This window comes from Sarcophilus harrisii, chromosome 2, assembly GCF_902635505.1.
Source record: "Sarcophilus harrisii chromosome 2, mSarHar1.11, whole genome shotgun sequence".
In the NCBI taxonomy this organism is placed as follows: Eukaryota; Metazoa; Chordata; class Mammalia; order Dasyuromorphia; family Dasyuridae; genus Sarcophilus; species Sarcophilus harrisii.
The window spans coordinates 238,389,345-238,461,433 of record NC_045427.1 but is presented as its reverse complement, the minus strand read 5'-3'; positions in this window follow the sequence as shown (position 1 = coordinate 238,461,433).

Sequence of the window (72,089 nt, the reverse complement as noted above, 5' to 3'; positions counted from 1 at the left end):
TCCTACAGAGTTTCTTTTATGACACAGATATGGTAGAGATACTTAAACCAGGTAGGACGAAAACAGAGAAAGAAAATTATAGATCAATCTCTCTAATGAACATCGATGCAAAAATGTTAAACAAAATATTAGAAAAGAGATTACAGAAAATGATCCCCCCGATAATACACCATGACCAAGTAGGATTTATACTAGGAATGCAGGGTTGGTTCAATATTAGGAAAACTATTAGCATAATTGACTATATCAATATCAACAAAAACCATATGATTATCTCAATAGATGCAGAAAAAGCATTTGATAAAATCCAACATTCATTCCTATTAAAAATACTTGAGAGTATAGGATTAAATGAACTTTTCCTTAAAATCATCAATAGCATCTATTTAAAAGCATCAGCAAGCATCATATATAATGCAGATAAACTACAACCCTTCACAATAAGATCAGAGGTGAAACAAGGTTGTGCATTATCACTATTACTATCCAATATTGTATTAAAAATGCTAGCTTTGACAATAAGAGAAGAAAAAGAAATTAAAGGAATTAGAGTAGGTAATAAGGAAACCAAATTATCACTCTTTGCAGATGATATGATGGTATACTTAGACAACCCTTGAGAATCAACTAAAAAAACTTAGAAAGAATCCATAACTTTAGCAAAGTTGCAGGATACAAAATAAATCCACATAAAACATTGGCATTTTTATATATCACTAACAAAATCCAATAGCAAGAGATACAAAGAGAAATGCCACTTAAAATAACTGTTGATAATATCAAATTTGGGGGAATCTAAAATTTGGGGAAAGTCAGGAAGTATGTGAGCAAAACACAAACACTTTTCATGCAAATACAGTCAAATCTAAACAAATAGAAAAATATCAAGTGCTTTTGGATCAGTTGAGTGAATATAATAAAGATGACAATACTACCTAAACTAATCTATTTATTTAGTACTATACCAATCAAATTCCCAAGAAATTATTTTACTAACCTAGAAAAAATAATAACAAAATTCATCTGGAAGAACAAAAGGTCAAGAATTTCAAGGGAATTAATGGGGAAAAAAAACAAATGAAAGTGGCTTAGCTATACCAGATCTAAAACTATATTATAAAGCAGTGGTCATCAAAACCTTTGGTACAGGCTAATAAATAGACTAGTTGATCAGTGGAAAAATTAGGTTCACAGGACAATATAGCAATCTACTATTTGACAAACCCAAAGACCCCAGCTTTTGGGATAAGAATTCACTATTCAACAAAAACTGCTGGGAAAATTGGAAACTAATGTAACAAAAACTAGGCATTGACCCATATCTAACACTGTCTATGAAGATAAGGTTGAAATAGGTTCATAATCTATACATTAAAAAAATGATATTATAAACAAATTAGAAGAACATAGGATAGTTTACCTCTTAGACCTATGGAAGGGGAAAGAATTTGTAACCAAAGAACAACTAGAGATTATTATTGATCTTATTATTCAATATCGATAATTTTGATTATATTAAGTTAGAAACTTTTGTACAAAGAAAACTAATGCAGACAAGATTAGAAGGGAAGCAATAAGGTGGGAAAACATTTTTACATTCTTAAGCCATTCTCCAATTGATAAGGGTCAAAGGATATGAATGTCTATTCATTGTCTAATTTTCAGATGAAGAAATTGAAGCTATTTCTAGGCATATGAAAAGGTACTCCAAATCACTATTGATCAAAGAAATGCAAATTAAGACAACTCTGAGATACCACTCACACCTCTCAGATTGATTAAAATGATAGGAAAAGATAATGACGAAAGTTGGATGGGAAAACTGGGACACTAATACATTGTTGGTGAAACTGTAAATGGATCCAGCCATTCTGGAGATCAATTTGGAACTATGCTCAAAAAGTTATCAAACTGTGCATACCCTTTGATCCAGCAGTATTTCTACTGGACTTATATCCCAAAGAGATCTTAAAAGAGGGACCCACATGTACAAAAATCTTTGTGGCAGCCTTTTTTGTAGTGGCAAGAAACTGGAAACTGAATGAATGCCCATCAATTGGAGAATGGTTGAATAAATTTTGGTATATGAATGTTATGCATTATTCTGTAAGAAATGACCATCAGGATGACTTCAGAGTGTAATGCCAGAGAAGCTGAGCAAGACAGAGATTAGAGAACAATTTAATATGGAAATGGAGAGATTTACTGGGACCAAATGATCCATGTTTGGTCCCAGGGTTGAATGAGACTATCATCTCAAAGAATCCAGCCTTGAGTATCAGACAGTAAGATTTTTTATAGGATAACAAGAACAATGACATAATAGGGGAGATAAGTGGATGGGGGGATAACATAATGGGGGGAGGCACCTCGGAAGACACAATGGAGGAAGGTACTGGAGAGGTTATTCTATTGATATTCTAATCATGTCTAAAGTGGATAGACCTTTATCCTGTCAAACATTAAGAAACAATGATTATAGTCTAAAGATATAAAACCTTTACCTCATCAAACATTAAGAGAGAAAGGATATAACCTGAGGCAGAGTAACTAAATAGGACAATTAGAGAAACTGGGTCAGGAAATTAAAAGTGAACTGTGATACAACAATAGAAGACTGGAGAGACTTACATGAACTGATGCTAAGTGAAATGAGCAGAATCAGGAGATTATTAAATATAGCAACAATAAGACTATATGATCAATTCTCATAGATGTGACTCTTCAACAATGAGATGATTCAAACCAATTCTAATTGTTTAGTGATGAAGAGAGCCATCTACACCTAGAGAGAGGACTGTGGGAACTGAGTGTGGACCACAACATAGCATTTTCATTCATTCTGTTATTATTTGCTTGAATTTTGTTTTCTTTTTCAGGTTTTTTTTTTTCCTTCTTGATCTGATTTTTCTTGTGCAGCAAGATAGCGGTATACATATGTATACATATATTGGACTTAACATATGTTTTAACATATTTAACATGAAAAAAAAATGTTAGTCCCTTAGCTTAGTAGAATAATGGAACAAATTAATAATGCTAGAAGATTGGAGATAAAGGGAAGGCTAAAATAAGATTACAGACATGAAAAATTGGTTCCCCAAAAGCTTTTTCAGGTTTGTTTGCATTGCTATTTAATTATATAATTGAGACCATAATAATAACTGACATTTTTTAGTACTTTACATTTGCAGAGTGCTTAATGTATATTATCAAGGGTCCTAGATACAGAATTAGAATCAGCCTCTCTTATGCCATAGTTCTCTTTAACTGTTCTGACTTGGTTTCCCTGAACTAGTTTCCTTTGTCTCAGTTTCCTTAACTGTTCTGTCAAAACCCACTGTGGTCCATTAAGATTGGGAACTGTTTACTCTAAGGTTATAAATTGCTAGCAAGATAACAAGAGAGCAGAACTCCTGTCCTCAAGAATTTACAATATCCCTCTAAAATATTCCAAGATACCTCACTGACATCTTTATCTCTGGGTATTCAGACATCCTGTCTCTGGGCTTTTAGGAGTTATGGTCTCCCCCCAACCTGACAAAAGCCTTCCTGCCTTCTAGTTCTTTGTTTCTAGGAGTATTTAAGGAATGGAGCAGCTCCTATTCATTGCTGGATTCTTTGAGATGACAGCCCTAGGACCAACATGGTTTCCTTGGTCCCAGTATATCTCTATCTGACTGGATAATTTGAGACGAGAGTCCTGTCCAGTCAATTATACTCTCCAATTAATAAACCATTGAAAACTCTCTAATCTCTCTCTTGCCTCAGTTTCTCCGGCATTACACATCAAAGATCACATAGTTTTCTTATTTTACAGATTGAGAAACCAATTTAAGAGTATTAAGAGTTTAAAGCACAGTTTAAGATATTTATTTATTGACTCTCTGAAGAGAGGTTTGGACTCATGCTTACTTGAATACTGTACCCCTAGCCACTATATAAAAATGTCCTGTTCATTTAAGCCTCCAGTAACCTGAGTTGGTATTTATCATTATCACCACATTACATATGAGAAAACTGAGACTTAAATGGTAGGATTTGCTTGTGGAAACAATAGCTGCTCAGTATCCAAGGTGGGATTGGATATATCAGTCATTTTTTACAATAGTTTTTTGAGGTAAGTAGTGCAAGCCATCCGTTTTTTGGATGAGGAAATAGTCTTGAAACAATTTAGTAACTTGATTATGATTAAGTGTTGTGCCACAGTTCCCCTTTATTGTCCTGACCCACTTTTATTAATTGTTATAAGTCAGTTACTCTGCCTCAGGCTATAATCCTTCCCTCTTAATCATTAAAATATTTGATAGGATAAAGATCTTATGTCATAGACATCATTAGAATATCAGGTGCCTCTCCCCATCTCTGGTACCTCCCTCAATTATGTCATCCCAGGTGCCTCCCTCCATTAGGACATTGTTCTTGTTACCCTATAAAAGAATCTTTGTATTGATGTTCCATGCTGGATTCTTGGAGAAGATTCATTCAATTGGAAACCTTGGCCTGGGGCATAGTCAACACCCTTTTGTGTGGCTTGAGCTCCTGGTTAAGTAATCTCATTTAATTTTGAATTGAATTGGAGCCCTAAGCCTCAGAAGGCTGATAAAAGACAGCTCTAAACCCTGAATCTTCAAAAAAAAAAAAAAAAAAAAAGTCCTAACAGGATTTTCTCTAAGAAAGCATAATGTTTCCTTAACCCACCTTTAGCTAATTCTGAATCAGGAAGGCCCACTGATGAAGATACTTTCTTCTCGGTGTAACCTACCTTTGGTATATTCTTGACAGAACCGCGCCCACTAAGAAGGCTGTCTTCCTAGCAAGCGGTCTTTTTAGTGTAAATAAATCCCATTCTTCACCACAAATCTAGTGTCTGTATTCATTGAGATTGCAAATTCTTTTACAAAGCCTATCACAGGCCAAGGGGATCCCCATTGCTGTTAGGGGATCTCTTACCCTCAATTCTCACACCTCATCACTCTGACTACATCATCCCAGAACACTGTTTGTGCTATATATACACAGATAAGAGACACCTCACAAATTTCAAATTGCAGCTCATCACTAACAGTAAGGTCAAAATCTTTCTTCTATATTACTAGAACTTTACTGCATTTGGATCACGTTTGCCACAGAAACCTAAAATTAGTTTAAAAAGAAAACAGAAAGGGCTTTTTCTCTTCCTTTCTCTTGTTCTTAAACAAATAGTAGCAGTCTTCTAAGTGAACCTCTACTATGCCAAATTACTTCATTTTCAATAAATTCAGCCCTGCTGCTATAGTAACTGTCTTAACCATGATTAATGTGGGAAACATTAGGAAAGCGTGTTATTATTATTCTAAATTAGGTTTTGCTTGAATTAATTTTTATGCATGGTTACTAAGATGTAAAAGAGTTTCTGAATTGCTAATTGTAACATTCCAATTCTGAAGATAAGATGAGATTCCTATCACAAGGATGCCCTGCTGAAAGATTTTGAGCATGAATTCTTGCCTAAGGGCCAACATATTATTTAGGCAAAAACCTGCTAAGTAAGGCTTTCCATCTGGGTGGGTGCCCATGGTGTCCTGAGTGAAAATTTCTGTTAACATCTATCACTTGAGTTACTTGGTAGGAATCTCTTGCTGAAATGCACAATGTATATTAATAACAAATTACAGAGAGTGGGTGACTGGTTAGGAGCACGCCTTTGGGAAGAAATTTTTTTTTTTCTTTTCTTTCCTTTTTCTTCTTCAAACATTCTGCAGTACCTATGATGATAAGAGCCCACCCAGGGTGAGGAAAGGGCAAATGTGTGTGTGGGAGAGCCTGTGTGTTACATGTTGAGGGATACTGTTCTATCATCCTCTGTTAGTTCCCACTATATATATAGCAAATATATATATATATATATATTTTTTTTTTTTCCCCCTTTTCCCCCTGCAAAGTTTTGGCCTAAATTACTTACACATTGCCTTCTCTGTCTTGGTGTATGTTCCTTGAGGGCAAGACTGCATTTTTATTTCTTGGATTGTTGTCTCTCCTTTCTTTTTATCTCCAGTATTTAAGACAGCATCTGCCACAAAGTAAATCCTTAATGAATGCTTGTTCATTGAACATTGATTATTAACTAAACCTATTCTATGAATTCATAGAAATAAATGGCTTTCACTACACATCTATGAAATCCACATCCACACATGGATGCTTAAACTTCTGTTAGTCCTAACAACAAAACAAAAATGAATCTACTTAACTTCTGATTCATTGAAATGAAAAGTTTAGTTGAACATTTAAATATATACTTTCCAAGGGTCATGATAAGGAAACTTTATTAAAAAAAAATAATGCCCAGGTTAAAATATATATATATAATGAAAATGAATCAGGTAAAAAAAAAACACATATATACATATACATATTTATGAATATGCATATATATACATATATATGTATATATATATAATGAATCAAAAGTTCCTGAGAGAGTGATTCAGAATGTGAAAAATTCATTAAAGCATTTTCATAGCTACAGAAAATCCTTTATATCGTGAAATATCCATGATCATGAGCTAAACACCCCATAATCAAGGTGATCTAGCAAGGTTTTTGAATGAAGAGACACTACTTCAAATTTGGAGGCAAGAAAGGAAAGAGGAAGTGAGAGTAGGATATAGAGAGTTAGGGAGGAGTTAGAGAGGTTCTAATTGAGAAGGAACTGGAATCCCTATGCATATTATGTCTATGTCAGTAACTGCATGATGGGAATACGGAGGTAGGACTATACTAATACAGAATAATCAGGTCACTTTCATTGTAAAAGTTACTTGTCTAGCAAGATTGTAGTGTGCTCAGGGGAAAAAGGAGATTGTTTTCTGCAGGATCCTTATTGATTTGGTGGGTTGGGCAATCCTTGATCATGTGAACAAGATAATAATCCCAGGTATGTGGGCCCCTACTTGTGTAAGATCAGAGTTCATATCAATATAAACTTTACACATATATTATAAATGCAATATGTCTTATAAAAATATGACATTTTTGTAATCCTTCTATATTTTTTCTTATGCACTTAAAAATATTATTGGAAGAATGGTTCTCAAAGTTTCACCAGACTGAAAAAGGGTTCATGATATCAGGAGAAAAAAAAGAATCTTTGCTCTCAGGTGAAATTCCCAAAAGTAATATATGAATTTTATGTACTTCATCCAATTTCATACTTTAATACCATAGATTGAAAATATAAATCATGCTGTGTGAAAAAGTAAAGAGGTATCTCTTTTGCACCTTTCTGAAGTCTTCATTTTCACAAAGTCGAGTCTACCATAGATAATAAGACTTTGGACTATTATTTTCAGACATTCTAAAATTTTGCCATTCTACTGCCTATTATATTATCTGTCTCAACTGCATGGCAGAAGCTTAAAAAAACCTTTCAATTTGGACAAATTTCCCCCCTTATAAACAGCTCAATTAAACGAGTTAGTGGAGAGGAAGTAAACAAGTTTTAGATATCTGTCTTATCTATAGTTGTCAAAGTGCTATGCTATTCCTGGCTTTCATTATCATGAAAGATGGACAGTTTTTCCCTCCATTCTTTGCATTTACATTACTTCTTTCTCCCAAAGAGTTTCAAGCATTTTTCATAAGTGCATAAATTCAGAAGAAAAAAGGGATCTCAGTTTCAGAAACTCTTTTTTATAGAAAAAAAAGCATCTGCACACACCAAACCAGCTGGAGGCAAGACTAATCTAGCTTATCCAACATTTTCTCAGTGAATGTGTCTTTTCGAAAGCAAAGTAACAAATACATGTTTAGAGCCATATAGAGGGAATACTGAGATGAACCTAATTATTTTGGCCTAGTCATTTCCATGTTCTAATTATTTCCAAAGTAATGTAACTATTCTCAGTTTAAAAATACATCCAATTCTCAATCAAAATATTGTTTACTTTGGATTGTCTCTCCTTTGAAAAATTATTCTATTATACTTTCATCTTGATCTTATCTGATGAAATAATTATGTGGACTAAAGTGATTTAAAATAATTGTGGCTTGGAATTTCTCTAAATTCTCTACATAATGAATGTGTTCAAATGTATACATGTATGTTTATAATTTTGATATATGTGGCATTGCATGTATCATGCACACTCACATACATATGTGCATCTATAACTAAAATACTCTCACAGAATGATAGAATATCAGAGTTAGAAGGCATCTAGAGGTCCATTAGCCTAATAACTGATCATGAATTTCATCAGTAATACCCCCAGAGAGGGTATATCCAGTCTTTGGTAATGAACATCTAGTGAGAGAGAACACATTACTTCCCAAGTAAAGTATTATACTTTAAGCAACTCTAATATTTTTGTTGTTGGGTTATTTTTTTCCTTTGCATGTATCTGAGATAACTTTTGATATTCTCATTCATACTGGTAAGTTGAGTTTCAACTTATGGCGGCTGCTGTATTCTAATTCAGGATCCTAGCATGTAGCCATTGGGTATTATGTGTCTGATGCTATAACTCACAAGCCTCCATTGGTATTCTTCCTCCATGGATTAGTCAGCAAGATTTAACTGACTTTTAAAAAGGAATATTTACTCAAGTTTTATAATAAGAATAACCAGTACACAACATCATCTCAAAAGACATTTTTTTTTCCAGTACAAAGAGATTCCAGAGGAAAGTTAGAGCAAGCTCAGAGAATAAAACATAGCTCCTGGATTTCAAAGTCCTTTTCTCCCTTTTATGAGATGTTGATGGCATAAGGTAACTTTCGATTGGTTCTTTGTAGATTTCTAAAGCTATTTTTCCTCAGTATGTCTAATTTGTCCTTGGCTTCTAATGCAGAAACTGCCATCAGTCACTGATATTTCTAGGATGCTGCTAGGATACCAGTGAGGAACTCAAGTCTACCAATCCTCTGAAGGTGTTCATGCTGGGAGAGTGGGGAAGGAAACAGAGTACTATTTACTTCTTCTAAAATTATTTCTCCTGCAATAAATCCTATTTTTGTTGGTCATGTCATAAACAAGATAGAGGTTTAAATATCCTCCCCCCCTCTGATTTATCTATTCAGAACTCCTCTAAATAAGAATTGTGAACCAGAGGAAAGGACATTAAAGCTGTATTCAAATACTTAGAAGCTAAAAGGTAAGAAATGAATGAAGGGCAGGGAAAAAAAAAAAAAAGATAAGTCCTAATATATTCACTCAACAACTTCTCCTTCTTAAGCCTCTATGCTTTATTCAAAAAAGACATGGGAATACACAGGTAGACACCTGTAAATTAAAGTAAATTAAATTAAATTTACAATTCATTAATTTCTTTGATGCTGCTGTAATATTGGCTAATATATTTTTTTTATCCTGTCCTTTTATCCCTGTCTGTGGTAATAACAGAACTGATAACAGAACTTAATACTGATTACTAAGGAGTTAGAAGTACAAAAATACAGAAATTTGTTCTGTCTGTGGTGGACTGCAATGGTGTTCAGTCAGAAAATTAAAGAAAAGCAAGAACTGGCACAGAAAACCAGTGTGTATATGAGTCTGTACCAGGACTAAAGGAAAGTTGAATGGAATCTAATTCAGTTATTTCACTTCAGATGTTATTCTGAAAGGATTGAAACCCTTGAATAGTGAATTCCCAGTGTGGAAGAAGTTTTAAACAGCTTTAAGGTCCAACCCTCAAGGAGTGGCCATCAAAATCAGAAAGAGACTGGTAAAGTAACATAAGGGGTAAAATAATTAAAGTTATAAAAAAATTTGAGGAAGAAGAAAACTCAGTTAAAAAATGAGCAGAAGTAGAGCAGAAGGGAAGGTGACCTAACAAAAAATCCTAAAATCTCTGAATAAATATTAAAAGATCAAGAAAAAATAATCAATTGCTGATGACCCCTTGGATTCACAAAATAGCAAGAACAATAACAGAACATTTCTGAATGCTTCCTGAGACCAAAAAAAAAAAAAAAAAAAAAAAATCACAAAAGCAGAACTGAATGTCAGCACACTAGGAAAAATGGCAGAAAAGGAAAATTTAAATGCATGGTACCAAGGCTTTTCAGTGAAGCAAGGTATAGATCAATGGATCTGGAATACATGGAAATGAAGAACAATCTGGAAGAAGAGAAACAAAAAGAAATAACATTAAAATAACTCATGATCATTCTACAAGCAAAATATATAGATCTTGAAGATAGGATACTTAAAAGCAATTTTAATATTATTATTCTCCTACAACACATGTCAAAACCACTACTTGAAATAATTCAATATTTAGAGATTCAAGAAATATGCAAGAAATCTTCTCTAAACTTAGAAACAGAGAAAACAGTGAAAATCATGAAAATCTATCATTACTTGCTAGAAAAATCACAAAATATCAATAAAAATAACACCAAAAACAAAAACAAAACAAAAAAAAAAAAACTTGAACCTTCAGATAACCTTCTCTGCACTCCAGAGAACAGATCTCAACTACATAAATAGGCTGGAGAAATGAACAAGAAACAAAAAATAAACCTGACAATCAAAAGTTATAATGGAGACAGGGAAGATCAAAACACAAATGCAGGGGAGGACAACTGTCAAAACAGCTACATACAAAGCTTCAAAAAATTTAATTGGTCTTGAAACTAAAATGATTTACTGGAGGATATCAAAAGGAATTGTAAAAAATAATAGAGTTAGAAGGGGAAATGGAGAAATAAATGAGAGGGATGCAAGAAAGAATTATGAAAAAAGACTCAATGACTTGGTAATGGAAGCAAAAAAAATGGGGAGAAATGATGCATATAAATTCACTGATGAAAACAATTTATAAAGTAAAATTGGCTATATGGAGTAGGAGGTACAAAAACTCAGTGGAGAAACTGATTTGTTAAAAATTAGAATAGGGCAAGTACTCTATGAGACGTCAAGAAACAATAAGACAAAATCAAAACAATAATGTGAAATATCTCTTTGAAAAAACAATTGAACATGAAAATAGATAGAGAAGAGATGTTATTAAAATATAAATAGTATTAATATTTACAATATATGTATGTTATGAATATGGGATGTCCATCCATTGGAGAATGGCTGAATAAATTATGGTATATCAATGTTAAGGAATATTATTGTTCTGTAAGAAATGACCAACAGGATGAGCTCAGAGAGACCTGGAGAGACTTACTACTGCTAAGTGAAAGGAACCGAACCAGGAGATTATTATATATGGCAATAACAAGACTATGTGATGATCAATTCTGATGGATGTGGCTCTCTTCAACAATGAGATGATTCAAACCAGATCTAATTGTTCAGTGATGAAGAGAGCCATATATACTCAGAGAGAGGGCTGTGGGACCACAACATAGCATTTTCATTCTTTCTGTTGTTGTTTGCTTGCTTTTTCTTTTCTTTCTTAGGTTTTTTTTTTTTCCCTCCTTGATCCGATTTATCTTGTGCAGCAAGATAGCTGTATAAATATGTATACATATATTGTATTTAACATATATTATTCAACCTGCCATCTAGGGGAGGAGGTGGGGGGAAGAAAGAGAGAATTTGGAACAGAAGGTTTTACAAGGGTCAATGTTGAAAAATTACCCATGCATATGTTTTGTAAATAAAAAGCTTTAATAAAAAATAAAAAGTAATCCTAAAAAATAAAAAAATGAATAGAATAAAATTAAAATATAAAAAGAGAAAATATTTTTAAATAAAATTTCCCTGGCCTAAAATCAGACAGTAAAATAAAAATTGAATGAATGTAGATTCTGTAGTCACTGGTAGCAGTGACTTCCTAAAGAGATCTCAAAATGAAAACTCTCAGTAATATTATAGCTGCATTCCTGAATTGCCAGGTCAAGGAGAAAATACTATAAACAGCCAGAAAGAAAAAAATTCAAATAGTGTGGAAGTTCAACTTTTGCTTCAGGGTAAAATTAGATGTTTGATGAAATCAAGGACCTTCAAACGTTCATGATGAAAAGACTAGAACTTAACAGAAAATTAAATTTTCACATAAAAAAACTTGAGAAGTATAAAAAGGTGAACAGGTAAGAAAGATCATTAAGAGTTTCAATAAACTTAAACTTAAATTTTTTACATACTTAGATAGGAAGATAATACTTGTAACTTCCAAGAACTTTATCATTATTAGGGCAGTTAGAAGGAACATGCATAGACAGAGGGCAAAGATATGAGTTCACTGTGATGAATTAATATCTCAAAGAAATAAAATTAAATTGAAGGGTGAGAAAGAATATTACATTGGAAGAAAGGGAAAAAGAGGTACAATGGGTAAATTATCTCATATGAAGCAAAATATATTTTGCAGAGGGGGATAAGATAGGAAAGGTGGCAGAGAATGCTTGAATCTTACATCAGAATTAACTCAAAGACGGAATAACAGGCACATCCAATTGAGTATATACATTTATCTTATCTTACAGGAATAAAAGGAGAAGGGGAAAAATTAAGTGTGCATGAGGGAGTTAGAAGGGAAGGCAAATTGGGGAAGGCAAATGACTCTTCAGGAGGGACAGAGAAAGAGAAGAAAATAAACAGTGGGAAAACCTATTTTGAAAGGAAATATAATTAGTAATAATAATTGGGGGGAATTTGAAGCAAATTTCTAAATATGTAGAAAAAAAACTCACATTTATAAAAATTAGATCTAAATTCCTAAATTGATAAATAGTCAAATATAAACAGTTTGCTGATGAAGTAATCAGATCTAATTATAGCCATAAGAAAAAAAAAATCTCCTTTGACCCAGAAGTGTTACTACTAGGCTTATATCCCAAAGGGATCTTAAAGAAGGGAAAGGGACCTGTATGTGCAAGAATGTTTGTGGCAGCCCTCTTTGTAGTGGCCAGAAACTGGAAACTGAGTAGATGCCCATCAATTGGAGGATGGCTGAATAAATTGTGGTATATGAATAATATGGAATATTATTGTTTGGTAAGAAATGACCAACAGGATGATTTCAGAAAGGCCTGGAAAGTCTTACATTAACTGATGTTGAGTGAAATAAGCAGGACCAAGAGATCATTATATACTTCAACAACAATACTATATGATGATCAATTCTGATGGGCCTGGCTATCTTCAACAATGAGATGAACCATATCAGTTCTAATGGAGTAGTAATGAACTGAACCAGTTACACTCAGCGGAAGAACTCTGGGAGATACTAAGAAATTACATCGAATTCCCAATCCCTATATGTTTGCCTGCTTGCATTTTTGATTTCCTTTACAGGCTAACTGTACAATATTTCAGAGTCTGATACTTTTTGTACAGCAAAATAATGGACATATATACCTATTTTGCATTTAATTTATACTCTAATATATTTAACATGTATTAGTCATCCTGCCATCTAGTGGAGGGGGTGAGGGGAAGGAGGGGAAAAATTGGAACAAAAGGTTTGGCAATTGTCAATGCTGTAAAATTACCCATGCATATAATATATAAATAAAAAACTATTAAAATAAAAAAAAATTCTAAATTATTATTCACTGGAGAAATGCAAATTAAAACAATTCTGGAGTGCCACCTCATATCTGTCATTATCTGTCAGATAGGTTAATATGACTGAAGAAAAAAATGACAAATATTAGATTATTTCCTCTCTATCCTCAATAAACTCTATTGACTTCCTATTGCCTCCAAGATCAAATACAAAATATTATGTTTGACATTCAAAGTCCTTCATAACCTCATCACCACCTACCTTTCTAGTCTTCTTACACTCTATACCAAAAGATGTACTCCAATTCAGTGAAATTTATGCTGTGACTTTTCCATAAACAATATACTCCATAACTCAGCTCTGGGTATTCTCTACAACTGTCATCTATATCTATAATGCTGCTTTCTCTACTACTCCTGACATCTCTGGCTTCCTGTAAGTCTCAACTAAAATCATTTCTATAGGGAGCCTTCTTCAACCTCCAGGTCTTCCCTCTATTACTTCCTATTTATCTTGTATATTGTTTGCTTTACATATATTACTTTACATGTTGTTTTTTCTTATTAGATTATAAGATCCTTGAGAGAAAGGACATTCCTTTGTCTCTTTTTATATCCCTAGAGCTTATTCCAGTTTATGTCATATAGCAAGCACTTCATTAATGTCTATTAATTCATTATTTGATTGAGTCTAGTAGGGAGAATTCCAAAGTAAATATTTTCCATGGAACTTCTTTATTTCTTTCTGTTGTGTTTTTTTGTTAATATGCAAAAATGCTGATGATTTCTGTGCATTTATTTTATATCCTTCAACTTTACAAGTTATTAATAACTTTAATTAATTACATTAGACATTTCATGATTCTCTCTCACCAACTGCAAAAGAGTGATGATTTTGTTTCTTCTATATCTATGGTTTTTCCAATATTTGAAAAAAAATCTAATTGTTGTGGAAAGCATTTCTAGCACTAGATCAAAAAGTAGTAGTGACAAAAAACATCTTTACCTTATTCCTATTCTCATTAGAAATGACTATGCTGAATATAGTTGGCTTAACTGTACCACATCAGTCATCAAAATATTGGTACTGGCTGAAAAAAAGAGCATCTATCATAGTAATAAGTTTGGTTTATAAGACACAATAGTCAATACTATAGTAATCTAGTGTTTGATAAACCCAAGGACCCCAGCTTCTGGAATAAGAACTCACTATTTGACAAAAATTGTTGGGAAAATTAGAAATTAGTATGGCAGAAACTAGGCATTGACTCATACCTCCCAAGATATACCAAGATTAGGTTGACATGGGTTTATGATGGAGACATAGAGAGTGAAATTATAAGCAAATTAGAAGAATAAAGGATAGGTTACCTCTCAGATCTGTGGAGAAAAAATGAATTTGTGGCTAAAGAAGAACTGGAGTACATTATGGAATGCAAAATGGATAATTTGATTATAATAACTCAAAAAGTTTTTCTACAAACAAAATCAATGCAGCCAAGATTAAAAGGGAAGCAATAAACTAGGAAAGAATTTTTATATTCTAATGTTCTGATAAAGGCTTCATTTCTAAATATATAGAGAACTGACAAAAATTTATAAAAATTCTAGCCATTTGCCAATTTATAAATGATCAAAGGATATGAACAGGCAATTTTCTGATGAAGAAATTGAAGCTATTTCTAGTCATATGAAAAGATGCTCTAAATGACTATTGATAATGAAATACAAATTAAGACAACTCTGAGCTACCACTACACATCTCTCAAATTGACTAAGATAATAGGAAAAGATAATGATGAATGTTGGAGAGGATGGAGGAAAACTAGGATACTAATACATTGTTGCTGGAGTTGTCAACTAATTCAACCATTCTGGAGAGTAATTTGGAACTATGCCCAAAATGCTACCAACATATATTCTTTGATCCAGCAGTGTCTCTACTAGTCCTGTATCCCAAAGAGATCATAAAGGAGGGAAATGGACTCACATGTACAAAAATGTTTGTGGCAGATCTTTCTGTCATAGCAAGAAACTGTAAACTGAGTTGATGGCCATCAATTGGAGAATGACTGAAGAAATTATGGTATATGAATTTTATAGGATATTATTATTCTTTGACAAACAATCAGCAAGATGATTTCAGAGAAGACTGGAGAGACTTACATGAACTGCTGCTAAGTGAAATGAGTAGAATCAGAGATCATTGTACACTGAAATAGCAAGATTATATGAGAATCAATTCTGACAGACATAACTTTTTTAAACAATGGGATGATTCAGGACAGTGGCAATAATCTTGTGATGAAGCGAGCCATCTGCACAGAGAGTACTATGGGGACTGAGCATAGATCACAACATAATATTTTCACTCTTTTTGTTGTTTTTTGCTTGCATTTTGTTTTCTTTCTCATTTTTCCCTTTTTGATCTGATTTTTCTTGTACGGCATAATAATTGTAGAAATATTTATAGAAGAATTACAAATCTTTAACATATATCGGATTACTTGCCATCTGGGGGAGGGAGTAAAAGGAAGGGAAAAAAATTGGAATTCAAGGGTTTGCAAGGGTGAATTCTAAAAAATTTATATGTATATGTTTTGAAAATAAAAACTTTAATAACAAAAATAATAAAAAGAAAGGACTATGCTGTTTTGAAATAAATAATATTTACCATATAAAGTAATTTATATGGTATATATATATATATATATATGTATGTATAAAATGATACTTTATATATACCATATAAAGTAATTTATATATACCATTTAAAGTAATTTATAAATTCAATTTATTCATGGTATCTTATGTTTTAGTAAAGAAAACACTTTTAAAAGCCTGTTCTATATCTATCAACATAATCATATGATTTTTGTTTCTGTTGTTACTAATATGGTCAATTCCTATACTACTGGAATGAATCTAATCTGGCCATAGTGTGATCTTTATAAGTGATATCTTGCTCTAGTTAACATTTTTATATGAACTTATTTAAAACAAATATTGTTTAAAATTTTTTCTTTTAACTTTCCCTGCTTTAGATATAAAAATCTGTTTGTGAAAGAACTGGCAGGATTCTTTCTTTTTCTATCTTTACAAATAATTTGCATGATAGAATTCATTGTTCTTTGAATGTTTGTTTGAATTCAGTTGTAAATTCATCTGCTTCTGGGATATTTTTTGTCTTTGAGGTTTATTTGTGGCTTATTAATTTGTCTTTTTCCAATAATAGGTTGTTTTAAATTTCCATTTCTTACTCAGCCTGCAGTTGGATTGGACAGCATCTCTCTAGTGTCAAGGCAAGTGAACTGAGAAACGGTTCTGCTTTTCAGGTTCAGACAGCAGTCTGCTTCCCTTCTTTAGAAAGACAAAGTTGTAGCCCTATTTTGCTGTGGGATCTCATCTAAAAGTCATGCCTTTAATAAAATTCTAGCCACAAGCACTGGGTAAGGAGTAAGGCTTTGCTCTGGTTGTGCTGGGAGGTTCACCCACTCTATCTTTATGCCAACATTGAGCTTTCAGATGCCCTACTTTACCACTTTGAAAGTATTGACGAGTCTCTCTAGAAGTCCCTTGCCAAAAGGGAGCCTGTCTTCCCATGTTCAGATCTTGAAAAGTCTGCATTGTAGCCTGGGTATAAAAGGTATTTGTGCCCACTGTGGCACAATATCTTATGATTTCCTCTAAAGGAGCATCCTTGTGTAGTCTTAGTATAATTCTCATACAAACCTCATTAGCATTTTCTCTAGCAAGTTGAGTTGTCTTATCATAATTTCTGTTGCTGCATTTTTACCAATAGTTTTTTTTTTTTTTTTTAATAGCCTTTTATTTACAGGTTATATGTATGGGTAACTTTACAGCATTGACAATTGGCAAACCTCTTGTTCCAATTTTTTCCCCTCCTTCCCCCTACCCCCTCCCCCAGTTGGCAGGATGACCAGTAGATGTTAAATATATTAAAAAATAAATTAGATACACAATAAGTATACATGATCAAACCGTTATTTTGCTGTACAAAAAGAATCGGACTTTGAAATAGTGTACAATTAGCCTGTGAAGGAAATAAAAAATGCAGGTGGGTAAAAATATAGGGATTGGGCATTCAATGTAATGGTTTTTAGTCATCTCCCATAATTCTTTCACTGGGCATAGCTGATTCAATTCATTACTGCTCCATTGGAACTGATTTGGTTCATCTCATTTCTGAGGATGGCCAGGTCCATCAGAACTGGTCATCATATAGTATTGTTGTTGAAGTATATAACGATCTCTTGGTCCTGCTCATTTCACTCAGCATCAGTTCATGTAAGACTTTCCAGGCCTTTCTGAAATCATCCTGTTGGCCATTTCTTACAGAACAATAATATTCCATAATATTCATATACCACAATTTATTCAGCCATTCTCCAATTGATGGGCATCCACTCAGTTTCCAGTTTCTGGCCACTACAAAGAGGGGTGCCACAAACATTCTTGCACATACAGGTCCCTTTCCCTTCTTTATGATCTCTTTGGGATATAAGCCCAGTAGTAACACTGCTGGATCAAAGGGTATGCAAAGTTTGATAACTTTTTGAGCATAGTTCCAAATTGCTCTCCAGAATTTACCAATAGTTTAGATGACAGCTGTCTGCAAACGTCCCACAAAATCAACAAAGGGTTCATTTGGACCATGTTGCTATTTTCATGTAAGCTTCCCCTCTATCTTGTTTTCCTGGGAGAAAACCAGGAAGGGGAGGGAGTCCCATGCTTTGATAGCAGCAGAATCAATTTGCTCATATGCTTCTATGGGGTAATTAATCTGCTGAAGTGTCTGCATAAAGATCTATACCTATTAGTTGGTCAGAGGTCACTGGGATATTAACTCCAGGTTGCCTATTTCATTGGGCTTGTATTCTACAGAGCACTCTACTCTGAAAGCTATGACAAGTTTTGTCCAGGTTCTAAACATCTCCTTGCTATAGATTTCCAATGAACATTTCATACACCAAATTCTCTAATACCATCTTAACATAAGGCAATGTAGACCCATAAAGAGTGCAAGCCTTTTTTCAGATCTTTGATACTTTCCAGATTAAAAGAAGTGTATGTTCTTCTTTCTTGACCTGAAGAGTCAAACTCCTCAATCACAGAATATGCTTCTATTTTCAAATCAAATGTATGCTGTTCTTCCTCTTTAGTTTTAACTAGTACCTTTTGTAATTGTGTCATAGGCGGTGGACAAAGCTGCTGTATGGATGGTGCTAATAGTGTCACTGCCCTTCCCATTATGCCTCCTCCCTCCACCCATGAAGGTGAAATTGAGGGGGGAGGGTCAGGAGATGGGGAATGCCCTAAGGGCAGAGATGCTTGGGAGTAGGCAGAAGTGAAACTGAACTGTGAAAGTGAGAAGCACCACACTCTTTAAGCTTATCAGCATGATCTTAGATAGAGGAGTGATGAAGGCAGGAGAGCCACCATGAGGATGGTCAAAGATGGAGTCCCCTTATTTCAAGTCCTCTCAGCCCTTAAATACCTTAGTACGATTATATCACTACTGCACACTGAGCATGTGCCAACTTTAGAACCATTACATCATCATATCACAATAAGTATATGCCAACTAGAGTGATTACATCATTGCATCACACTAAGTATAATCTGAACTAGAGAACCATTATCTCATCAGTCACACTGAGTAAACACCCTGCTGTAAGTATACTTCAAGTATCCCTTTCCCAGAGTTATCCCACTATCTGTGTTCCTCTACATAATTTCATACTCATTCCTTCTTATGCTATAGCAATAATTTTGAATTTTTAAAGGTTATTCCAGTAGAACCCAATCTTGACCAGGTAATACATTATTAGAAAGACTTTCAGTATGATCCTGGCAACAGACTATGTCTGATTTCTAAAAAATAAACTCTTTAAATATGCAGAAATTAATTACTAGATGGTCATCAGATTATTATTTATTTGGTCTGAGAAACTATTAAAATGAAAAGCAAATCAAAATGGTCCTTCATTTAATGCAATCACCATTTTATTTTTGAAATGGTAATGGCATAATTTCACAAAAAGCAGAACAGGGTCCCCCAAACCACAAAGATTTAAACTAAGCTAAATGATCTCAAACTTGACACTCTGGTAAAACAAAGCAAAACATAAAAAGAAGACAAAAGGAAAACATGTTCAAGTATATTTTACAGGTTTTAGTTAGGCAAATAAAGAAATTATAAGAATTGATTTTCTTTAGTATTTATTATAAGTGATTATAAAAAGATTTCCATGGAACAGTTATGCTTACTATCTGGTGTCTGTCAAAGATGATGAAAAGGTAGAAAATATTATGAAGATTCCAATAAGACACCACATATTAAGTCAACATATACTTTAACATTCAGTGTCTTCAATTGAAAGTTGGGTGTAATGAAGAATGGAAAAAACACACACACACACACCCCATGAACATTCAATTCATGTGTTTTAAAAAATGAGATCTGCCAATGACATAGAATAAACAGAAGCTTTAAAACACTTATGAAATGAATAATTCTTCAAAAACAGAAGTATAAAGTGCTGGGCATGTCAAGCGATGAATAACATTATAAAAAATAAAACTTGTTGTATTCTGACAAGAAATACTGATTTTCAAAACTATCTTTTCCACATTAATTTTCTGAGTACAGTCATAGATTCATTGACTTATTAAAAGACAGTTCAAATACAATAACAAATGAGAAGAAAAATAAAAATGATAAGATTTAGGATCAACATCATGAAATTTAAGCCTGGCCTCATTAAATAAGCTGCTAAAATTATAAAAAAGGGGAAAGACTAAAAGATGTATATTGATAAAAACTGTCACCACCTCCAAAGGAAGTTTATCATCAGCATAAGCAATTAACATGATAAGTAGAATAAAAAGTTGTAGAAAATTCCATAGCCAATAGACATATCCCAAATATGAGATATGGCAATCCAACAAAAATATTTATAATATTACCTTTTATATATTTGTTTACATGTTTATTAATTTGATAAATTCTTATGAAGGCATAAAAAGATCATCAGTAGTTCTCTCTTATAAAACAAGAACTCAATGGTAGAAAAATAAAGTTTACATCAAGGTTGCAAAAAAAAAAAAAAGAAGAAAGAGAAAGAAAGTAAAATGTCATGTTTAAATCTATATTCAAACTCCACCAGTTCTTTTTCTGGAAGTGAAAAGCATTTTTCAATATAAGAGTCATTTGAAATTCATTGTATTGATCAGAATAGGTAGGTCATTCACAGTTTATCATTGTATAATGTGCATCTATGCTAGATCTAAAGTCAGAAAAACTCATTTTTTTAGTTCAAATCTGGCCTCAGACAGGCCTGTGTGCCTTAATTCCTCATTTGTAAAATGAGCTGGAGAAGGAAATAGCAAACTACTCCTGTGTCTTTGCCATGTAAACCCCAAATCCTATGTTTAGACATGACTAAACCAACTAAATATCTTGCAATATCTCTGTGACTACATACAATGTTATCTTAGTCCTTCTCACTTCATATTGCATGAGTTCATGTAAGTTTTTCTTTTCTTTCTTATAGGACAATAGTATTCCTTTACAATCATATACTGCAACTTGTTTAGCCATTTCTCAATTGATGGACATCCCCTTGATTTCCAATTCTTTCTAACTGCAAAAAGTATCTTTATACATATATATATATATATATATATATATATATATATATATATATATGATTGCTTCATTTGTTTATACTGTATTTTATATCCATTATGTTGATAAGCACAATTAAAGGGACCATATTCAGTGTTAACAGGTCTGAATAAAAACATATTACAACATTCACACAGAAAAAAAAAATATGTTGCTAATAATAAAACTACAACAGCAACAGCTGTAATGAAATTCAGGAAAAAAACAGTGCAGATTTTGTTAAAGTTCAGGAATCTGGGAAGTGATTTTGTTACTACTTTGTTAAAGATACTGCAAGCTTTTTTTTTTTTTTTTTTTAAGGTGGGCTTCAAATATAATAAGAAGAGAACAGATTAGATCACTTTGGAGAAATTTCATAATACTTTTAATACTCTCAAATACTTCCTAGTGCAAAATCACAACCCTTTTTTTAAAATTTCAATTTATTTATATTTAACATTCTTTTCTTTATAAATTTTGGATTGCAAATTCTCTCCCTCTTTTATCTCCCCTATCCACTGAGAAGGCAAACAATATGATAAAAATTATAGATGTTCCTGGAAAACATGTTTTCCCATTATTCAAAACTCCTCCCCTAAAAAATAAAAATTGAGATAATTAAACTACAATTTTCACTCCGATTTCATCACTTTTCTTGTTGGAGATGAATAAGAAGTCTTTTGGGAACTATTTTGTATCATAGCATTTACCAGAGTACCTAAGTCTTTTCCAGCTGCTCATCATTTCAACGTTGTTCTAATTATGCAAATGATTGTCTCGTTTGTTTCACTATACTTTGTATCAGTATATTTAGTTCTTGTCATATTTCTCTGAAACTTTGTCCCTTCTCATTTCTTATAGCACAACAGTACGCCATCATAATCAGATGTCGTCATTTGTTTATCTATTTTCTAATAGTTAAGCATATCTCCAATTCCAATTTTTTATCATTACAAAAAGAACTGCTATAAATATTTTTACTTATAGGTCCTATTCCTTTTTTCATTGATCTCATTGCTATATAGACATAGTGTTAATATTGTAAATTGCCAAAGGATATTCAGTTTTATAGAATTTTGGACATAGTTTTAGATTGTTCTCAAGAATCATTGGACTAATGCACTACTCCACTAGCAGTTCATTAGTGCATCTGTTCTTTTCCCCCATTATTTCCAACATTTTTCATTTCTGATATATATTATTTTTTATGTCTCCAGAAGTTTTGTTTTTTTAAAAAATAATTATAATGTTTTATTGACAGTACATATGCATGGGTAATTTTTTTTACAACATTATCCCTTGAACTCAGTTCTATTCTGATTTTTCCCTTCCCTACCCTCCCCTAGATGGCAAACAGTCTTATATATGTTAAATATGTTATAGCATATCCTAGACACAATATATGTGTGCAGAACTGAACAGTTCTCTTGTTGCACAGGAAGAATTGGATTCAGAAGGCAAAAATAACCTGGGAAGAAAAACAAAAATGTAAATAGTTTACACTCATTTCCCAGTGTTCCTTCTCTGGGTATAGCTGATTCTGTCCATCCTTGATCAATTGAAACTGAGTTAAATCTTCTCTTTGTCGAAGAAATCCACTTCCATCAGAATACATCCTCATTCAGTATTGTTGTTGAGGTATATAATAATCTCCTGGTTCTGCTCATTTCACTCAGCATCAGTTCATGTAAGTCTCTCCAAGGCTCTTTGTATTCATCCTGCTGGTCATTTCTTACAGAACAATAATGTTCCATAACATTCATATGCCACAATTTACCCAACCATTTTCCAATTGATGGGCATTCATTCATTTTCCAGTTTCTAGCCATTACAAAAAGGGCTGCCACAAACATTTTGGCACATACAGGTCCCTTTCCCTTCTTTAGTATCTCTTTGGGGTATAAGCCCATTAGTACCACTGCTGGATCAAAGGGTATGCATGACAGTTTGATAACTTTTTGAGCATAGTTCCAAATTGCTCTCCAGAATGGCTGTATGTATTCACAGTTCCACCAACAGTGTCTTAGGGTCCCTGTTTTCCCACATCACCTCCAACATTCATCATTATCTTTCCCTATCATTTTAGCCAATCTGACAGGTATGTAGTGGTATCTCAAAGTTGTCTTAATTTGCATTTCTCTGATCAATAGTGATTTGAAACACTTTCATATGAATGGAAATAGTTTCGATTTCATCACCTGAAAATTGTCTGTTCATATCCTTTAACCATTTATCAATTGGAGAATGGGTTGATTTCTTATAAATCAGAGTCAATTCTCTATATATTTTGGAAATGAGGCCTTTAGTAGAACTTTTAACTATAAAACTGTTTTCCCTGTTTGTTGCTTCCCTTCTAATTTTGTTTGCATTAGTTTTGTTTGTACAAAGGCTTTTTAATTTGATGTAATCAAAATTTTCTATTTTGTGATCTCTAGTTCTTCTTTGGTCACAAATTCCTTCCTCCTCCACAAGTCTGAGAGGTAAACTATCCTATGTTCCTCTAATTTATTTATGATCTTGTTCTTTATGCCTAAATCATGGACCCATTTTGATCTTATCTTGGCATATATAGTGTTAAATGTTAAGTGCCTAATTTAGGCCATACTAATTTCCAGTTTTCCCAGCAGTTTTTGTCAAATAATGAATTCTTATCCCAAAAGTTGGGATCTTTGGGTTTGTCAAACACTAGATTTCTATAGTTATTGACTTTTTTGTCTTGTGCACCTAACCTATTCCATGGGTCAACTAATCTATTTCTTAGCCAATACCAAATGGTTTTGGGGACTGCTGGTTTATAGTATAGTTTTAGATCAGGTACAGCTAGACCACCTTAATTTGATTTTTTTTTTTCATTAATTCCCTTGAAATTCTCGACCTTTTGTTCTTCCAGATGAATTTTGCTGTTATTTTTTCTAGATCATTAAAATATTTTCTTGGGAATCTGATTGGTATAGCACTAAATAAATAGATTAGTTTATGGAGTATTGTCATCTTTATTATACTCACTCGGCCTAACCAAGAGCACTTAATATTTTTCCAATTATTTAAATCTGACTTGATTTGTGTGGAAAGTGTTTTGTAATTTTGCTCATATAATTCCTGACTTTCCTTTTGTAGATAGTTTCCCAAATATTTTATGCTATCCACAGTTATTTTGAATGGAATTTGTCTTTGTATATCTTGCTGTTGGATTTTGTTGGTGATATATAAAAATGCTGAGGATTTATGTGGATTTATTTTGTATCCTGCAACTTTGCTAAAATTGTGAATTATTTCTAATAGCTTTTTGGTAGAATCTCTGGGGTTCTCTAAGTACACCATCATATCATCTGCAAAGAGTGATAATTTGGTTTCCTCATTATCTACTCTAATTCTTTTAATCTCTTTCTCGACTCTTATTGCCGAGGCTAGCATTTTTAATACAATATTGAATAACAATGGTGATAGTGGGCAACCTTGTTTTATTCCTGATCTTACTGGGAAAGGTTCTAGTTTTCCCCATTACATATATTGCTTACTGACAGTTTTAAATATATGCTCCTGACTATTTTAAGGAAAAGTCCATTTATTCTTATCCTCTCAAGTGTTTTTATTAGGAATAGATGTTGTATTTTATCAAATTCTTTTTTGGCATCTATTGAAATGAGCATATGGTTTTGTTAATTTAGTTATTGATATAGTCAATTATGCTAATAGTTTTCCTAATATTGAACCAGCCCTGCATTCCTGGTATAAATCCTACTTGGTCATAGTGTATTATCCTGGGGATGATTTTCTGTAATCTTTTTGCTAATATTTTATTTAAGATTTTAGTATCTGATATATTAGGAGATACCTCAGAGTTAATTTAATATATATTTCTCTAATCAATAGGTACTAGAAGCATTTTTTCATATGATTATGCATAATTTTGATTTCTTCTTTTGAAGGCTGTATATATTTTTGACCATTTATCATTTGAGAATGAATCTGATTTTTTAATAAATTTAATTCAATTTTATATTTAGTATATATTTTAGAATTGTTCCTTAAAAATTTATTTTCCTTCTGATCAGTGCCCCCTTAATCTATACTTTCTTTTAGCATCTCTTCTCCTTTCACTTATCCCCTATTTTTCTATTTGGGTAATTTACATTTCTATACTCAATTGAATGTGTGTGAGTGTGTATGTACATGTGTGTGTGTATGCTTTTGCTTTTGAACCAATTCCAATGAAAGTAATGAATAAGCATTGCTGCCAAGCCCTTTTCCTTCCCTTCCTTCCACTGAAAAAGCTCTTATTTGTGTTTCTCTTTTATGTGAAAAGAAAATTTCCCCATTCTATTTTTTTCTTTTCCTTTCTTCCAGTGTTTTCCTCTTTCTAACCCCTTTAATATTTTTGGAGATCATTGTGACAAAATTGTGTAACTCACATGCACTCTCTACATAAACTCCTTTTAATTTCCTTAATAATGACAAAACTTTAGGAGTTACATGTATCATATTCCCATGTAGAAATATAAACCATCTAACCTTACTGAATATCTTATAATTATTTCTCCATATTTACCTTTTTATGCTTCTCTTGAGTGTTCTGTTTAAATGTCAAATTTTCTATTAAGCTTTGGTCTTTTCATCAGGACTTCTTAAAAATTCTCTATTTCATTAAATATCAAATTTTTCCCCTACAATTTTATCATCAGTCTAGCTGGGTGGATTATTTGTTGCTGTATTCCTTAGAGCCTTTTCCTTCCAGAGTATCATATTCTGAACACTCCACTTTTTTAATGTAAGTACTGTCAAAGTTCAGGTGATAATAATTGTATCCTTCTGGCTCCTTAAAATAATTTGTCCTTAAATTGGGAACTCTGAAATATGGCTATCATATTCCTGGGAGTTTTTATTTTGGCAACTCTTTCAGGAAGTGAATAGTGGAGTCTTTCTATTTCTAGTTTATCTTCTGGTTCCAGGATATCAGGACAACAGGACATTTTCCTTGATAATTTCTGGAAAAACAAGGTATAGATTCTTTTTTGATGTTTATGAAATCTAATAATTTTAAAATTGTTTCTCCTATTTTTCTCTCTATTTTTAACATCGTTTTTTTCCAATAAGATATTTTACAATTTCTTTTATTTTTTCATTATTTTGACTTAATTTTATTTCCATGGTGTTTCACTTGACCAAATTGATAGGTAAAATTTTACTTTCACGAACTTTTGTAGCTCTTTCTCCATTTGATCAATTCTACTTTTTAAGGAGTTGGTGTCTTTGGAGAATTTATGTGACTCTTTTTACATTTAATTTTTTTAAGTGGATTTTTTTTACCATTTGATCAATTCTTTTTTAAGGTATTATTATCCAGTATTTTTTTGTTTCTCTTTTCATAATTTTTGTATCACTTGTTTTCCCCTAAGTTTTTGTTGATTTCTCCTGGTTTTAAAAATTCTTTAAAGGGATTCTTGTTTGACTTGTATCCAATTCACATTTTCTTTGAGGCTTGGCTTATAGCTATTTGGATATAGGTGTCTTCTGAATTCGCTCCTTGATTTTCTGTGCCATGGTCAGGTTCTTGGGGTTTTTTTGCTTTTTTTTTTTTTTTTTTTTTTTTTTTCATTTGCTCATTTTAAACCTATTTGTTGACTTTTAATTTTATGTTAAAGTTGAGTTCTGCTCCTAGGGAAGTACTTTCCCAAATGTCAGGATGTCTTGTATTGCTGTTTTCAGAGCTAATTCTGGGTGTTTGTAAGTTTCTGGTGCTTCTGAGGTATATGATCCAAGGAGAATTGTGTTTACTGCTCCTTAGGCCTGTCTTCTGATTCTTACACAGGAAAAGACATCGATCTCACAAATTACTCCAAATACATCACTCTTTCCTTTATATCTTAAGGAATATAAATAATAGTGATAAACTATGCATTCTGATTGACAACTAATCTAAAAGAGTTCTGACTTGAAAAATTGGATAAAAAGAACTGGAAGGTATGTAAAACTAACTGGTTAATCTTAGGAAAAACAATCTATCTGAACTTCAATCAATTCAATGGTCAAATGTCATGTATTTATTAAGTATGTAATTTTTTAAGCAATGCAGTAAACCTAAGGAATGTAGGGGGAAATAAAAAAAGAGAGAAAACAGTCCCTGTTCACAAGGAAATTCTAAATTTAAAGGGAAAAGCAATGTTTACAGAAATGAGCACATAGAAAATTTATATGGAACTGATAAAATATCATCTTACAAAGGAAGGCACTAATAATAGTTCAGAGAGTATACACATCAATGAAATGAGAAAATTAGAGTAAAAACTCATTTCTACAGGAAAACTTTCCCAGTTTTTAATTCCAGTATCTTCTCTCTGTAAATTATTTCCTATGTCAACTGAACTAGAATTGGTCTGTAATCTGAGGGTGACTGGAGATCAACAAAGCAATCTAGAGATAAGAAACAAAAAATGAAAACATATTTATTTAACTTAAGAATGAGGAAAATAGGTTCACAAAGTGAAGTCCTTATGAGAAATACTTGTGATTTGTAACAAAGGTAGGATTTTTATCCATGAAAACCACAAGACAAGACCCAACCCAATCATTTCTAGTATTGAGTAAACAGTTGAACCAGTAGGCCCACATGGACAAGCATTTTAGGGACAATATATGTCCTTGATAGTGTTGTGCCAAAGTTCCCTTTTTTTAATGTCGTGACCCAGTTTCTCCAATTGTCCTATTTAGTTATTCTGCCTCTTAATGTTTGATGAGATAAAGATCTACCTCAGTTGCTCTGCCCCAAGACCCCAGGCTATAATAATTCCCTCTTAAATGGTTGATGAGATAAAGGTTATAGACATTCCTTCTTAATGTTTGACAGGATAAAGGTTTATCCATTTTAGATGTCATTAGAATATCAGTAACCTCCCTCCATTGTGTCATCCTAGGGGCCTCCCCCACAATTAGGTTATCCCCACCTAGTTACCTCCCCCATTATGTCACTGTTCTTGTTATACTATAAACAAAGCTTGCTGTCCCAGGACTCAAGGCTGGATTCTTTGAGATGATTATGTCATCCAGCTCTGGGACCAAGGTCCATCTGGTCCCAGTATCTCTCTCCACTTAATAAATTATTGAATTGGTCTCTAACCTCTGTCTTGCTCAGTGTCTTTGGCATTACAATAGGAGTCCAAAAACAAACAAACAACAAAACAAATTAAATTCTGATTCCAATGGTGGCAATACCTGAATGAGTATTTAAACTAATATTTATCTATCTTTTTTACTATCTAATAGGAGGTAGACTTATTTGAAGCTTTCAGTGGTAAGTCTTTCATTTCAAAAATTCAGTATCTCTATACACCTTCACAGCAGGGGTTAAATTGCTGCTAATGAGGCTGTATATATCATTATGGATTTGTTTTTGAAATATTCTTGGAGTAAGGCAGAATGGGTGTTGAACTATGAGTAAAGAAGATCTACATTCAAATCACATCTTAGGTATTTAATAGCAGTGAGACTCTGGGCAAGTCATTTATTCTCTCTGTTATTCAGTTTCTTGATCTGTAAAATGAGGTAATTGGATTTCATGACTTCTAAGCTTAATTATAATTCTAAGTCTGTAAGACTTAAAGTTCTTGGGAGCAGTTAGATGATGCAGTGGATAGGGCACCAGCCTTGAAGTCAGGAAGACCTGTATTCAAATTTGACCTCAGACACTTAATAGTTCCTAGCTGTGTGACCTTGGGCAAGTCACTTAACCCCAATTGCCTCAGCAAAAAAAAAAAAAGTTCTTTGTCAAAAAACAGATCAAAGATTGAAAGTTACCGAAAAGCATAAAAAAGAGAAAACAGAGAAGTTTTGAAGGAAAACAAAACTTCCCCAAAAGTAGGGTTAATGCAAAGTAAAATGGGCTGCCTGTTCAAGAAGTATTGAGTTGTGCATCACTAAAGTTTTTCCACTTGTAGTGAATGTGATAGAGATTATCATTTATATTATTATATTTTGTTATATTATGTTGTTACTTTGTTATATTACAGCATAGCATAACATATAAAATATATTAGTATGTTAATGTTCTAATAAGGTAGATATATAATTAGATGACTTTTGAGTTCCTTTTAATTCAGAACTTCTATGATTTCATGTACTTATAATAAAACATGGATACCTAAGGCAAAGGTGTAAGATTCAGATTTATATTTGGAAAGGACATTAGAAATCATCTAGTCCAGTGTTTTATTTTACAGATAAGGAATCTTAGAGATAAAGGGAACAGTACTCTCAATGACAGTACTTAGACTTAGGTTTCTAGCTCCCAAACCAGAATTGTTTAAATTCACTAAAGATATCTCCTGTATTTCTTTAGCTTTAATTTCTATAACTTCAATTAAGTATTACACAGTAGCAATTGATATTACAAGAAAGACCTATTACAGGAAAGTACAGAGGGGCCTTAGTTAGCTTAGCTTTTACCCTTTCAAAAGTATGATTCTACTTTTTCTTTCTGGAAAACACTAATGGTAATCAGGAATCCCTTCAAAGCTAAACAGACTAGTGAGTATTGAGATTTTGGTGATGCCTGGACAGAGGTTTTTGTAGAGATCAACCTAAACCATTAAAGGTCAATATATTTTAGATCTATAATTATTGCTAAAAGTTCAGTGTGGCATTTTGCTTATGTGCCTAAAATAGTCTTCTTTGGGGCTGCTGTATATGGTTTGACAGTAGTTAAGGCATAAGGGGCAATGATCCAGCTGAAATCTTGTCTAAGTCATTTTGATAAGTGAACTGCCTTGGAAAAGCTCCTTAATTGCTCCTACATTCTTCAATCGTTCCTGTTAGTAGGGTCCTTTAAAAGGTTATTAATCAATCACTAAAGATGGGAAAGTTTTACATTTTGCTTGCTTAACAAAGCACAGCACTAAGGAAATATTTCTCACTTAATTTCAGATTAACTGGTGCTGCCTTCTCCTCCTAAGAGTTAGGAATAACAGTTTCACTATGCCTTACAAGAAACCTATTTAAATGAGGGCTATGGGTACTGTGCAAACATATTAGACATAGAGACAAGAAATTCATTTATGAATGGGGACAGAATGAATAGGAAGTTGAGAGTGTTCAATTTCAAAAGTTTGAAGGGAAAAAATAAAAGCTTGAGCACAGAATTCAAGTTCAATTTAAAAAGATAATGGATAGACTGGTGTTAGTTCTTATATTTAGCACAAAAACTATACATCTTCTCCTTCACTGTAGCACCATTTTCCTAAAAGAGTGGATTTTATTGGAACATAATCGTAAAAAAAATGGTTTTGTCACAATTGTAATCTAAAAAAAAATACTGAAAATTTATTCATTACAGGGTGAAAGGATCATAGATTTAGAATTATAAATGTTTTCTGAGATTTCTTCAGAGGAATTCATTTCTGTCATTTTACAGTTGAACAATGGAAACCAAGAGGTGAAATTATTTAATGGAATCATGTTATTTAGATTTGGAAAGAGTTATGACTATTTAGTTCAAATCATATGTGAAAAAAAGAATACCTTTAACAATATAGTTGGGAATTTGTCTCAAGTTTACCTTTCTAGATTCATATATTTTATACATTTTCCCCTTTCCTACTTGACGGTCCAGTTGAACTGATATTCTTGATGTTCCTTATGCATGATACTTCATCTTCTATTTCTATACTTTGTACAAGATTCATAGCTGTAATATTCTTTCTTCTTTCCTCACCTCTATCTCTTAGAATCTGTTGAGTCCTTTAAAACTCAGCTCAAGCACCACTTTCTACATGAATCTTTTTTTTTTTTAAACTCCCATCCACAATTCTTAAATCCACCTTCCAAAAATTATCTTGGGGGGGGCGGAGCCAAGATGGCGGAGAAGACACACGCGACTTTCTAAGCTCTTCTCTTACCCTCTTTATCAATATTATATCGAGCCTCAAAAATAGTCTTGACTGCTACAATTCGTAAAGATAAGAAGTAGAACAACTCACCGGCCGAAGAAAATCTGCAGTCTCGCCAAAAAGGTTGGTTCCTGGGGCCAGGGGAGATCGGCGCAGACTGGGAGAGAAATTAGGTTCCGAATTTCAAACCGGGGTGAAAGGCAAGATTTAGACAAGCTTTGGAACCCAGAGGCTTTTCCTTGGGCATTTATTACAAGGAAGAGGGTTTTTAATTGACATGGGGAGGGTTGGGGTAAGGCTTTTAGGGCCAAAATTTGAAAAAGGGAACCTCAATTGTGGGCCTCATTTCTCAGTCTAATATCCATCCCACGAGGTCGGTTGGGCGGTAACACTTTAATTTCCGTGCATGATATCCACTCCCCTCTAACTTTGAAGTTAGGCTGAACCCCACTTCCTGTTGGGGAAAAACTCCACCAGACACTCCCATACCCTTTTAACCCAAATTTTAATCTTTCCTTCTGCGAGGAAGTGGAACCCCCCTTCCTAAGCCTCCCTAAACTTTAAAAATAATAAGTAAAAAAAAGCGCTTCATGAAAAAAGAAGGTGAAAACCTAAAGGCCCAAAAGAAAATGCATCGCGTTTTCCTTTAAAATTAAGAAGAGAATTAAAGTTCAAAAGAGGTTAGAAGATAAAGGGAGAAAGAAGCCTTTTCAAAGGAGCAACAACTTCCTAAATTAAAGAAAAGTTAAAACCGGAAGGAGGGAAACAAAATTGGGAATTAAAAAATAAAAAAATTCCAGGAAATAAAATTGTAATTGAAAAATAAAGAATTCATGAAAGTAGGATTTGTGAATTGAAAAGACAAAAATTGCAAGAAAGTAGGATCCGTGAATTGAAAAAGACAAAGAACACACAAGAAAGTAGGATCTGTGAATTGAAAAGAAAATAATTCACTAAAAAAAAAATTAGTGAAATGGAAAAAAATTCCAAGACCAAAAACAATACATTCAAAACTCAATTGGAATATACAGAAAGAATTTTGAAGAAAATAATTTTTAAAAAATTAGAACTGAACAATTGAAACTAAGATTCATTGGACGAAGAATCAGTCAAGCAAAAACAAAAAATGACAAATGAAAAACCACGAATTTTCATTTTGAAAAACGACAGACTTGAAAATAGATTGGAAGATAATCTGAGGATTATTGGACTTTCTGAAAACTATGATGAAAAAGAGCCTAGATACTATTTTTCGAAATCATCAAAGAACTGCCCGATAATAGAATCAGAAGGTTAGGCATTGAAAGAATTCATCGAACACCTTCTGAAAGAAACCCAAAATAAAAACCCCAAGGAATGGGCAAAATTTCAGAACTACGATTAAGGAAAAAATTTTCAACGCCAAAAAAAACCATTTAAAAGAGGTGCCACAATAAGGATCCCCAAAGATCTGGCTGCCTCTACATTAAAGGAAAGAAGGGCCTGAAATGATATTCCGAAAGGCACAAGAACGAGATGACCAAGAATAAACACCCCAGAAGTGAGCATTTTCTTCCAGGGAAGAAGATGGACGTTTAATGAAACAAATGAATTCCATTTGTTTCTGAAGAAAAAACCAATAAACAAAAAATTTGATTCCAAGAATAGAACCAAGAGATGGAAAATTAAAATAACCTTGAGTTGTATTTCGTTGTATATCAAAAAGAATAATGAAAATTAATTTATGATATAAAAAAAGGGAAGTAGATAGGAAAGGGATATGGCAGAAAATGGAAGGAGGGAAAAGGGGAAACCACATCCCACAAAGAGGTAAGGCATATATCTGGGGAATTTAGAGGGGGAGGAACATTGTGAATCTTACTTTTCATCAGAGTTGGCTCGAAAAAAAATTGACATTTGTTTTAGAAAAAATTCTCTCCCCATTAAAACGGGGGGAGGAAAAGGAAAGAAAAAGAGTAATAAGGGAAGGAAGGGGGAAAACTCAAAGGGGGGAGGGAGGGATTATAAAGAGGATAAGTATCGGGATACAAAGGGGAAAGTTTAAAAAGGGGAAAGAGGGTTGGGGAGGCAAGTAAATAAACACAATCTGGGGTTATTAGGATGGCAGGAAATACAGATTTAGTAATTCTAACGTAAATGTAAATGGGATGAACTCCCCATAAAGGGAGGCAGATAGGACTGGATCAAAAGTCGAACCTCAATATGTTTTTACAAGAAACACATTTAAAGCAGGGGGATAATATAGAGTAAAAAGTAAAAGGCTGGAGCAAAATCTATTATCTTCAAGTAAGTCAAAAAAGGGGTAGCCATCCTTATCTCAGACGCAAAAGTAAAATTGATCTAATTAAAAGAGAAAGGAAGGTAACCATCCTGCTAAAAAGGTACAAAACAATGAAGCAATATCAATATTAAACAATATACCAAGTGGTATGGACCAACTTCCTAAAGGAGAAGTTGAGGTTGGAAAAAAATGACAAAAAACTGTAAAGTAGGAGATCCAACCTTGACTCTGAAGAAAATCAAACCACAAAACAAATAAGAAAGAAATTAAAGAAGTAAATAGAATAAAAAATTAGGTATTTGGATCTTGGAGAAAATTAATGGAATAGAAGGGAATAAATTTCTTCCTCCCAGTTCATGGAACCTATTCAAAATTAATATTTAGGAATAAAAGACCTCAAATTAAATGCAAGGCAGAAATAGTAAATGCTTTCCAGATCATGATGCAATAAAAAACTACATTCAAAAAAAAGTTAGGGGAAAAGAAAAAGTAATTGGAAACTAAAAATTCATCTTAAAGAATGATTGGGTGAAGCAGCAAATTATAGATACAATTAATAATTTCACTCAAGATAATGACAATGATGAGACATCCCAAAATTTGTGGGATGCAGCCAAAGGTAATAAGAGGGAATTTTATATCCTTAGAGCTTACTTGAATAAAAAGAAAAGAAAAGATTAATGTTGGGGAACTAAAAAAACTAAAAAAAGACCAAATTAAAAAACCCCCAATAAATAAAAATTGGAAAAAAATTAAAAGGAGAAATTAAAAATAATGAAAGAAAAAACTATTGAACTAATTAATAAAACTAAGAGTTTTCGAAAAAATAAATGATGTTTGGTAAATCTGATTAGAAAAAGGAGGGAGGAAATGAAATTAGTAGTCTTAAAATGAAAAGGGAGAACTTTCCACCAACAAGAAAATTAGAGAAATAATAAGGAGTTTTTTGCTCAACTTTATGGTTTTGATAACCAAGTGAAATGGATATACCTCCAAAAATACAGACTTCCAGACTAAAGGGAAGAAGTAAATTTTTGAATAGTCCCATTTGAAAAAAAGAAATAGAACAGGAATTAAACAACTCCCCAAGAAAATCCCCCAGGACCAGATGGATTTAATTGAATTTTCCAAACATTTAAAAACAATTTTAATGCTATATAAATTATTTGATAAAATAAATGAAGGAGTCCCACCAAATTCCTTCTGACCAAACATGGTATGATACCTAAACCATTGGTGAAAATGAAAGAAAATTATAGACCAATCTCCTAATGAATATTGATGTAAAAATCTTAAAAAGAATTAGCAAAAAAGACCGAAAATCATTCCAAGATAATACACTTGATCAAGTGGATTTATACCGGAATGCAGGGTGGTTAAATTAGGAAAACTATCAAAATTGGCCTGTTAATAAAAATTAACAAAACCATATGATCATCTAATAGATGCAGAAAAAGCATTTGATAAAACCAAATCCATTCCTATTAAAAACACTTGAGAGTTAGAATAAATGGACTTTTCCTTAAAATAATCCAGCATCTATTTAAAACCATCAGTAAACATCATATGTAAGGAGACAAACTGCAACATTCCGAATAAGATCTGGAGGAAACAAGGGCCCATATCCCCGTTACTATTTAATATTGTATTAGAAACCTGCTTCAAAAGAGCGAGAAAGAGATTAAAGGGAATGAAAGGAAAGGAAAAAAATTATCACCTTTGCCCGATGACATGATGGTATATAGAAATAGGTTCCTAAAAAGTTATTAGAAATAATCCAAACTTTTAGCAAAGTTGCTGGTTGAAAAAAAACCACATAAGTCATCAGCATTCTTATATATCACAAAAAAATCCAACAGTCAGAGTTACAAAGAAAACCATTTAAAGTAACTACTGATAATAAAAATATTTTAGGAATCATTCAAAGGAAAATCAGAAACTTTTAGACAAAATTTAAGCCACTTTTCACACAAATTAAGTCTGTCAACCAATTGAAAATATTAAATTTTTGGATAGGGCGAGCAAATATAATAAAGAGAAATATTACCTAAACTAATCTATTTATTTACCTATACCAATCAGACTCCCAAAACTATTTTAATGACCTAGAAAAATAACAACAAAGTTCTAATGGAAAAACAAAAAGGTCAAGAATTTCAAGGGAATTAATGAAAAATCAAATGATGGTGGCTTAGCTGTACCCAGATCTAAAATTATATTATAAGGCAGCAGTTACCAAAACTTTTGATTGGCTAAGGAATAATTGTTGATCAGTGGAATGATTGGGCAAAGGGATAAACAGTCAACAAATATAGCAACCTAGTTTTAAAACCCAAAAATCCCGCTTTTGGGATAAGAACTTACTGTTTGATAAAAGTTGGAAAATTAAACTAATATGGCAAAATAGGCATTGATCCTCTTAACGCCGTACACCAAGATAAGGTCAAAATGGGTTCATGACCAGGAAAAGAAGAAATTATTAAAAATTGGGGAACATAGGATGTTTACCCCTTTCAGACCTGTGGAAGGGAAGGTCTTTATGACCAAAAAGAACAGAATCATTAAAGATCACAAAATAGAAAATTTCGATTATACCAAACGAAAAGTTTTTTGTACAAACAAAACTAATAGACAAGATTAGAAGGAAGCAATAAACTGGGAAATATTTTTTACAGTCAAAGGTTCTGATAAAGGCCTCATTTCCAAAATATATAAGAATTCTCAATTTATAAAAAATCAAGCCATTCTCCAATTGAAAATGGTCAAAGGATAAAGAAAACAATTCTCAGATGAAAAATTGAAACTATTTCTAGTTATGAAAGATGTAAGTCATTATTAATCAAGAAATCAAATTAAGAAAACTCTAAGATACCATACACACCTTCAGATTGGCAAGATGACAGGAAAAAAATATGATTGTTGGAGGGATTGGGAAAACTGGGACATTGATTCATTGTTGGTGGAGTTGTGAATGAATCCAACCATTTTGGAGAGTAGTTTGGAACTATGCTCAAAAGTTATCAAACTGCATACCCTTATCCCAGTGTTACTACGGGAATTTATCCCAAAGAGATTATAAAGAAGGAAAGGGACCTGTATTGCAGAATGTTTGTGGCAGCCCCTTTTTGTAGTTAGAAACTGAAACTGAATGGAGTCCATCTTTGGAGAATCAAAAATTGTGGTATATGAAAATTATGAATATTACTTTTGAAGAAATGACCAACGGATGATTTCAGAAAGGTAGAGACTTAAGAACTTATGCTGAGGAAATGAGCAGGACCAGGAGATCAATATACTTAACAATATAGATGATGACCAGTTCTGATGGATAGGCCATCCTCACAAAGGATCAACCAAATATTTCTAATGGAGCAGTAATGAACTGAACTTGCTATACCCAGAAAAAAGAACCTGGGAGATGACTAAAACCAACATTAATTCCCAATCCCTATTTATCCCATGCATTTTTTTATTTCCTTCACAAGCAATTGTACAAAATTCAGAGTCTGATCTTTTGTACACAAAAAATGTTTTGGTCATTATACTTATTATGTATCTAAGTTAATTTTAAATTTTTTAACATCTACGGGTCATCCTGCCATTTGGGGGGGGGGGGGGGGTAAGACGTGAAAATTGGAACAAGAGGTTTGGCAATTGTTAATGCTGTAAAGTTACCCATGTATATATCCTGTAAATAAAAGGCTATTAAATAAAAAAAAAAATTATCTTGATCTGTTATATACATTTTTAAATATACTTACAAAAATATATGTTGTTCCATCTGATAGAGTGTAAACCTTTTGAGGGCAGAGGTAATTTTAGCTTTTTTATATTTTTGTATTTTTATCACCTACAATGGTTCCTGTCATACAGTTAGTACTTAAAATACTTATTGACTGGTTATTTACTCTTTACTTGAAGAATTCCAGTTAAAGCTCCTATGACAGCTCATTCTATTTTTAAATTGCTTTAATTGTTAAGAAGAATTAACTTGTCTCTGTGATTTCTCTTCATCTTTCTTCTCCCTCATTCTGCCCACTAGGTTCAGATGGAAAAGTCTAATCCATGGACATTTAATCTTTTTTGTGTCATAGATCTCTTTAGCAATCTGTTGAATCCTTCTCAACAACATTTTTTTTAACCTAAATTAGTTATAGGGATATAAAAAAGGGGGGAAAACAATTCCTGCCGTCAAGGAGTTTTTAATATATTGGGAGAAAAAATATGAAAAGAAATATCTACAAATATATAGGATAAATAGTAAAGAATTAAAAGAAAGAAGGCAATGGAATTAAAAGGAATTGGAGATTTCCTGTAAAAGGTGATTTTAATTAGGAATTAAAGGAAGCCAATATCTGAAATTGAAGGGAAAGAGCATTCCAGACCTGGGAAAAAGCCAAAGAGAATATCCAGAACTCCATAAGAAGGAATATCTTGTTTTTATAATAGCCAGAAGGCCAATGTCACTGGAGTATGTATTAGGAATTAAGGTATAAAAAGACTGGAAAGGTAAAAGGGAATAGATTATGAAGAACTTTGAAAGTTAAACAGAACATTTTATATTTGCACCTGGAAGCAATTGGAAGCCACAGAATTTATTGGATAGGGAAGAGACATTATCAAACCAGCATTTAGGAAAAGCAAAATTTAGGAATCATCTCAGTGGCTGAAGAGAGGATAGATCAGAGTGGGTAGTGACTTGAGGCAGATTTTCCAGCAGAAAGTAATCAAAGCACAAAGGCCTACATGGAGTGGTGGTACTGTCAGGGGAAAGAAGTAAACATATTTGAGAGATTATCCAAAGGTGAAACTGGCAACCCTTAGTATAATTCACTTAAAATTTGTAGGAAAAGACCCTCTGAAATTTATCCCTAGAATCCTTGGGGGTTCATAGAATTTAGGTTAAGATCTTTGATCTAATTCTTTTTCCACATAACAACATTTCAAAGAGTTGAAAATAGTTACCATGTCCTATGCCCTCTACCACACCTTTTCTTTTCTAAGTTAAAAACTTGCTATTTTTTTCAACCATCACATATGAACAAATGGCCTTTATCTATCTTATTTTTTTACACATGTACTCAGCTTTATCTGTGTAGATAAAAAGAAGTAATCATAATATTACAGATGTGTTCTAAGTAACACAGAATAAAATTGAAATATAATTTTACTACTCCTAAATACTATTCCTTTTAATTCAGTCTAATGTATAGACTTTTGGCTTTCAAAAGTCTGGCCCATGGGCCAGATATGGCAACTAAGGACCATTATCCCCCTCACCCAGGGCTATGAAGTTTCTTTATTTAAAGGCCCACAAAACAAAGTTTTTGTCTTTACTATAATCCAGCCCTCCAACAGTCTGTGGGGCAGTGAACTGGCTCCCTATTTAAAAAGTTTGAGGACCTCTGTGTCTAGTACATCAGTATAAATAGAAATCATACATACAACAAGTAAGTGTGTTTCTATTCTATCACAAGAGACAAAAGTGCATGTGCACATACAATATATAAAATGTGGACTATTTATTTTTTTGGCAATGAGAGGCATTAGAACCAAGGACAAGCAGAAAATGTTTCATAAATGAAGTGATGTTTAAGCTGAGTCTTGAAGGAAACTGGACATCTTAAGAGAGAGTGCTAAGCAAAGATTACATTGAGACAAAAAGAAGACCTCTACAAAGGCTTGGAGAAGGGAGACAGAAGACTCTGTGTGGGAAAATAGATGAAGGGGAGTCATGGACAATAAACCATTCTATGTTGGAGGGGATGTGGGAAAACTGGGACACTGATGTGTTGTTGGTAGAATTGTGAATGAAACCAACCATTCTGGAGAGCAATTTGGAACTATACTCAAAACGTTATCAAATTGTGCATACCCTTTGATCCAGCAGTGTTACTACAAAGAGATATTGAAGAAGGGAAAGGGACCCACATGTGCAAAAGTCTTTGTGGCAGCCCTTTTTGTAGTGGCTAGAAACTGGAAATTGAATGGATGCCCATCAATTGGAGAATGGGTGATTAAATTATGGTATATGAATGTAATGGAATATTATTGTTCTATAAGAAATGACCAACAGGATGAACAGAGAGAGGCTTGGAGAGAATTACATGAACTGATGCTAAGTGAAATGAGAAGAACCAGGAGATCATTAAGTACTTCAACAACAATACTAATATGAGGATCAATTCCGATGGAAGTGACTATCTTTGGCAATGAGAAGATCCAAATCAGTTCCAATTGATCAGTGATGAACAGAACCAGCTACATCCAGAGAAAGAACACAGAAATAAGTGTGGACCACAACATAGCATTTGCACTCTTTCTGTTGTTATTTGCATTTTTGTTTTTTCTTCCCAGGTTATTTTTACCTTCTTCCTAATCCAATTTTTCTTGGGCAACTATGCACAAATATACTGTATTTAACATATATATCATGTATGGGACTGCCTGCCATCTAGAGGTGGGGGTGGAGGGAAGGAGGGGGAAAGTTGGAACAGAAGGTTTCTCAAGGGTCAATGTTGAAAAATTACCCATTTATATGTTTTGTCAATAAAAAGTTATACTAAAAAATAAAAAGAATAAACTATTCCATTTTGGAATATATCTAAATATTAGATAATTTTCCTCTGATAGCCTAAATTTGCTCCTTTGAAACTGCCTCCTAGGTTTTGTCTTGTGGAACAAGCAGAATAAACATAATGCCTTTTCCACATGCTAACTTTTCAAATCCTTGATGAGAGCTTTAATGTTCTCCTTATGTCTTCTTTTCCCCCAGGCTTTTACATTCTTAGTTCCTTCAATAGATTATCTTATGACACATAGACTAAAGGCCTTTACTTGTACTGATTGCCCTCTTTTGTATATCTTTAGGTTTATCAATGTAACATAGGTTACCAATGGATCTGTGGCACTCTGAAATGAACACAGCAAGCCAGATATACTCTGGCCAGTTCAGAGTACAAGGGGCCATCACCTTTCTTAACCTTAAATCTATGCCTCTTTAAATGCAACCCAAAATCACTTTCCATATCCTATACAAATCTCTGTTTCTGTTTGAGGAGACATAATGTCAAAGAAAAAGAAAAGGAAAAAAAAAAAAAGGAAATCTGGGCTTTAAGGTGGAAAGGATTTGAATTCTTCTCTGCTAGTTTAAGAAAGCTATTGAAAGCCTTTACACTTACCCAGACAATTTGTAGATGAGAAGTTGCAGAGATTTTTACTGATACTTGGGAATAGCTGTGAGTTTGGGGATTACAATACACTTAACTTTACACCATAGACAAACTGACTGACAGACACATAGGGAGAGATACAGAGACAGACAGAGAGAGAGAGAGAGAATAAAACCAAGACAATTTCAAAATGGAAATGTGTGTGTGTGTGTGTGTGTGTGTCTGTATCCGTTTTAGAATTATTAACTGATGGTATAATAATTTATCTTACCATATACAAAGCAGGAAAGAAAGGGGATGGATGAATGCTGATCGAAGGGAGGACATTTGAGGGGCTGGTAAAAATCAGAAATAAAATACTTCTGAGAAGAGAGAGGTTGAAAGGAGATGCAGACTAGAATAAATGGGTGGAAATGGGAAGGAGGGGATTTCATAGTAATCATTACCAAGAAAAAGACAAGTTTCTCTGATAAAGACCACATCTTTCAAATATATAGAAAACTGAGTCAATTAATAGAAATAAGAGCCATTCCTCAATTGATAAATGTCAAAAGGGTATGAACAGGCAGTTTGCAAAATAACTATTCAAAATAAAGCTATGTATAGTCCTGTTTTTTTTAAGTTCTATATCATTCTTGAGTAGAAAAATGGAAATCAAAACAACCCTGAGCTACTCTCATACATGTATCAGATTGACTAATATGAAAGAAAAATAAAATGACAAATGTTGAGGGGAATGTGGGAAAATTAAAATGCTAATGCACTGTTGGAGAAGTTGTGTACTGACAACTATCCTTGAAAGCAATTTGGAACTTTGCCCAAAGGGCTATAAAACCTGCATACCCTTTGATCAAGCAATACTACTACTAGGTCTATATCCTAAAGAAACAAAAAACAAAAAGGAAAGGAACCTATATGTACAAAAATATTTATACCAATTCTTTAGTGGTGGCAAAGAATTAAAAATTTAGGAAATATCTATAATTTAAGAAATGGCTGAAAAAATCATATATGATTGTGATCGAACAATTTTGTGCCATAAAAAATGATGAATAGGATGCTTTTACAAAAACCTTGAAAGACATAGATGAACTGATGCAAAATAAATTAATAGAATAAGGAGAGCAATGTACACAGTAACAGCAAAATGGTATTATTATGATCTACTATTCACAACTTAACAATTCTCAGCAACTACAGTGACCCAAAACAATTCTGAAAACTTATAATGAAAGATGATGTCCCCCTCTTTTTGGCAGGGTCTGAATGCAGACTGAAGATATTTTTATTTGCTTAATTTTTTTTTTATCTGTTTTCTTTCACAACATAATTTGTGTGGAAATGTATTTTGAATGACTACACATGTATGACTTGTCAAATTACTGTCTTCTCAATAAAGTAGAGAATTTGGATCTCAAAATTTGAAAAAAAAATTTTTAAACCTGTTTACATGTAATTAAAATGAAATATTAATTTTAAAAATTGCTAACCATACTTACTGAATTTTGCATACACCATTTAGTGATATTTTTTTTTTCCAAATTGGGGCAAGTCAGTGGGGCACTTGGAGAATTTCCTTTGTATTTTTTTGCCTCAAAGTCTAGATTAAAAAGTTCCAATTGAGTATTTCAGTGGGAAAAGGATGAGCGAATGAATGAGGGAGAGGAGTGTATAGTGTGCAAGGAGATATGTTGCCTTAAACAAAAAAAAAATAATGGTGTTTGATCATGAATAATTGAAACATTTCAAAGAACACATAAGATAGAAGTTTCTGGTTGAAGCAACAGAAAAGATTTGAGGATCTTAATCTGGTTTACCTTTGTAATTTAATGTTGCTAAAATTGAATTTTCATGCTTTCTTTTCCTTTTTCTCCCCTATGTTTCCCTCTCCTTTTCTTTCTTCCTCTCCCTTTACCTCTTCTTTTCCTTCTTCTGCATCTAAGGTACACTACATTTGTATTGAAAAAAAATTACTGACTGCTTTTTAGCATTCTTACTTTTTCTAACTTCCCCCATAAATTCTTAGTATGGATTTGGAAATTATGTAGTAAGATTCTTTCATTTATGGTTAAGGAAACTGAGATTTAGAGGCAAGAAAAAAATTGTCCAGAGTCTCATAGTGAGTAGATGGCAGAACTGAAAATAAAATCCAGTTCAATAGTCTTTCCATTCCATCCAAGTGCTCATTTTAATATGAAGACTTGTCTGAGATTTTTGTTGTTTTCTTCTTTGTGGAATTTTTTTTTAAATATACTGAATATAAAGAATAAAAAATGTGTGTGGGGGGTGCGCATGCATGCATGTTTGTTTCCTTTAATAATAATAAGCATTATCAGTATCTTAAACTATTTTAAGAATAAAAAGAAAAGAAACATATATTTCTTTATCTTCTTTTTGACTCTTAATGCCTTCCAGGTCACAATGTGATGGGAGTGGGTAGGAAGGGGGCTCATTTTCTCATAGATGAAGGAAGCTTTATTGAATAGGAAATCCATCAAATTTGATCATTTGTGGACATAGACACTTGTGCTAAGGAAAGTTCAAAAAGAAATGGCATAAATGAACCAGAACATTACTTATTTTTTTTTTAATAATACCCTAAAGGTTTAACTAAAATACATCAATATCATTACAGAGTACCCTAAAGTGGGAAGGACAATGAGGCTTTTTTTGGTAAAAGTTCTGAAACCATGTTTCAATTATTATATATAAATGATATACACATAGAGGTTTTTTTTCCCCTCTGCTTCTCTCTCTATTTTCCTGACATAAGTAGATTTAGTTGATGCCATTAAAAATAGTTAAATTTTTAAGTAAACTGCATCAAAATCATCAGTTACAAAGTCAATATACAAGAGAATTTCTAGGGAGAGATTTTTTTTTCTTCACAGAACTTATTCACCTCACCAATGTACCTCTTATTTTTTCTGTATTTCCACACACGTGGTATTTCTAAAACACTGCCCTGACCATATTATTTCCTCCTCTATTGTTTTTAGGACAAAATTAAGAGAAAATCATCTGTTTAGCATTTGAAACTCACTTCAATCTGACTTTCACATGTGTTTCTTGATTCTATTCATAATGCTCTCCAACCACTTCTAGAACTCTGCATCTCAGTCAAAATAACCTGCCTATTATTCATTTTATAATAAATCCCCCTTTCACCTATTTGTCTTTGCATGAATGGTTCTCCCATTCTGAAATGTTCTTCTTCCTTATTTCTTCATCATAAAATCCCTAGCATCCTTCAAAGAACAACTCAGGAGTTAGTTCCTTCATGAGACCATAGATAAATCTCCAATCTGTTAGCATTTCTCTCATCTTAAAATACTTCTGTATGTTTTTCAAATATTAAACTTATGTATGTATTTGTATGTGCACATTGCATGTATATGTCCTTATAAATACATGTATGTGTATATATGTATATAAATATTTGTGTATTATATTTAATTGCCTGGCTACATTTGTATCCTTCAATAGAATGCAATCTTGACAGCAGAGACTTTTTTGCTTTTGATCTTTCTATATGTAGCACTCATCATAGATCTTTCACATAGTAGAAGATATTTGTAATTTCAATTTTATATAATTAATTCAACTTGGTGCCAAGAAAGTGTTAAGTCCATAATGGATTTTAATAAGTGCTTATTGAGTGATTACCCAAGGTAGGTTATTTCTCTCATCTTTTACTCATTGTTTCATCTCCTAGAAAAAATAAATTAGACTGAATCAGTGTTAACTCAGAGAAGTTACATGTAAAGACAAATCTCTGAATACCTCCCTTTCTCTTTCTCAAGAAGATGGTGAAGGAAGAAGTGGAAACTAGGTTTTGAGTCATTTGGATGAAATTATTCTTGTTGTTTTAATTTCATTTATCCCCTAATACCAAAAGGACAAATCAATAAGGCTTGGTTTTCTTCATGTGGTAGGAAATAATGCTGTAAAATCTAAAGCAGGAAGGGATGCATTGTAGCATTAGGAGAGATATGCCATGGACTCAGTTTTAAGTCTTTGTTTCTAGTTTTGCTGTACTATATGTGTGTCAAATAGAAATTGAAAACTATGTTTTGTTTTGTTTTTTATACATTTTTGCCAGCTCATATGAGGAGCATAAATACATAAACTGGACTCTCTAAGTGCTAGAAATCTTGTTTTCATATCTGCTATTAGAAGACAGCCAGTCTCCAAAGGAGGCTTTGGGAGCATAGATTTTTTAAAGATGAATTATTTATAATTTTGTTCAGTTTTACACAAAGTAAAGCACTGTATATAAATTAAGTTTGTTTGCCTATTCCTAAGTGAAGGTGATTTTATTGCTGTGGTCATGTGACCAAGAGACAAATATATGATAAGCTAAGAAGGCATAATTGAGTTCTATGGAGATAATGAAGGCCTGATTCTGATTGGGTACATATACATTGATTTTATTAATTTGTTATTATTTATTAGTTAATTATGAGAAAATCAGTTTATATAGTGAATAAATATGTAGAGATAAAGCTGATTTTTAAAAAAGATGGTGTTTTTTATGAAAGGAATAAAAACTTGACACTGCTCCAGATTTTCTTTTCTTTTTTTAATTAGTGGGAATTACTATAGGTACCTATGTAAATTTCAAACTAGTAAATTTACGATCTCTTCTCTTGAATATGATTAGATTTTTTTTTCTTTTTTAATTTTTTTTCAATACACATTTCTTTATGAATCATGTTGGGAGAGAAAAATCAAAACAAAAGGAAAAAAACCATAGGAGAGAAAAAAAAGAAGAGAAAAAAGAAGTGAACAAAGCATTTGTTGATTTACATAGTTCTTTTTCTGGATACAGATAGTATTTTCTATACAAACGTTTCTGGGATTGCCTTGGATCAGTGAAACATTGAGAAGAATTAGGTCTTTCATAGTTGATCATCAAACATTCTATCTATTATTGTGTTCAATGTATTCCTTCTTCTGCTTGTCTCAGGCAGCACCAGTTCATGTAAATCTTTCCAGGCTTTCCTAAAATCAGCTTCTTCATCATTTTTCCAAATTTTTGCTACCACAAAAAGAGCTGCTACAAACATTTTTGCACATGTGGGTCCTTTTCCCACCTTTATGATTTTTTTAGGATATATAAACCCAGTAATAGAACTGCTGGGTCAAAGGGTATACACAGTTTATAGTCTATTGAGCACAGTTCCAAATTGCTCTCCAGAATGGTTAGATCATTTCACAACCCCACCAACAATGCATTAGTATCCCAGTTTTCCCACATCTCCTCCAACATTAATAATTATCTTTTCTTGCCATCTTAGCCCATCTCATAGGTGTAAGAAGGTACTTCAGAGCTGTTTTGGTTTACATTTCTCTAGTCAGTAGTGATTTAGAGCATTTTTCACTTGACTATAGATGGCTTCAATTTCATTATCTGAAAATTGTTGATATCCTTTTGACCATTTATCAATTGAAGAATGACTTGTACCCATATAAATTTGATATAGTCCTATATATATTTCAGAAATGGGACTTTTATCAGAAACACTGGGTGTAAAGATTTCCCCTGACCATTGTACTTCCCTTTTAATCTTGTTTCTGTCTGTTTTGTTTTAGAAAAAAAAAATTAATGTAATCAAAGTTTAGGCCCAAATCATGTATATCCATTTTGACCTTATTTTGGTATGGGGTGCGAGATGTAGGTTAATACCAATTTTCTCACATATTTTCTGGTTTAGCCAGTAACTTATGTGCAATGATGATTTTTTTTATCCAGAAGCAGAAGTTTGAAGGTTTATCAAATACTAAATTACTATAGTATATGATTATTGTGTCATGTGTAATTTAACCAATTCCACTGATCCACCATTCTATTTCTTAGCCAGTAGCAAAAGATTTTTATGACTGCAACTTTATAATATAATTTTAGATCTAGTACTGTTAGACCACCATCCTTTGAATTTTTTTTTCATTTATTCCCTAGATATTTTTGTTCTGATTAAATTTTGTTATTTTTCTTACTCTATAAAATAAGTTTTGACAGTTTAATTGGTATGGCACTGAAAAAGTTAACCAATTTAGGTAGAATTGTCATTTTTATTAAATTAGTTCAGTCTCCCTATAAACAACTGATATTTTTCTAATTGTTTTAATATGACTTTATTTGTCTGAGAACTGTTTTATAAATTTGTTCTTGGTTTCAGGGTTTTTTTTTTTGGTAGGTAGACACTAAAATGTTTTATTTTGTCTACGGTAATTATACATACATGATATTTCTCTTTCTACCTCTTGCTTATGGGCTTTGTCAATAATAAATAGAAAGGCTTATTATTTGTGTGGATTTAATTTATATCCTGCAACTTTTTATTTATTTTTTTTTCCAGTAGAACCATTCCCAATAAGATTGGGGTGAAACAAGATTGCTCATATACAACCAACTCTCAGCTTTGTTTATTAATTCAATACCTTTTTTACTTTCAATTTTATTAACCTCCCTTTTATTTTCAGAATTTCAAATTTATCATTTAATTGGGGAATTTTAATTTGTTCTTTTTTATGCTTTTTTAGTTATATGCCCAATTCATTGACCTTTATTTTCTCTATTTTATTCAAGTAAGCATCTAAAGATACAAAATTTCCCCTAAGAACTGCTTTGCCTACTTCCCAAATTTTTTGCAATGTTGCCTCACTATTGTCATTCTCTCAGGTGAAATTATCAATTGCATCTATGATTTTTGTTGCACCAACTCATTCTTTAGATTATGGGACTTCCAGGGGCAGAACTGAGGTGGCAGAGAGGACACACATTTCTTTCTGACCTTATCCTATAGCCCTCAGACTGATTAGCAAATGCAGCCTCTGAATTAGCTCTGAACTGGTAGAATCCATGAATATTGGGAGTGCAACAAATTACCAGCAGAACATAATTTCGAAGATTGCCAGAAAAGGTCTGTTTTAATCAAGAACAGAGAGAGTCAGGCCAAGCCCAAACAGGTTGAGCATAGACACCATCACAAGTAGCGCAGAGTCCCAGGGCAGTGAGGAATCTACAAGGTGGTTCAGACTGCATGGGGCAGTGAAGACTCCCATATGGTGGAGAATCTACAGGTGGGGAATCTACAGCAGCATTGACTACTCTGCCCTGGTTGCAAGCCAGTAGATCAGTAGAGAAGTTATAAAACATCCAACACAAACACAAAAGTTAAATAGTGAACTTCAAAGTGCCAAAATCTCACAAGACTTGGCCACACACACCCAGTACCAGGAATGAGCCAGCAGTGACCCCATGCAGCCACAGCCACCTAGAGAGGAAGCCAATACTTGTAGAGGAAGCTTGGAAAACCTCTCCTGCCCTAAAAGCAGACCTTATTTTTTTTTAAATGAGTAAAAAAGCAAAGAGAACTCTGACAACAGACCATTTTTGTGGTGCCAGATTTCAAATCTTGGGGAGATTAAAAGCAGATCATCTCCAGATAAAGCCCTAAAAAGTGATATAAATTAGTTCCTAGGCTCTCTTAGAAGAACTTGAAAAGGATCTTAAAAGAGATCTAAAAGAAAAATGGGAAAAGGAAATGAAAATTTGGGAAGAGGGTTGGGAAAAACCATATAACTCATTAAAAGACAGAATTGATAAAATGGAAAAAGAAAACAACTCCCGCAAAAACAGAATTTGTGAGATGGGAAAAGAAAATAACTCCTTAAAAACAGAATTTATGAAATGGAAAAAAAATTCCATACAACAAAACAATTCATTTAAATATTCAATTGGACAAATACAAGAGGAAGTAAAAAAAGTAAATGAAGGAAATAATTCACTAAAATTCAGAACTGAACAAGAGGAAATAAATGACTCAGTGAGAAAACAAGAATCAGTCAAGCAAAACCAAAAAAAAAAAAAAAAAATGTAAAATGCCTAATTGGGAAAACAACTGACCTGGAAAATAGATTTAGGAGAGACAATTTAAGGATTATTGGACTGCTTGAAAACTAAGATGAAAAAAAGAGCCTAGACACAATTTTTCAGGAAATCATCAAAGAGAACTGCTAGGATGTCAAATAATCAGAAGGTAAAATAACCATTGGAAGAATTCATCAAACGCATCCTGAAAGAAACCCCAAAATTAAAACCCCAAGGAATATCATAGCTAAATATTGGACGAAGGAAAAAATATTACAAGCATCCAGAAAAAAATAATTCAAATGTTGAGGAATCACAATAAAGATTATCCAGGACCTAGCAGCTTTCATTTTAAAAGAACAAAAGCCCTGGAATTCAATATTCCAAAAGGAGAAGGAACTTGGGTGCTAAACTGAAGTTTTTCTTTTAGGGAAGATGATGGACATTCAATGAAACAGGTGGTTTCCATTATTTCTGATGAAGAGATCAAAGCTAACCAAAATTTTTGACCTTTAAATATAGAAGTTAAGAGAAACATAAAAAGATAAAAAGAAAAGAACTCTTGAGAATTGTATTTCTGTTATGGCTATACCTAAAGAGTGCACGTATAATTTGATTTAATTGTTTAATATAATATAATTTTAAAAAAGAAACTAGAGGTGGAAAGGGGAATATACCAGAAAAAAGAGGAGGAGAGTGGAGGTAAAATGAGGGAAATTACTTCTCACAAAGATGCAAAGAAAACCTTTAAAATTGAGGGAAAGAAGGGAGAGTGATGAACATTCTGTGAATTTTACTTTCAACATATTTGGCTCAAAGAAAGAATATTAGACATATTTGGTTTCACTGAGATACTTCTCTCACCTTATAGAAAAGTGGGAGGGGAAAGGGAAAAAGAGGAGGGGTAGCCTAAATAGAAGGGAAAATAGAAATACTAGGAGGAAAGTTATAAGGTGGAGGGTCTCTAAAGAGGGAGGACTGCTTGAGGCAAGTAGTGCTCATAAGTAAAATACTGGGGAGGAGGGAAAGGGGAAAAAGTGGCAGGAAATACAGAAGTAGTAAATATGAATGCGGTAAAATCTCCCATAAAGTGTTAGCATTTAGCAGACTGAATTAAAAGTCAGAATCCTACCATATGTTGTTTACAAGAAACACATTTAAAGCAGAGCAATACATACAGGGTAATGGCAAAAGACTGGAGCAGAATCTATTATGCTTCAGGTGAAATAAAAAAGCAAGCATAGCTATCCTCATCTCAGATCAAGCAAAAGCAAAAATTGATCTAATTAAATGAGATAAGGAAGGAAACTATATCTTGCTAACGGGTACTATAGATAATGAAGTAATATCAATACTAAACATATATGCACCAAATGGCTAAGCGTTTGAATTCCTAAAGAAGAAATTAAGACAGCTGCAAGAAGAAATAGACAGCATACTATAATAATGGGAGATCTCAAACTTGCACTCTCAGAACTAGGTAAATCAAACCACAAAATAAATAAGAGAGACGTTAAAGAGGTAAATAGAATACTAAAAAAGTTAGATATGATAGCTCTTTGGAGAAAATGGAACAGAGACAGAAATGAGTACACTTTGTTCCAGTCGGCTGATGGAACTTGTACAAAAATTGAGCATATATTAGGATATAAAGACATCAAAATCAAATTGAAAAAGTCAGAAATAGCTAATTCATTTATTGTCAGGTGACGATTAAATGCAGTAAAAATTACATTCAATAAAAGGCCAGGGGACACTAAACCAAAAAGTAATTGGAAATTAAATAATCTCATCCCAAATAATGAATAGGTGAAACAGCAAAGCATAGACACAATCAATAATTTCATCCAAGAGAATGAAAATAATGAGACAACATAACAAAGCTTATGGGATGTAGTCAGAGTGGTAATAAGGGGAAATTTTATATTTCCAGAGTTTTACTTGCATAAACTAGAGAAAGAGAAGATTAATGAATTGGGCTTGCAACTAAAAAAAAAAAAGCTAGAAAAAGAACAAATTAAAAACCCACAATTAAATACCAAACTTGAAATTCTAAAAGTAAAAGGAGAAATTAGTAAAGTTGAAAGTAAAAAATGATTGAATTAATAAATAAAACTAAAAGTTGGTTTTATGAAAAAACCAACAAAATAGATAAACCTTTAGTTAATTTGATTAGAAAAAAGAAATAGGAAAATCACATTGTTAGTCTCAAAAATGAAAAGGGAGAACTTTTCACTAATGAAGAGAAAATTAGAGCAATAATTAGGAGTTACTCTGTCCAACTTTATGCCACTATGTTTGATAACCTAAGTGAAATGGAAGAATACCTTAAAAAATATAATTTTAAATGTGAATTCTACCAAACATTTAAAGAGCAATTAACTCCAATAGTATATAAACTATTTGAAAAAATTGTGAACAAAGGACTCCTACCAAATTCCTTTTATAACATTCATGGTACTGATACTTAAACCAGGTAGAATGAAAACAGAAAAAAAATTATAGACTAGTCTCCCTACTGAATATTGATGCAAAGATCTTAAATAAAATATTAGTAAAGAGATTACAGAATATCATCCCCAGGACAACACACTATGACCAAGTAGGATTTATACCAAGAATGCAGATCTGGTTCAATATTAGGAAAACAATTAGCATAATTGACCATATCAATAACCAAACTAACAAAAATCACATGATTATCTCAATAGATGCAGAAAAGGCATTTCATAAAATCCAACCCTGATTCCTATTAAAAACTCTAGAGAACATAGGAATAAATGGACTTTTCCTTAAAATAGTCAGTAGCATCTATTTAAAACCATCAGCAAGCATCTTATATAATGGGATAAACTGGAACCATTTCCAATAAGATCTGGGGTGAAACAATGTCATCCACTATTGCCATTACTATTTAATATTGTTATAAAAATGCTAGCTTTGGCAATAAGAAAAGAAAAAGAGATTAAAGGAATTAGAGGAGCTAATGAGGAAACCAAATTATTACTCTTTGCAGATGATATGATGGTATATTTAGAGAACCCTAGAGAATCAATTAAAAAACTATTAGTAATAATCCACAACTAGAGCAAAGGTGCAGGATACAAAATGAATCCACATAAATCATCAGCATTTTTATGCATCACTAACAAAATCCAACAGCAAAAGATACAAAGAGAAATTCCATTTAAGCTAACTGTCAAAACTATAAAATATTTGGAAATCAATCTACCAAAAGAAAGTGAGGAAGTATATGAACACAACTACAAAACACTTTCCACCAAGAATAAAGTCAGATCTAAAAAATTGGAAAAATATCAAGTGCTCTTAAATAGGTCAAGAGAATATAATAAAGATGACAATAATATCTATTCTATTTATTTAGTGCTATATTAATCAAACTCCCAAGAAATTATTTTGCTGACTTAGAAAATATAACAACAAAATTCATCTGGAGGAACAAAAGGCCAAGAATTTCAAGGGAATTAGTGAAAAAAAGCAAATTAAGGTGGCCTAGCTATGCCAGATCTAAAACTACATTATAAAGCAGTGGTCATCAAAACCAAGTAGTACTGGCTAAAAAATAGAGCAGTTGATGAGTAGAATAGGTTAGGTTCACAAGACAAAACAGTCAATGATTGTAGCAATTTAGTGTTCGACAAACCCAAAGACCCAGCTTTCAGAATAAGAATTCACTATTCGACAAAAACTTCTGAGAAAATTGGAAACTAGTATGGCAGAAACTAGGCATTGACTCATACCAAACACTGTATACAAAAATAAGGTCAAAATGGGTTCATGATCTAGATATAAAGAATCATATTATAAACAAATTAAAAGAACATAGGATAGTTTACCTTTCAGATCTGTGGAGGAGGTAAAAATTTTTGAGTAAAGAAGAACTGGAGATCATTATTGATCACAAAATAGATAATTTTGCTTATATTAAGTTAAAAAGTTGTTGTACAAACAAATCTCATGCAGACAAAATAAAAGGGAAGCAATAAACTGGGAAAATATTGTTACATTAAAAGTTCTGGTAAAGGTCTCATTTCTAAAATATAAAGATAATTGACTCAAATTTATAAGAATTCAAGCCATTCTCCAATTAATGAATTGTCAAAGGAAATGAACAATTTTCAGATGAAGAAATTGAAGCATTTCTAGTCATATGAAAAGGTGCTCTAAGTCACTATTGCTCAAAGAAATGCAAAATAAGACATCTCTGAGATACCACTACATAACTCTCAGATTAACTAAGCTGACAGGAAAAGATAATGATAAATATTGGAGGGGACGTGGGAAAATTGGGACACTGATTCATTGTTGGTGGAATGGTGAATGGATTCAGTCATTCTGGAGAGCGATTTGGAACTATGCTCGAAAAGTTATCAAACTGTGCATACCCCTAGACCCAGCAGTTATCTCCTTATCCCAAAGAAATCTTAAAGGAGGGAAAGGGACTCACATTGCAAAAATGTTTGTGGTAGCCCTTTTTATAGTGGCAAGGAACTGGAAAGTGAGTGGATGACTATCAATTGGAGAATGGCTGAATAAATTATGGTATATGAATGTTATGTAATATTATTTTCTATAAGAAACTACTAGCAGGATGATTTCAGAGAGGCCTGGAGATACTTACATGTAAAGTCCAGGCTATCTCCTTGAAGGTCTCAGGATTAGCCAGTCAGGATAAATAAAAGTCCTTGGTCTTAAGGGAGAGAAGTGAAAGAGACAGACAAACTACCACAGGCTCGCCACCAATCTTTCTCCTCCTCATTCTGCCAAAAAGTGAGTCTGCCTTGTCTCCCCCATCCTCTAATCCTTCCTACTATTATCTGTATACACCAAACATTGAGCCAGCATGGAACAATGAGAAGTATAATGGGCTAAGGTTTGAGTTGATGCACTGAGGTCCCAAGTTCCTGAGGCTAAATAGTAATTGGGCTATACTCTATTAATATACATGATTGGATAAAGAATGGTCCCTGCCCATTCTCCTTGCAAGTCCTGATGTGTTGTATAGGAAATGATGATTCTGGTGGGTGGAGACAGAGACGGGAAGAGAAGCTGAGAGAGATTGGGCCTGGGTTCCTTTCTCCTAGCTGCTGGTCATGTGGCTGCTGATCCAGCTAGTTTCTTGACTCAGCTGCACACATTGCTATCGCTGATTCTCTTCCACCTCCCATCCTTCTTCACTGAGAATAAAGACTGACGATTTTCCCCTAACCTGAATTCCTGACTCCTGCTGATTTAAAAATACACGGTCTTCACAGAGAAGGGCCATTGTTCCATATTCTAATAGAATATTTAGAATCTATATAATAGATTCTATTGTTCAATCTAATAGATTCATTGTCCAATAGATAATTAGCCTTAAGTGCTCAGTTGTTTGATTCAAGCACATTTTAAGAGTTTCAGGCCTTACATATGAACTGATGCTAAGTGAAATTAGCAGAACTAGGAGATCACTATAGAAATCAACAAGACTATGTACGACAATCAATTCTGATGGATGTGGTTCTCTTCAACAATGAGATGATTCTAACCAGTTCTAATTGTTCAGTGATGAAGAGAGCCATATACACCCAGAGAGAGGACTGTGGGAACTGAATGTGGACCACAACATAGCATTTTCACTCTCTCTGTTCTTGTTTGCTTTCATTTTCTTTTTTGTTCAGATATTTTTCCTTCTTGCTTGATTTTTCTTGTGCAGCAAGATAACTGTATAAATATGTATACATATATTAGATTTAACATATATTTTAACATATTTAACATGTATTAGACTACCTGTCATCTAGGGGAGAGGGTGTGGGGGAAGGAGGGGAAAAATCGGAACAGAAGGTTTTGCAAGGCTTAACTGCTGAATAATTAATCATGCATATGTTTTGTAAATGAAAAGCTTTAATAATTTTTTTTAAATGCCATATTCCAGATCTTTCAATCTTTAAACTGGTATCTCTTAAGTCCTAGGTAATACTGATTGTGCCTCCTCAATATTTGCATTGTTTGTTCCTGGCTGCTTGCAGTATTTTTTCTTTTATCAGATAATTCTGAAATTTAATTACAAAATTCCCTGGAACTTTTATGGTTCTAGCACATTAGGGCTGATTTTCTTGATGCTTTCTTGAAAGATGCTGTCTAGCTTTTTTTCATCATAATTTTCAGTTAGTTCAATAATTCTTAGATTGTCTCTTCTGGATCTATTTGTTTCCTTTTCCAAACTCTTTTGCAAAGTTCTCATTTCCTTTCTCCATTTTGCTCCTAACTCTCTTTTAAAATACTTTTTGAATTCTTCCAGAGATATTTATATGATGAAAACTAACTCATATTGCCCTTTGAAACTTCATCTGGTGAAGTTTTGTCTTTAGTGTCCTCAGAGTTTGAGATCTGTTTTTTCCTATTTTCATAAAATATTTTTATGATCAAAGTACTTTTTGATTTTTTGCTCATTAAGTTTCAAGTCTGCTCTTAGAAAAAAGGGGAGATAATCCCAAGCATCTTCTACAGGGCCAGTGGCTTCACTCAGCAGGGGGCCAGTGCTTCTGACTTTCTTCCTTTGCTGGGTGAGTGTGGCCAAGTCTTGCATTTTGCGGAGGTTTAGGGACTCACTATTTGCCTTTTGCACTTGTGTTGAAAAATGTCAAAGTTAGTCTATTAATTCACCTGCTACTGAGTTAGGACAGAATATACAGTACTGCTATATTTTGGCTAAGAGACTTCTAGTAGATTCCCTCAGCTTGTATGAGGAGGCAATTCTGCCCTGGACCACTTCCTCTCCTCCCCCCATCCTTCTGTCTCTTTTTGAGACAGACCTTTCCTGACATTATTCCAAAATATCTTCTGCTAGAAAATTATTATACTTCAAATATTTGTGGGTTCTGATACTCCAAAACCAGTTCAGAGACTTAAACTGATGTTAATCTGAGGGAAGCCAGGAAAAGTTCAGAAAAAGACTTCTCTTCTGTCTACTCTCTACCATCTTAGCTCTGTCCCTTGCAAAGCAGTGCTGTAATATAAGTTTAGAAAAAATAAGGTGATATTATTTTCTCTATGCTTCCATAATATTCAACTTTTATGATTTCACAAGTATTTCAATGATTATTCCTGATCTTTTTTTTTTTCTATCTACTCATTCTTGTCTTTGTTTTTAAGTGAAGTTATTTTCCAGATTCTTTTCCAAGTCTATGGACAGTAAGTAATTTTATCTAAGTAATTTTATCAAACTCCATTATTTATATTATCTGATAATTTAAATTATATAAATAATTTCTAAAGCTCTGTCTCTGCCCCGAGAATGTTTCCATAGTTTCAATCCTATGTTTTTATCAGTTTTTTTTTTCTTTCTGGAAATTCTTTCTTTACTTTAAATCCAAGATTTCTAAAATTTATCATTTAATTCTTTTAACCTGCTTCCCACTTCTAACTTCACCTTTAACATATCTTTTGCTAAGGATACTGCCATCCCTTCAGATACCTAGGCTTGTAACCTTGGAGTCATTGCTACATCTTTTAACTCTTTCTATAATTTTACTCAGGATCATCAAACAATTTCTAGACCCAGTCATATCAATGGCTATAATATTTCTTTCATACTATCTCTTCCTTCCCTCAACTTCTCCAGTTTAAACTTTTATCTCTACTGGCCTTGGATAGTATATTGTATTCATAACTAGTTTTATGCTTCAATTCCATTTCCAATATATTTTCTGCTTTATTGTCCAAATAATTTTTTCTCCTATCTCATTTTGGTCATATCTCTACTCAAAAATCTTTAGTGGTTACCCATTGCCTATAAAATAAAATCTACACTTCTGACTTTAGTATTCAAGCTTTCTTCAGTTTTGCTTTAACTTACTCACCTAGTCTTATTGATTCTTTGCTTCATTTTTATAATGTGCTTTACATTATATCCCAGTCAAACTAGACTTCTCTTTTTAGTCTAGTTCCTGTTTTTTTTTTCTGAAGTTCTTATCTTTGTATATATCTATTTGCATATTTCCAACTTTTCTATATATAGAAGGACTTCCCTTTCTTTAAGACAGTCACTTCTATAAAGCCTTTCCTCCAAATTATTTTTTTTGGGGGGGGGGTGAGCTTGCTATCTCTTTTTTTATTTGATTATTGTTTCTCATTCCTCCATAATTTTTTGCCATTCCCCCCTCCAGATAATCCTATGGGCTCCTTCTTCAGTTTTTTTTCCTTGTATTTCCCTGTACATCTCCTTTGTAGTTGTTTCTTTTTTGTGACATTATTCATGTGTTTGTACTTCCCTTTTCATCTGTATGTTCTTCTTCAAGTAAAAGATGTCTTTTTTTCTCTGTAAATTTCATCAGAATAAAGCAAATTTGTTGCTGCTATAGGTTTAGCTATTTGGTACAGAAACATTGGCATTGAGGGTGTGAAGAACTAACCTACACAAAGAGATATTATATAACTTTAATTGTACATATTGAATATAGATTTCATTTTTTTTTTGAAATGACAAGGGAATCCACATATGTTACTAAGAAAGAAGGCATCTGTTATTGGGTCTAGGAAGAAGATAATTGTCATGGTGATAGGTAACTTCCTGTTAAGAAGTACAGATGTGGCCATATGTTGAACTGACAAGAACAATTAGGAGGAATGCTTTCTTCCCAGAATGTGCATTCCATATGTGACAGAGAACCACCTGAGACATATCAAACTTGAGGACCACTACTAGTGATTCATGTGGGAACAATTGATATCACAGATGGAACCTGGAAAAATCCTTGGGGATAATGAAATTCCAAGGAAGACTCAAGGTCACATGTGGTATTTTCATAGTTACTAACAATTGAAAGTAAAAGAGAAATAGTAAAGGGAAAATAGATATCTATGAAATTATGTCAAGATAAAACAATTTGACTTTCTGAAGCATTGTGTAAGGGAAAAGAAATAAATGGTTCTTAACTGAGGAATGGAGTTTGTATAATGAGAGCTAGAAATTCAGTACAATACAGTTTAGGAAATATTTCTTACATGCTTACTATGTGAAAGGTACTGCCTTGGAATTTGTGAATGCAGATCTTGTCCTTTAGGACTGTACTATCTAATTTGGAAAATAAGACATGTGCATAAATGAATACTACATGGAACAGGATTCCCACAAACTCAAAATTTGAGAGGAAGATCCCCAGAATCATGCGGATGACTTTTGAATGGATATGGACAAGGAAAGATATGGAACATTTACAATCTGTATTAGAGGCACTACTTTTTACAATGAGATCACAGCTCCATTGTAATTCAGATATACAAGTCAGAATATAGAGAGAATGAGTAAAAAGCACATGAGAAATTTTAAAAAGAGCAATCACTTTTAGCTAGATGGGTTGAGAAAGAGATTAACTAGAACTAAATTGTCTATATCTCTACTTTGATAAAAGATACTTTCTAAATCTTATTGGAAAAGGATTTTAAATCTTAATAATTGTATAATAATACCACAGTTAGAAGATTTTATATACATATGCAAAGGGCACAGGTATAAGGTGAATTAAAGAAATGACACTTAAAAATAAGGGATGATAACCAGGAATACACTGGGTGAAAAATGATAGGAAAAGGAGAATGATTCACATTCACATGAAGAGGAAGGAAAATTTTATTACAGTGGAGGGATAGATGTGAAGGTAGTTGATGAGCATTATTTGAATCTTACTCTCATCTGTATTCTCAAAGAAGTAATAATATACTCAATCAATTGAATATAGAAATCTATCTTACCTAAGAGAATAATAGAAAGGAAATAAATTAAGTAAAGAGTGAAGGTGGACTGATGAAAAGGGGGGGCAGATCATATGAGAAGATAGATAGAAGCAAGGAACTGGGGAAAAGGGAAAACAGTGAAAGGAAAAAAAGGAAAAGAAAGAAGAATAGGATAGAGGGAAATAAATATACAGGTAGTAATCATAACTCTGAATGTGAATGGGACAAACTCTCTTATGAAATGGAAGCAGATAGCAGAGTGGATCAAAAAAACAAAATCCTACAATATGTGGTTTACATGAAACACACTTAAAGTAGAGAGACAAATAGGAAGTAAAGATAAGGGATTGTAGCAGAATCTATTATGATCCAGCTAAAGTTTCAAAAAAAAAAAGCAATAGGTAGCAACCCTGATGTTAGAAAAAGTAAAAGCAAAAATAGTCCTAATTAAAAAAGAAAACTACATCTTGCTGAAAAGTCCTATAATCAATGAAATGATAGCAACACTAAATATATTTGCAAAATATCTGCACAAATAATATAGCATCCAGATTCTCAAAGGAGAAGTTAAGTGAGCTACAGAAAGAAATAGACAGCAAAATCATAATAGCAGGTGTATCTAGCAGCTCCCTCTCTAAACTGTATAAATCCAATCAAAAGATAAACAAGACAGACCCTAAGATAAATAGAAAATTAGTAAAGTTAGAAATGAATGAGAACAAAAAGTAACACTTTTTTTTTCTGTACAACAAATGGTACCTACACAAAAATAGACTATGCAAGAGGACATAAAAATCTCAAAAGCAAATATATAAAAATGCAAAAATAATAAATGTATTTTTTTCAGATCAAAATGCAATAAAATTATATTCAACAAAAGGCAGTGGAAATATAGATAAAAATCAATTTGAAACTAAATAATCTAATCCTAAAGAATAAGTGGGTCAAGGGATAAGTAATAGAAACAATCAAAATTTCATTAAAGAGAATAACAATAATGAGCTAACATACTAAAATTTATGCCAAAGCAGTATTTTTGGGGAAAATTATTTCTCTAAATAATTATTTTTTTAAATTTTTTTTTAATTTAATAGCCTTTTATTTACAGGTTATATGCATGGGTAACTTTACAGCATTAACAATTGCCAAATCTCTTGTTCCAGTTTTTCACCTCTTACCTCTACCCCTCCCCAGATGGCAGGATGACCAGTAGATGTTAAATATATTAAAATATAAATTAGATACACAACAAGTATACATGACCAAACCGTTATTTTGCTGTACAAAAAGAATCAGACTCTGAAATATTGTACAATTACCTTGTGAAGGAAATCAAAAATGCAGGTGGGCATAAATATAAAGGATTGGGAGTTCAATGTAATGGTTTTAGTCATCACCCAGAGTTCTTTCTCTGGGCATAGCTGGTTCAATTCATTACTGCTCCATTGAGAATGATTTGGTTGATCTCCTTGCTGAGGATGGCCAGGTCCATCAGAACTGGTCATCATATAGTATTGTTGTTGAAGTATATAATGATCACCTGGTCCTGCTCATTTCACTCAGCATCAGTTCATGTAAGTCTCTCCAGGCCTTTCTGAAATCATCCTGTTGGTCATTTCTTACAGAACAGTAATATTCCATAATATTCATATACCACAATTTATTCAGCCATTCTCCAACTGATGGGCATCCATTCAGTTTCCAGTTTCTAGCCACTACAAAAGGGCTGCCACAAACATTCGTGCACATACAGGTCCTTTCCTTCTTTATAATCTCTTTGGGATATAAGCCCAGTAGTAACACTGCTGGATCAAAGGGTATGCACAGTTTGATAACTTTTTGAGCATAGTTCCAAACTACTCTCCAAAATGGTTGGATTCTGTTCACAACTCCACCAACAATGCATCAATGTCCTAGTTTTCCCACATCCCTCCAACAATCATCATTATTTTTCCTGTCATCTTAGCCAATCTGACAGGTGTGTAGTGAGTATCTTAGAGTTGTCTTAATTTGCATTTCTCTGATTAATAATGACTTGGAGCATCTTTTCATATGACTAGAAATAGTTTCAATTTCTTCATCTGAGAATTGTCTGTTCATATCCTTTGACCATTTTTCAATTGGAGAATGGCTTGATTTTTTATAAATTAGAGTTAATTCTATATTTTGGAAATGAGGCCTTTATCAGAACCTTTGACTATAAAAATATTTTCCCAGTTTATTGCTTCCCTTCTAATCTTGTCTGCATTAGTTTTGTTTGTACAAAAAGTTTTCAGTTTGGTATAATCGAAATTTTCTATTTTGTGATCAGTAATGATCTCTAGTTCTTTGGTCACAAAGGCCTTCCCCTTCCACAGGTCTGAGAGGTAAACTATCCTGTGTTCCTCTAATTTATTAATAATTTTATTCTTTATGCCTAGGTCATGAACCCATTTTGACCTTATCTTGGTGTACGGTGTTAAGTGTGGATCAATGCCTAGTTTCTGCCATATTAGTTTCCAATTTTCCCAGCAATTTTATCAAACAGTAAGTTCTTATCCTAAAAGCTGGGGTCTTTGGGTTTGTCAAAGACTAGGTTGCTATATTTGTTGACTGTTTTATCCCTTAGAACTAACCTATTCCACTGATCAACTAATCTATTCCTTAGCCAATACCAAATGGTTTTGGTAACTGCTGCTCTATAATATAGTTTTATATCTGGTACAGCTAAGCCAACCTTCATTTGATTTTTTTTTCATTAATTCCTTGAAATTCTTGATCTTTGTTTTTTCCATATGAATTTTGTTGTTATTTTTCTAGGTCATTAAAATAGTTTTTGGGAGTCTGATTGGTATAGCACTTAAATAAATAGATTAGTTTAGGTAATATTGTCATCTTTATTATATTTGCTTACCTATCCAAGAGCATTTAATATTTTTCCAATTGGTTAGATCAGACTTAATTTGTGTGAAAAGTGGTCTGTAATTTTGCTCATAAAGTTTCTGATTTTCCTTGGCAGATAGATTCCTAAATATTTTATATTATCAGTAGTTACTTTAAATGGAATTTCTTTGTAACTCTGACTGTTGGATTTGTTAGTGATATATAAGAATGCTGATGACTTATGTGGGTTTATTTTATAACCAGCAACTTTGCTAAAGTTGTGGATTATTTCTAATAACTTTTAGTAGAATCTCTGGGGTTCTCTAAGTATACCATCATGTCATCGGCAAAGAGTGATAATTTGGTTTCCTCATTGCCTATTCTTATTCCTTTAATCTCTTTCTCAGCTCTTATTGCCAAAGCTAGTGTTTCTAATACAATATTAAATAGTAATGGTGATAGTTGGCAACCTTGTTTCACTCCAGATCTTATTGGGAATGGTTGCAGTTTGTCTCCATTACATATGATGCTTACTGATGGTTTTAAATAGATGCTGCTGATTATTTTGAGGAAAAGCTCATTTATTCCTATACTCTCAAGTGTTTTTAATAGGAATGGATGTTGGATTTTGTCAAATGCTTTTTCTACATCAATTGAGATGATCATATGGTTTTTGTAAATTTGGTTATTAACATGGCCAATTATATTGATAGTTTTCCTAATATTGAACCAGCCCTGCATTCCTGGTATAAATCCTACTTGATCATAGTGTATTATAATGGAGATAATTTTCTGTAGTCTTTTTGCTAATATCTTATTTAAGATTTTAGCATCAATATTCATTAGGGAGATTGGTCTATAATTTTCTTTCTCTGTTTTCAACAGAGGTTTAGGTATCAGTACCATGTCTGTGTCATAGAAGGAATTTGGTAGGACTACATCATTCCCTATTTTATCAAATAATTTATATAGCATTGGGGCCAATTGTTCTTTAAATGTTTGGTAGAATTCACATGTAAATCCATCTGGTCCTGGGGATTTTTTCTTAGGGAGTTGTTTAATTGCCTGTTCTATTTCTTTTTCTGAAATGGGACTATTATTACTTCCTCCTCTGTTAGTCTAGGGAAGTCTATTTTTTGGAGGTAGTCATCCGTTTCACTTTAGGTTATCAAATTTATTGGCATAAAGTTGAGCAAAATAACTCCTTTATATTCTCTAATTTCCTCTTCATTGGTGGAAAGTTCTCTCTTTTCATTTTTAAGACTACTAATTTCATTTTCCTCCCTCCTTTTCCTAATCAGATTTACCAAAGGCTTATCTATTTTATTGGCTTTTTTCATAGAACCAACTCTTAGTTTTAGTAATTAGTTCAATAGTTTTTTTTTTACTTTCAATATTTTTAATTTCTCCTTTTAATTTTAGAATTTCAAATTTAGTATTTGATTGGGGTTTTTAATTTGGTCTTTTTTTAGTTTTTTTAGTTGTAAGCCCAATTCATTAATCTTTTCTTTCTCTGTTTTATTCAAGTAAGTCTCTAAGGATATAAAATTCTTTCTTATTACCGCTTTGGCTGCATCACACAAATTTTGGTATGATGTCTCATCATTGTCATTATCTTGAGTGAAATTATTAATTGTATCTATAATTTGCTGCTTCACCCAATCATTCTTTAAGATGAGATTGTTTAGTTTCCAATTACTTTTTGGTTTATTTCCCCCTAACTTTTTGTTGAATGTAGTTTTTATTGCATCATGATCTGAAAAGAAAGCATTTACTATTTCTGGTTTCTTGCATTTAATTTTGAGGTCTTTATGTTCTAATATATGGTCAATTTTTGAATAGGTTCCATGAACTGCTGAGAAGAAAGTATATTCCTTTCTATCTCCATTCAATTTTCTCCAAAGATCTAACATACCTAATTTTTCTAATATTCTATTTACTTCTTTGATTTCTTTCTTATTTGTTTTGTGGTTGAGATCTCCCACTATTACAGTTTTGTTGTCTATTTCTTCTTGCAACTCTCTTAACTTCTCCTTTAGGAAGTTGGATACCATACCACTTGGTGCATATATGTTTAATATTGATATCGTTTCATTGTTTATGCTACCCTTTAGCTGGATGTAGTTTCCTTCCTTATGTCTTTTAATTAGATCAATTTTTGCTTTTGCTTGATCTGAGATAAGGATGGCTACCCCTGCTTTTTTGACTTCACCTGAAGCATTATAGATTTTGCTCCAGCCTTTTACCTTTACTCTATATGTATCTCCCTGTTTTAGATGTGTTTCTTGTAAACAACATATTGTAGGGTTCTGACTTTTGATCCAGTCTGCTATCTGCCTCTTCTTTATTGGGGAGTTCATCCCATTCACATTTACGGTTAGAATTACTAAATCTGTAATTCCTGCCATCCTAATAACCCCAGATTATGCTTTACTTTTTCTTGCCTCCCCCAACCCTCTTTCCCCTTTTTGAACTTATGTACCCCACTTGTATCATGATGCTTACCCTCTTTAGAATCCCTCCTCCCCTTTGAATCTTTTCCCTTCCTTCCTTATTACTCTTTTCTTTTCCTTTTCTCTCCCTTTTTAATGAGGCAAGAGAGAATTTTCTCTAAAACAAATGTCAATTATTTTTTCTTTGAGCCTAACTCTGATGAGAGTAAGATTCACAATGTTCCTCCTCTCTAAATTCCCTCAGATATGATAAGTTTCCTTTGCCTCTTTGTGGGATGTGGTTTCCTCATTTTATCCCTCCTTCCACCTTTATTCTGCCATCATCCCTTTTCCATATTTACTTCCTTTTTATGTTATATCAGTAAAATCAAATTATACATGTATTCTTTTGTATATCCACAACAGAAATACAAAATTCTCAAGAGTTATTTTTACTTTTCTGCATCTCTTGAGTTCTATGGTTGAGATCAAATTTTTGTTTTAGTTCTGGTTTTTCCTTAGAAACAAATGGAATTCATTTGTTTCATTAAATGTCCATCTTCTTCCCTGGAAGAAAATGCTCAGCTTACCTGGGTAGTTTATTCTTGGCTGCATCCCAAGTTCTTTTGCCTTTCGGAATATCAGATTCCAGGCCCTTTGGTCCTTTAATGTGGAGAATGGCTGAATAAATTGTGGTATATGAATATTATGGAATATTATTGTTCTGTAAGAAATGACCAACAGGATGATTTCAGAAAGGCCTGGAGAGACTTACACAAACTGATGCTGAGTGAAATGAGTAGGACCAGGAGATCTTATATACTTCAACAAAATACTATATGATGACCAGTTCTGATGGACCTGGCCATCCTCAGAAGTGAGATCAACCAAATCATCTCAATGGAGCAGTAATGAATTGAACTAAGCTAAGCCAGAGAAAGAAAACTATTACATTGAATTCTAATCCCTATATTTATCTTTCACCTGCATTTTTGATTTCTTCACAAGCTAATTGTACAATATTTCAGAGTCTGATTCTTTTTATACAGCAAAATAACGGTTTGGTCATGTATACTTATTGTGTATCTAATTTATATTTTAATGTATTTAACATCTACTGGTCATCCTGCCATCTAGGGGAGGGGGTGGAGGGTAAGAGGTGAAAAATTGGAACAAGAGGTTTGGCAATTGTTAACGCTGTAAAGTTATCCATGCATATAACCTATAAATAAAAGGCTATTAAATAAATAAATAAAAGAAAAAAAAAGAAAAAAAATAAATGTATTGTTTTGGTATGTGGAATATTTTGCCATTTCACTAATTTTTTTTTTTTTAGTGAATTATTTTTTTTTTCCAATTCACAGATCCTACTTTCTTGCGAGTTCTTTGTCTTTTCCAATTCACAAATCCTACTTTCTTGTGAGTTCTTTGTCTTTTTCAATTCATAAATCCTACTTTCTAGTGAATTCTTTATTTTTTCCAATTCACAAATCTTAGCTTCCTGAGATTTTTTTACTTTTTCCAATTCACAAATTTTGTTTCCCTGCACTTCCTGGGAATTTTTTTATCTTTTCCAATTCGTATTGCAGGAAGTTGTTGCTCTCTTGTAAGGCTTCTCTTTCCTTTCCCCATTTATCTTCTAACTCTCTTTTGAGACTTTTAATGGTCTCTTCTATGAGAGCATCATGTAAAAGGGGACAGGTATTGTCTGGTGTGTGTTTGCTATTAGTCTCTTCAGGTTTGCTGACCTGCTCTTTTTCTGCATAATAGCTGTCGATGGTTCTTTTCATCTTTTTATTCATGTTTTAAAACCTTTAGAGTATGTATGTCTCCTAGGCAAGGGGGCTACCAGCTTCCTCTGCAGAACAGGAGAGATGTAAACCAGTTTCTGGCTCCGAGATATGGGAGTGCTCTGAGTGAGAGTTTTCCCTTCCCCCAACAGGAGGTGGATTCAGTACTGGCCAAGCTATGGAACTGCCCAGTAGGGCTGTGTGCATTAGCAATTGCCCTAGGCTAGAGACTAAAGGGTGAAAGTGTCACTGCTCCAGGCCAGAGCCTCTTGTGGGACTGTGAGTATTAGCAGCTGACCGCACTCTGCCCTGAACTCTGCCCCAACATCTCTGCCTGATGCAAATCGGCCCTGCAAGCTCTATGGCCCCAAGCCGAGCCCCCCACTTCGCAGATTAAAGGGTAACCTGGGCTGTGCCCTCCTGCTGTGCAGGTTCGCAACTGCCCCAAGGAAAAGCCCCGAACTGCGGGTTGGGGCTGTGAGCTTGTGCTGAGATCTGTGCTTTCACTTTCGGTTTGAGCCTCTCCTCTGAACCTAATTTCTCTCCCAGTCTACACTAATCTCCCCCCTAGCCACAGAACAAACCTTTTTTGGCGAGACTGCAGATTTTCTTTGGCTGGTGAGTTGTTATACTTATCTTTACGAATTGTAGCAGTCAAGAATATTTTTGAGGCTCGATATAATATTGATAAAGAGGGTAAGAGAAGAGTTTAGATAGTCGAGTGTGCCTTCTCCGCCATCTTGGCTCCGCCCCTAAATAATTCTTATATCAAGAAAATTTAATAAAAAATAGCCCAATTGGGGGGAGGAGAGATAGAGTAAGGAAGATAAATAAACTATTGGTTAATCTGATTTTTTAAAAGAAGATAACTAAATATCTAGTATCAAAATTAACATTATATATATATATATATATATATATATATATATATATATATAATGGGACATATCTAAAAGATGGATTAAAAATAGGACTATCTGAAGAGAGAGTATTTCTTCTTATATTCAGTACTACATGAGAACTAACTGGTAAAGGTAAACTTGGGTAGGCATACAGAAAATGGAGAGAAATTGTGGAAGTACAGTCAACAAGTCTTTTCATAAAGTTATGTGATATGAGAAAATGAAAGAAAAAATTTGACTCGGAAGTATTGAATTTGGATGCTGAGAATCATAATCGAATCAATAGAATCTTGAAAATTAGCACAATGGGAAAGTTGTTTAGGAAAGATAATGAGTCAATATTGGATGGGGAGTATATTTGTTTAGGGAGTGGTGATAGGGGAAGAGGGCACATATTGCTCAGAAAGAGAATACCATGGAGGGAAATTGATATGATATAAGAAGTGTAGCAATAGGAAGTATGGTCTTGCACAAGAGAAAATTATTTAGAAGAGAGTAGAAATGGTATTCATATATTCTAGTGTCTGTATACCAATTCACAAGTAGGTAACACCAACCCAGTGAGGCAGAAATATCAACATAGGGAGGAGAATTTTACTTCAGATATTGGTGAGATTTGAAGGGATGAGATTTGGACTAAAATATGGTAGTGGTAAGAGCACACCTTGTCGAAAAAACAGAAGAAAAATATTAACAGATTGAAAGTGGTGTATTGGTATATACTGAAAAGATTGTCTTCTTGAAGTTGAGAAGGCTAAACAGGGAAGTATGTTAGAAAATATTTAAGTAAAGATCAAAAGAAAAAAAATCAAATGAATGAAACACATATTCAACATATTCAAACACATTCACATATTCAAACATACATTCAAATGAAATTATAATAGGGATATTATAGTATACCAGAGCACTTAGAGGAGTCAAATGATTGATTAATTATTTCATTAAGATCATAGGGCTAGCAAATACAAATTTGAAAAACAGACAAAAAATAAGCATGAATTGAAACTCAAGATGGGCAAGATGATGGTAAGAACATCCTATCATAAGTGAGTTCAAATCATTCAGTCAGTATGTACTACAGAGTAGAAAACTGGAAATTAAAACTAACTTTGAGGACCTGGGGTGAAGAGGAAAGGTGTCAAATTTTATATGATTACTTTCAAGAAGTTTAACTGAAAAGGAGGAAAGACTATATTTCAAATTGTAAATAGTTGAACTTAATGTACATTATTGGTAGAGAGCTAGAACAGAATACTGTATTAAAGGAGATTGTGAGCATTTAGGAAAAGAAAAACTTGACAGCAAATTGACTTATTAAGAAAAGTAATGCCAGACTAACATAATTTCTTTATCTTTTTCTTCTTTTTTAAAGGATTACTCAACTAGAATATTAGCAGGATGCTTTGTATATAACATTTGGATTGCCAGCTTTGCATTTAACAATGTCTCAAAAACTTTGAAGAAAAAGCTATATGGATTGAAGGATAGTACAGCTTAGGTTCAGAGCTGGTGGCTGAACTATAACCAAAGAAAACTAATAGGCATTAATCTAGATAGACATATCTCCAATGGATTGATCCCCAGAGATCTATCTGTTCTTGATGCAATTCCATTAGAAATTTTTATTATGTGGACAAAGTCAGACATGTATTATTATCAAATTTTAGATGAAATAAGATAGGAGTGAATGTTTATACATTGAATGATAGAATTAGGAACTTCAAACATCATGATCAGGTCAACAAGTTGATGGATGCAGCATTTAATATTAATACTGATAAAATTCTTATTTGGATTTCAATTTTTGAATTATATAATTTTGAATCACATAATTAAAGAATTATATAAATGATTTGGTTGGAGTTTAGGAATGGTATGTATAAACAAATCTATGTCAAAAATATGTAGGACCTATAGCTCCAGAGTAGAATATGAAGCTGGAATAAACAAAACAAAAAATTAAGGGCTGTGTTAATTTGCTTTCATTACGCTAATAGAAATACAGTGTCAATAACAAGGAATGGGATGGTATAGGTATATTCTTCCATTTTCTGGTGTATTCTGGTTATTATTCTGTGTTTGAAGCATTTTGTTCCATTCATCATGTTTTAGAAGAACTATTACAAATTGGAAATCTTCTACTGTACTTAAATTGGGAGTCTGAGTGCACTAGGACCCTTCCAATAATGGAAAAAGTTGGAGGATCTAGGAAAGTGTAGCCTTGAGAAAGGAGTACATAGGAAAGATATGGTAGTAATCTTTAAATATTTGAAGGATCATTATGTAGAAGAGAGATTAGAGGTATTCTGCTAAACCCCAGAGAAAAGAAGTAAGGGGAAAATGGATAAATATTATATGAAGACAAATTTCTATTTAACATTAATGAAACTATATTAATGGTTAGAAACATTCAGAAATGTAATACATTATCTATGACTTTAGTAACCTTCATCATAGAAGTTTTCCAGGAAAGGCTGTATTGACATTTATGGGCAACTGAGTAGTCAGCATTCCTGATTCAGGCTAAATGAACTCTGAGATTCTTTCTAGCTCTAAGATACAAGTATTATATGAAAATTGAGTTTTCTGTAGAGATTAAGAATACTTTTTTGGGGGTGGTAGAGTCAAGATGGTGGAGAGTACACACACTTCTTTCTGGACTGTTTTACTACCCTCACATTAATTAGGAAATTCAGTTTCTGAAATACTGCTGGGTGGCAGAATTCATGAATATTGGGAGTGCAGCAAATTACCAGCAGAAAATAATTTTGAAGATCATCAGAAAAGGTCTGTTTTGATTGGGCACAATCATGGGAAGAGGCCAGATACAGGCAAGGAAAAAGAAAACAACTCATGTAAAATGGAAAAAGTAAAGAACTCCCAGGAAAACAGAATTTGTGGAATTGGAAAAAGGAAATAACTCCTTTGAAAATTGTGAAATGGAAAAAAAAAATCCATAGAACAAAACAACTCATTTAAAAACTCAGTTGGACAATTACAAAAAGAAATTAAAAAAAATAAGTGAAGAAAATAATTCATTAAAAATCAGAACCGAACACATGGAAATGAATGACTTGATCATCAAGAATCAGTCAAGCAAAATAAAAAAAAAAAAAAAAAAAAAAAAAAAGAAAAAAAAGGAAAAATTGAAAAAATGTTAAATACCTACCTGGGAAAACAACAGACATGGAAAATAGAACTAGGAGAAATAATCTAAGGATTATTGGACTCTCTGAAAATCATAATGAAAAAAAGAGCATAGACACTATTTTTTCAGGAATTCATTAAATATAACTGCCCAGATATCATAGAATCAGAAGGTAAAATAGCCATTGAAAGAATTCTTCAAAAACCTCCTGAAAGAGACCCCAAAATTAAAACTCCAAGGAATATTGTGGCTAAATTTCAGAATTATCAGACCAAGGAAAAAAATATTACAAGCAGCCAGAAAAAAATAATTCAAATACCAATTACACAGTATTTAGCAGCTTCCACACTAAAAGATTGAAGGGCCTGGAATCTGATATTCCAAAAAGCAAAGGAACTTGGAACCCAGTCAACAATAAATGACCCAGCTAAACTGAGGATTTTCTTGCAGGGAAAAAGATGGGAATTCAATGAAACAGGTGAATTCCATTTATTTCTGATGAAAAAAAGCAGTTAAACAAAAATTTTGACCTACAAATATAGGCCTCAAGAGAAGTATAAAAAGGTTAAAAAGAACTCTTGAGAACTGTATTTCTGTTATGGGCATATATAGAGAGTGCATGTATAATTTGATTTTACTGTTATAGTATACAAAAGGAACAAGAGGTGGAAAGGTGGTTGTACCAGAAAGGAAGAAAAGTGGAGGTAAAGAGAGGGAAATTTCATTTCATGAAAAGGCAAAGGAAACCTATTATATCTGAGGGAAAAAAGGAAGGGGAATGAATATTGTGTGAATCTTACTCTCATCAGATTTGGCTCAAAGAGAAAATATTGGACATATTTGGTTTATAGAGAAACTTCTCTTACCTCACTGAAAAGTGAGAGGGGAAAAGTAAAAAGGGGAGGGAATACAGAAATAGTAGGGGAAAGGTATAAGAAATGGTGAGAGACTCTAAGGGGGAGGGATTCTAAAGGAGAAGGGCTGCTTGAGGCAATTGGTAAACTTAAATTAAATACTGGGTAGGGGGTAAAAAGGAAAGAAAAGAGAAAAAATATAATCTGGAGATAATAAGATGGCAGGGAATACAGAATTAGTGGTTTTAACTGTAAATGTGAATGGGGTGAACTCTCCCATAAAGCAGAGGTGGATAGCAGCCTGGATTAAAAGTCAGAATCCTACAATATGTACACATACATGTTATACAATTTATACACATGCACATACCTATAATAGAAAACACATTTAAAGCAGGGTGATACATACAGAGTAAAAGTAAAAGGCTGTAGTAGAATCCATTATGTTTCAGGTGAAATAAAAAAAGCAGCAGTACCCATCCTGATCTCAGATCAACTAAAAGCAAAAATTGATCTAATTAAAAGAGATAAGAAAGGAAACATCTTGCTAAAGGGTACCATCAATAATGAAGCAATATCAATACTAAACATATATGCACCAAGTAGAATAACATCTAAATTCCTAAAGGAGAAGTTAAGAGAGCTGTGAGAATAAACTGACAGCAAAACTATAATAGTGGGAGATCTCAACCTTGCTCTCTCATAACAAGATAAATCAAACCACAAAATAAATAAGAAAGAAGTTAAAAGAGGTAAATAGAATACTAGAAAAGTTAATAAAAGAGGTAAATAGAATACTAGAAAAGTTAAGTCTTTGGAGAAAACTGAATAGAAACAGAAAGCTATACACTTTCTTTTCAGCAGTTCATGGAACCTATATAAAAATATGACCATATATTAGGACATAAAGACCTCAAACTCAAATGCAGAAAGACAGCAATAGTAAATGCATTCTTTTCAGATCACAATGCAATAAAAACTACATTCAATAAAAAGCCAGGGGAACATAGACCAAAAATAATTGGAAACTAAATAATCTCATCTTAAAGCATGAATGGGTGAAACAGCAAATCATAGACACAATTGATAATTTCATCCAAGAGAATGACAATAATGAGACAACATATCAAAATTTGTGGGATGCAACCAAAGTGGTTAATAAGTAGAAATTTTATATCTCTAGAGGGTTACTTGTCTAAAATAGGGAAAGAGAAGGTTCATGAATTGGGCTTGCAACTAAAAAAGCTAGAAAAAGAGCAAATTAAAAACTCCCAATTAAATACTAAACTTGAAATTCTAAAACTAAAAGGAGAGATTAATAAAATTGAAAGTAAAAAAAAACTATTGAATTAATAAATAAAACTAAGTTGGTTTTATGAAAAATCCAACAAAACAGATAAATATTTGGTAAATTTGATTAGAAAAAGGAAAATTAAATTATTAGTCTTAAAAATGAGAAAGTAGAACTTTTCACTAATGGGGAGGAAGTTAGAGCAATAATTAAGAGTTACTTTATGCAACTTTATGCCAATAATTTTGGTAAACTAAGTGAAATATATGAATAACTACAAAAATATAGGTTGCCCAGATTAACAGAGGAAGTAAATTGCTTAATTAGTCCCATGTTAGAAAAATAAATAGAAATAGCTATTAATCAACTCCCTAATAAAATATCCCCAGAACCAGATGGATTTAAATGTGAATTCTACCAAACATTTAAAGAAGAATTAATCCCAAAACTATATAGATTATTTGAAAAAATAGCTAATGAAGGAGTCCTACCAAATTCCTTTTTATGGTACAGACATGGTACTGATACCTAAACACTAGAATGAAAACAGACACAGAAAATTATAGACCAATCTCTTTAATGAATATTGATGTAAAAATCTAAAATACAATATGAGCAAAGAGATTACAGAGCATCATCCCCAGAATAATGTACCATGACCAAGTAGTATTTATATCAGAAATGCAGGGCTGGTTAAATGTTAGGAAAACTATTAGTATAGT